The sequence below is a fragment of the Canis lupus genome, chromosome 10 (genome assembly GCF_011100685.1).
Source record: "Canis lupus familiaris isolate Mischka breed German Shepherd chromosome 10, alternate assembly UU_Cfam_GSD_1.0, whole genome shotgun sequence".
NCBI lineage: Eukaryota > Metazoa > Chordata > Mammalia > Carnivora > Canidae > Canis > Canis lupus.
In genome coordinates, this window is record NC_049231.1 from 55,493,941 (window position 1) to 55,566,029 (window position 72,089).

Genomic DNA, 72,089 nt, shown 5'->3' on the forward strand with positions numbered 1-72,089 from the left:
TGGGGAAACTTACTTAACATCAGTTTCTTCCCTCTTTAAAAATGAGGATAATAAAGTTACTTATTCTATATAAATTGTTGTGAGATTAAATACGATGTATTTGAATAAAGCACTTAGAACAATAGTTATTGACACATATATACTGTATACTATTTACATTGAATTTTGTTCCATATATACCTGTGTATATACATATATACATTCCCTCACAGATATAAATATGTAATCAACAAAGTATGAGGGGAAAAAACAAAGTTTAAGAAATAATGAGAATCATGTTAAATAGTATTTGTCTAAATGTATTTACTTAGACGATGGGAACACAGAAAATCTTCAGACATGTGGAATTAGAATGTTAAGGACTAGTGCCTGCTAGACTGGAGGGGTCAGAAAAAGGTATTGGAGAAGGCGGTTTGTGACAGAGTACTCTGCAGCCAGCCACACAGAGTTGCCTAGGGAATGGGATATTATGGCAACAATCTCTTGAAGAGGAATGGAAAATAGAGATACAGTTTAAAGAAGAAGATATTGTTGGATATAAATTGGATCACATATGAAGGAAGTAAAATGCTAAAGGAATTTTTTTGAAACACTTTTCTTTTTTCACTGAAGGGAGAAAATAAGAGGATATAGGAAAATAAGAGTATATAGGAAAATAGGAAAATTAAGGCAACTTGTAATTAAGAACTACAGACAGTTATAAAGAAGCATTGAGGACCTAGAATTTGTAATTGTAAGTGAATGCTGAATGAAAATCTTGAAAACCACCTATAATTAATGATGATAATCTTAGTAAACTCATCATCTATAGTGAATATTGAGTAAAATGTATCTCATATAGGAATCACATAACCAGGTACATCTAGCTTTTAAAAAAAATAATTCACACAATTCTTTCTGCTGATAAGGAAATCAAGATCAATACTTTGTCTTCTCAATAGTCAGCTATTTCATATTAAAATGAATAAAAAGTAATTATTAAAACAAAGAATGTGAAGTCAGAAAAATCTGGCTTTGAATATTGAGTTCAAAACTTGCATATGATGTGGTTTGTTACTTAACCTACATATTTTTATGATCTTCTATCCTTAAATTATCAGAAACTCTTACTAAAAATGTCTGGAGCTAAAATGAAAATTAATTGATCAGGGCAATATTTTCAGAGAGAAAGTAAAAAGAGAGTCAAGTACCACAATCAAGGATCCAGATTCTCCTGAATTTTCTACTTAACCATCTTCCCAGACCTGCTTTTTGTCTTCAGACTGTCTTCCCAACCGTAAAGTTGATGTAGGTTTCCAAGGCTTTCATCCCCATACACCAATGTGAAAAGTTGGAAAGGAGGCTCTTTTCTTCTGATCACTTTTAAGAGTAAAATTTCCCAGAACTCCCCAGAAGTTTGCACCTAATGTCTTATAGCTAAATTATATCCCTTGTGCAACATCACTAGCAAAAGGAATGGTAATACTATGATTGTTGAAAAATAACTCAGTTTCCCCTGGAGCATAGAGCCACTAGATAACTAACATCAGGGCACCACTGATGTAGATCTAGGGACATTTGGACATGGCCACAGTCTTTTGACCTATAATACATTCAACTTCAAAAAATATAAATATTATAGCTTCTATAGTTGAAACTATAGTTTTGAAAATATATGGAACTCTCCATAATTTTCACTTCCTATAATCTACAGGAAAAAGAAAAAGAAAAATCTATTCTATACCTCTCCCCCAACCTCATACCTGTAAGTATCTTATTCAAAGTTCCTTTAAAGGAAAAGCAGTCTCTACATTTTGCTTCACTCCCAGGGAAGAATATGCCTTTAAATTATTCATCTAAATCTGAGGGAAAGAAAAGGGAGAAACGCACACCAGGCTTCCTGTCTAAGTTCAAATCCAGTGTGTAAATGTTTTTGATTTATACCTGAATCATGGTTCAGAAAGCAGGTTAGTAATAAATGCAAAGTAATTGCTCAAAGTAATATAATGCTATTAGCCAGGAAGCAAACCATGCTGTGGAAGAAGACAGTAGAAGCCTCTCCTGTTATCTTTGTGAGCAATATCATCTAGCTTGAGCAATTCTTCTTTCTAAAAAAATTGGATAATGATACTCTTAATTCCAATGCTTTAAATTATTCATCTGGAGAAGTGTATTTTTCCCCTCGTTTAGCAAACCCTTAATTGTCCTCTCCAATGGCAGCAGCAATATATGCCAGCTTTTTTGATGAAAATAGAAGCTACTTTGAAATTCTTCTGGATAATATTGAAGACTTTACACACATTTTGGATTCTGGCACCTGTTCTGTTCTTATGGTAGGTGGGTTTTGTGATTTGGAGTGAGTTCTAAGTGTTTGACTTGTCTTAATAGTCGGGATGACCTATAAACTGGAAGGTGTTTTAGGATGGCTGATATCTCCCTGTATGTGTGTGAGTGTTTTCAAGCCTGGTAAAATCCATGTGTAGGACTAAGGAGCAATGCGAAGAACAACCTGAAGAGCACTACAAAGACCTGCGTGTGTTTAGATCAAGAGTTTAGTTTCTAACCCCTATAGATTTGGGTGTTTCATGTCTTGAGGGGAAGCTATTGCCAAGTTCTCATTTTGATAAATTCATGTTGTTCTGAGCAACCTATAAAATGGCCTTGAGTTTTACCTGTGTTCCTCACAGGAAAAAGAAAGACATCAAGCGCTGAAAAGGGAGAGGGCAGCAAATAGAAACAAATAAAATGTAAGCTATTATTTTATTGCCTTACAGAGACAGAATGTTTTGCTATTGTGTGGATTAAATATACCACTAACTCTTATCTTTGAGCTTTGCCTTACCACATGCCATTCTGAATCTCTGAATTATATCTGTTATGTACTATGTCCCTCAAAATTAGGATCTCCCTGATATATAAACTGGTATATTACACAAGAACATCAAAAGGACAGGGGCACCTGGGTGGCTCAGGGTTTGAGTGTCTGCCTTTAGCTCAGGTGGTCCCAGAGTACTGGGATTGAGTCTTTGGACTCCTCTCGAAGAGCCTGCCTCTCCCTCTGCCTATGTCTCTGCCTCTCTCTGTGTGTCTCTCATGAATAAATAAATAAAATCTTTTTAAAAAATCATTAAAAGGACAAATGAATGTGTATTAATACATTATGATCACCTGCAGAGGCAGATGAACCTTTCACCCAAAATTTGGTTTTTTGGGTGTCAGGACCTAGGGCACCACATACTCATCAAGAGTGACAAAAAGGTTTATCACTTACAGCATTAAAGTCTCTAGAGAGAGCAGGGTAGGCCTTGCAAAGAGATCCAAATGGCTTGAGAGAACAAAGAAAGGAGGCCAGTCTGGCCTCTTACTGTGGCTGTGGGTTGGAGCTATTTAAGAGATTACAGTGCATAAACAGGGGTTTTCATGGTTTGAGTCTGTCACCAGTGCCAAAAGGGGAACCTGGGCTTACTTGCTAGATTGTCAGATGTGGGGCACAGGGGAAGAAGAAAGAGTGACACTGAAAAGCTGTTTACATCAAAAAATGGAGTCAGACTCCTCATTGCACAATATAAATATGGAAAAAGATTGGTTCTCTTCCTTTATAACAATGAGGAACAAATAAATGGATAAATATGGTTGACCCTCATCATTCATGGTAGTCATAGTCTATAAAGTCACCACAAACTCTGAATTAGTGGATATTGAACCATTACACCTAGGGGAAAATGTACAAATAAGTTCCTGAGAGCCTCTGGTCACAACAGACTGAGAACTACACAACCTTGTTTTATGTGTTTCTGTTTAAAGACACTTTATTTAATATATATTATTGATACATTAATACTGAACTTGGGGCCAACAGTACTATAATGCATGCCTGAATTAAGCTTAGGTAACACATATATTTTATCCATAAGGAATATCACAGCCTTCTTGCACCTAGGAACACTACACAAAACTTCAGCACTTTGCTTGCAGGCCATTTGAAATAGCAAAACCACCAACAAAAAGTACACATTGTGAAAAATTGATATTTAATAAATCATATAAAGGACTAGTTCTTACGATGTGAGAGCTGAAATAAGGCATAGCATTGCCTTATTTGACCGCTGCTGGAAATCTTTGCGTCAGGCAACAAATTTTCCACCATTCTGTGCATGTCCACCAATAACCCCACATGCCCCATGTATTGAATTTAGGGTTACAAGTAAATTTTAGCAAATAGGCAAATTTGAAAATACGGAATCCATGAGTAGTGAGTTTTTAGGATGGCTCATGGTAATGAATGATTATATATTTTTTAATTGAGCCATTTCAGAGAAGATGCACCCATTCTTTCTTCTTTCCATTTGTTGTTGTTTTTGCTTTACTCAAGAAGTTTCAGTAATTCTGAATAAGCAGCATGGTGAATGGAATCATTTCCAACTGGTGGGAGAAAAGCTTTTGAGTAGTTCCCATGTAATATCACTGAAATCATTCTGTAGGTCACTGGCAGTTTAACCACTGATGAGACATGGTGCAGATTTTGAGTGATAGTAGATGTATTAGAAAAAACACAGGCTAAAGAATAAGAAAAAATGGGTCTACATTGCAGATGAACTGTTTACCAGTTGTGTAATTTTAGGCAAGTTATTTAATATCTCTAATCTTCCGTGTTCTTACCTGTAAAATGGAAATACTACTTACAGTACATCTTAGTGTTTTTGTGAGGATTAACTAAGCTAAATTAACACACAATATAAAGGAGTTTTATCACAGAGAGGTATGTTTAATATTTTTAAGCTAGCTACATTAATTTGAGAAGTATTTTTCCACCCACATTTTCTTGGTGAAATTATTAGTGGCTCTCTCTTTCACTCTTAAAATGTCCTGGTTTGAATAATGCAATCACTTTGCTCTACCAAAGAACTAGCAAGCCTTGTTTGAGCTCTGTAAGAATAGTGGCATTGGTCAACTGTTAAGTAGGTCATCACCATGGCATAGAGAACACAAAGCACATTGACATGATAGGATTAAACAATTTGTGGTAGGTCAGATTTTCATTCTTTATTCCACGTTTATGAAGTCCAAACCTATGGAAACCAGTATAGTCCTGAGAAAACTGAGATAAGTAGCCACATGAAAGAAAATATATTTCCTATGACTAGATTCGTCTTTTACCAGGTTCAGCTTCTAGGAATTAATCCAAGTTGAAAGCTGTTTACGAGTGTTCAATTAAAGCTATTTTATAATCAGTCCCTCTGGAAAGAGAAACCGCATTGGGTATCAGAAAGAATCTTGCAGTTGATAGATTTTGTTCAATAGTATCTTTAGAAGGTAGGTAAAGTGTTTGGTTGTAGTGTCTTTTCTAGGTTTTACAATCAGTTGACTGTGTCTGCTTCAGAGGGGAAGTTTTCCATTTTTGTTGAACACTTTTCTTACCATACTGAGCCAATGAGTTTAGAGATTCTATAAAGATCTCAAGGCATTAATTATATAGATGAATCCTCTTTGGGGGAACATAGGTTTTGCTGTAAAGAAAGCTTAGCATTTTAGAAGCTTTTGGTTATGACATTTGATTAACATTTTTAGAAAATTATTCCATGACAAAAGAAAACAAAATATATTTCCAATTTAAACAGCACATTGGTCTCAAAAAAGTGAATTATTTTTTAAGATCAAGTTATTAAAGGGATCTGCAAAATGAAGAGCATCTAAAAATAGCAATAATAAAATGAACTAATACCAGCATATTTATTATATATTCCATTAGGAGGTCTACAGTTACAATGAAATGTTTCTATGCTATATAAATAGTGATAATTTTTAAAATAATGTAGAGGAAAATTGTGTATACAATGTGCTATTTAAATTACAACCCCTAAATATTATATATGTATTTTTCATGGAATCATATACATATTAGATTTTTTTGATAAAATACTTTCTAAAAACAAACTTAACAGGTAGTGTAGCTATCAAATAAAGACCATCTACTGACCTCATGGGAGAAGTTCCTTTGGAGAGCAGACCATATTGAGAAGAGAGGCAAAGCATTCTTTAATTTTAAGGTATTTATTTCGTTAATGAGTGGCCTGAAGCAAATTTGAAAAACTTACCTCAGGATTTGGAGGGTAGCACTACAGGATTGGTGCTCAGAACATTGAGGACATGGTACAGAATGAGTGCTCTCTCTAGTACTTCTGAAGGAAAATACTAAGGCTGGTACTAGAGTTGCTGAAATTCAGACACTCAAGACTGGAAACAGCTGTTGTTGCTGATACCGATAGGGGTAGCCAACAGAATGGACATCCTTTCCTTGTACCACGTTGCAGCCTTCCTCTGGGAGCTCCTCATGATAGAATCTAACCAGTGCTTAACTGGAAAATGAGTCTGACATGTGGCTGGATCACAGAATGACAGGACAGGGCAGACTATAGAAAGTGTATTTATTGCTGAGTGACAATGGATAATTGACTGGCACTGCTTTGTAACTCATGTTGTCAGGACTGGATGAGACAATGTGTGCAAAGTGCTGTCTCTGGCATATAGTTGATGCTTAATAACTCTAGGGGGTGTAACTAATAATGAAATACTTAGCAACTATCTATAATGCAAAGCACCTTAGTAAGTCCTGTGGCTGACACACAAGTGGCACATAGCCTATATTTCTATCGCTATTTAATAAACTACCCTCAAAATACAATGGCTTATAACAACAGGCATTTTATTATATCTCATGAATTTGTAAGTCTGGAATTTGAGCAATACCCTGATGACTGGCTCTTTTGCTCTACCTGTCTATTACCAGAGTCACTTGATGGTGTTCAGTTGGTGGGAAAACCATAAGATGATTTCACTTATTTGTGTGGCACTTTGACAAGAAATGTTTGTAAGGGAGAAAACAGTGGAGTACGAAGAACCATGAAGAAAATTTGGGGCATTATGGAAATACTGATTATCCTTATTGTGTTAATTATTTTATAGATGCATACTACTTCAAAACTGATAGCATGTTATATGATTACACGTCATTGGATACTTTATTATGCTTCAATTATTCTTTAATACAACTTTTAAATAAAAGCTGAGAAATACTAGACATTACAAAATCCCAAACAATCATCAGAATCTCTTTATTTCTTAACTGCCTGACACATTTCACTGCTTTGCCCACATTTTTTGGCCTCACCACTCTTTGATCCTCCTTTTCATATGACAAACAATTTTGTAATATTAGTTTTTAGAAAGATAGAAAGCTAAGTCCGTGTTTTCTCTAGAATGGTTAATCAAAATCAATTTTGATGGTATAAAAGAATTTCTTTTAACTTCACAACTCATTATTAAGAATCTAAAATTTTTTACATTAATTGGCATATTTGGGGAGAAAACTTTCTTTCATCTGTAACTTCATGCAGACCTATTTGCCATTTTTAGAGCTGTTACAGGTTTGTGACCTACAAAAACAGAAGTTCTGACAAATCTATTTTGTGTGATTGTCATCATAAAGAAGAAAATATGTGGTGTATTATAATCACCTGTGTTGCATTATATGTATATTCCTGACAGAAGAGAATTTCAATTTTGACTGGATATTGATGAGGAACACAGGTGAATAGTCATCTTATAGTTTCACACATCTAACAAGTGGAAAAATTCTCCAGAGAAGGCAAGCTCCTGGGTCCCTAAATTTAAAACCTTTCTTTCTGCTCCAATAACACAGCTTTTGTTGCTAGACAGCATAGGGTGTCTTCATATCATAGAAAGACCTCTGGCTCTGCGCCTCCTTGTCTGGCACCTCATAATACCAGATGAGTTGACTCAGTGTGTGCTATGAATATTCCTGGAAATGATCTATGGAAACTATCATGTGAGGACTACTAATAACTTCGCAATATAAGAAAGTGACTGCAAACCCCATAATATATTCTGTTAAACCCAAGCCAAGTTTATCTCTATCACTTACTTCAACTCTGATCACCAAATCTTAGAAACACTTGGGGCTACTCCAAAGTCATCTGACACACAAGGAGAATGGTGATGGAGAAGAGATAGATATCAGTGGTACCCATTTGTGGTTAAAATACCTTAATTTTGCAAGATTTACATATGTATTTTATAAATGTGTGTATATACGTGTATGTGATGAATTATTTTAAAGCTATCTATTCTCACATACGTCTTAGACATTGTTCTGTATACTTTGAGAAATACATGTATCCTGGGCTGAACAACTGGTTTCCAGAATCCTATTGGACATAAGCTAGGTCAGATTTGAGCCATAAAAGGGAATGAAAAAGTTTGGATTGTTTTATGTGAGCATTTTATACACCAAAAGGCTTTAAAGCTTCCATTTATTCTTAGAAGGCCCTCTTTTGTCTACACTCACATACACATACCCTACTGCGGAGAGATATAGGCTCACTTGAAATTAATCTTTAATCAGACCTTATTTTTAAGCAAGAAAAATGTTGGTGGACTTAAGACCGTGAATTTCTTAAAAGAATTGACAGAACGGGAGTTACGCAGCAACAAGGACTATAGAGAACAAAGAAATCTGCCCACAGAATCAGGTGGTGCACACACTGCTGCTGCTAAGTCCTGCACTCAGCTTGCAGACCTGCCTTATCTTGTTGCCTAACCCTGGATACTGCTATTGCTGCCCTTGGAAATTCTTTGATGCTGCTGCTGCTATTCCTGTCACCTGCATCAAAGTATATTCCCCGTGGTGCATTCTCCTGTTTGCTGACTCTCTCCCAGTTCCAGGCTCAGAAGTAGTACATTGTGGGTTGAGTCCTCATACCTGTGATACAAAGGAAATGAATAAATGTGCATCTGGCATTTTCAACATCTGTAGTTAAAGGCAGTACTACTTTCTTTTAAGACTCATATGTGAGGAATTCCCCAAAAATAAGAACGGGATTCAGATTCTGGGCCACACAAAAAAAGATGATAAATATCACAAAAGCATGTAACCACAAATAAAATACTGGTTCTTGCACTTCTGACCAATGGTGACCTGGACACATAGCCTTTTCTTCTAGTAGACATAAAAGTTAAATGATCTGTAAAATAAAGGTAATCACAGACATAATCATAGAAGGGTTTTTAAATAAAAGTTTAAAGCCAAAGCTGAGTCTAACATTTGTATGGAAACAAATAACCAAGTAATCAAAACAATTAAAAAGAAATTATCTGGTAGAATTTACAGATCCTGATTTTAAGACTTACTATAGAGCTACAGTAATTAAGATGGCAGTTAGCATGGTATTGACATAGTGATAGGTCATTGGACAATATATAGAATTCATAAATTGATCCACATATATGCACCTCAATTGACGTTTGACAAAAATAAAAAGTAATTTATTGGGGAAGGAGAATTTTTAACCAATACTGAAATAATAGGATAGTCACATGGAAAAAAAGACATTTCACCCCTATCACACTCCATATAGAAAAGTTAATTTGATATGTATCATAGTCTTAAACTAAAAAGCTAAATTCTAACATTCATTAAAGAAAACTGGGTGGCTCAGTCATTTAAGCATCCAACTCTTGATTTTGGCTTAGGTCATGATCTCAGGGTTGTGAGATCAAGCCCAGAGTCAAGCTCCGTGCTGGGTGTGGAGCCTACTTAAGGTTCTCTCTCTCCCTCTCTCTCTGCACCCCTCTATTTAAAAAAAAGGAAAAAGAAAACACAGAAGAATATTATTACAACTTGGGGTCAAAGATTTGAAGCAGGATTCAAAAGGCAACAACCACAAAAGTAAAATTGAAAAACAGACTTCATCAAAATTAGAAATGTGTGCCCATCAAAAAGACATCATTTAGAAATGAATAGGCAACACTTGTGCCAAGAAAACATATTTGCAAAACCTATATCTGTCAGATGATCTAGTATATAGGATACAAAAACAATTTCTGAAACTCGACAATAAGAAGATAAATAACCCAGTAAACAATAGGTAAAGGCTGGAAGAAATACTTCACGGGAACACATCTAAATGGCCAATTCGCATATGAAAAAGTGCTCACCAAGATTTGACATCAGGGAAATGAAAATTAAAAATTAGAACCAGAATAAGCAGTAGTATGTACCTGCTAGAATAGTTAAAAAGGGAAATGTCACTGTTATGAATTACTAGAGAGAAATAAAAATGTATTTCCATATAAACACAAAAGCATTTTAGAGCATTTCTTTCCATCATGGCCCCAAACTGGGTGGGATGGTGGTTTTTTTTTTTTTATGTGTCAACTTGACTGGGCCACAAGATATCCACATACTTGATTTAACATTTTTCTGGATATGTCCATCAGGATATTTCTGGATGAGATTAACCTTTGAATAGGGTAGCCTGAGTAAAACAGATTGCCCCCCTAACGTAGGTGGCCCTCACCCAATCCATTGAAGATTGACTAGAACAAAGGCTCAGCAAGGGAGAATTCTCGCTCTGCCTATCTTTAAGCTGGGACACCAGTCTTCTCCTGCCTTTTGACCAGGACCTGGATTAGAATTTACATTGGCTCTTCTGGTTCTTAGGCCATCAGACTCAGACTGGAACTATATACCATTGTTCTCCTGGGTTAGAGACTCAGGCTTGCCAACTAAAGCTGTGACTTCAGAATGGGAAAATCCAAAGGACAAACAACACCAGAATAGATAGATTGTGGTATGTTCATACAGTGGAATACTACTCAGCACTCTAAGGGAATAAAGTACTGATACCACAACAGTATAGATCAATTTCATATTATCCTGAATGAAAGAAGCTGAACATACAGAGTAAATACTGAGTGATTCCATTTATATGAAGCTCTGCAAGAGGCAAAGCTATAGTAAAGGAGGTCAAAACCAGGAAAGTTGTTGTTGCTTCCCTGGGGTTGTAAGAGTTGACTGGGAAGTAGTAGAAGTGATCAATAGGTTCCGTATTCTGATAGGAATAGGGGTTATACTCAAAGGTGTACGCATTTGTCAAATATCACTTAATGTTTGAGCATTTACAAAATATGTGTCCACTGACTATATGTAAATCTAAGAAACAGTTGTGAAAATCAGTCAGTTGGAAGATAAAAGGGAGAAACACCAAAACTAGAAAAGGAAATCCAGCAATGTTCAGTGATTTCTTTCCTAGAAATTGATATGAAATAGCATTTGTGCAGCATTGACTAACTTGAACTCTCGCGTAACCCTTAACCCTTTTACAATTTCCTTTTTATGGATTAAATTTCAGTATTCTTCAATACCAGGAGGTTGGAGTTCTAATTTAGGATCCGTCCACATTAATCATAATATTACTGAAGTGATTTTATCTTTCTTTGGCTTTACCTTGTTTGTTTTTGTTTAAAACTCAAGATCAGGTTTCCCAAAGTCAGTTCTTAGCAACAGGGATTTCAAGAAAATGTAGTACAAGTTACATTGTAGGAGGAGCAGAAGAAGAAGTGTTCTGAGGTCAAATATATTTTTAGGCATAAAGAAAATTATGTTTTTATGTCATCTCAGGCCTCGTCAGAACCTTTAATTCAGCAGTAAAAGTGGATCCAATCTACTTTCTATCAGTGACTCTTATAAATTCTTTGCACAAGTCAGTTTATTTAATTTTTGTAACATAAGGCTAATTGTCCCTGTGTGTATGGTACTTACAGCATCTTAAAAACAAGAAGGCTCAGGGAGAATGCAGCAAATAATTGTCAGAGGGCATTATTGCTAGTAAAGAGAGTTGCGACTTAAAACCTAGCAGTTGGACTCAAGCCTGTGCCTGTAAGCACCATGTCTCACAGAAGATGTGGCAAGAGACAAGAAGAATAATTACATATCAAACAGGAGAAAAGAGGTAGCCTTGCCAACTCTTGAAAGGAAAACCAGCTTTCACTTACTCAAAGGGGAAATGTTTTCCAACGGTTGGACAAGTTTTCTGTTGAGGGTTGGCAATGAACAAGAAGTTCAGGAAAAATCTTGAAAATGTACTAAAATCCAGTAATCTTAGAACAGGAGTACCAGAGATCCAGAAAAAGTGTTTGGCAGTGATGTGGGGATAGCAAAGGGGATTGGCTCAGATTGGGAGACATCACAAGCAGGACATGATGGGCGTCACCTGGATGGCTCAGTCAGTTGGGTGTCTGAATCTAGATTTTGACTCAGGTCATGATCTCGAAGTTCTGGGATTGAGCTCCATGTTGGGCTGCCTGCTCATTGGGGAGTCTGCTTGAGGACTCTGCTCCCCCTCTCCCTCCCTCTGCTTGCTCTCTAGTGTTCTCTCTTTAAAAAGGGGCGGAGGGAGACATCATGGGAGTTTCAGGGATAATAACAACTGAGAAGCTTGACCCCTGGGTATGATTGATGAAACAGGTTGATGAGGCTTGTTGGGAATGGTACAAAAGAACTCTAAAAGGAGTGGACAGTGACATCTGGAGTGTAGATCCAGAATCCTTTGCTCACTGAGATGGTGGCAGCAGGTTTCCTTAGACCAAAGATAGTAGGAAAGGCCAGCTACTCCCTCAGGCTGTCTGGAGGATGGAGAAGATACAGGTGATACCATCCAAGGAATACAATCTTGGCAGAATGAAAGGATACAAATACTTTGGCTGGCAGAGCAGAGTTAGTTGGGATGGAAAAGAATAAAAAGAGCTGCCCTCACAAGTAGCAAGCTTTTCATATTGAAAATACTGTAAAACAGTTGCCAGAAAAGAAATGTTTTTGTGTGGAACTCTGAGAGCAGACAAGGTTATGTGGGTTTCTTAATTATTCAGAAAGCACAAGAGAGAATGTGATAGGTGAGAATGGAGAAAATCCCTGAGAGTTGGAAGTCTATGAGGCTAAAACAGGGTTAGGGAGGCATAGCAACACAGCTGCTGAATATTCAGACTTAAAACAGTATTCATAGGAATTCTGAGCTTCCTAGCCCTTTGGACTGAACTCCTCATAAAGAAAAAGGGAAGGTAAAGTAAGGCATGTGGAGAGAGCTGAAGCTCAGGCATAGCTGTCTCCCTTGTCCTACTCTCTCCAGAACCAGTTTCAGTCTACAGAGAGTGTTTTCCTCAGTCAGCTCTAGACTGGGCTAAAGATTCTTGGGGGATCTGAGTCAGTCTGAATTTCTCCTGAAGATCCTTTCTAGGCTTACCTTGATCTGGAGACCTCTGAAACTCATCTGATTTCTCCCAGAGTCACCCAAACTAGAAATGCATTAAGGCTAGTTAGAAACCCTTTGAAACTCCATGGATTAAATTTAGATACTCTTTTTTTTTTTTTTTTGTTCCCTAACCATCAAGAGTAATGAACTGAATCTTGACTTATTATCTCTTTCCTACTTTTAAGACCAAGATTCTAAAAAACAAAAATCATAGAAGTTGGATTGATATTGACTTTCAGAAAATTAATGCCCTAAATATGTTTCAGAGGATTTGATATCTTGTAGGAAATCTGTTTTCAAAAAGTGAAACATCTTCAAAATTACGCTAAACCCCCAAGCACATTTATTCAACTAGAAGAGATGCAAATTTTCTTAAATTGGGTTCAATCTGAATGTTAGCAGAAGAGCATGGGAAAGTAAAATGATCTGATTTAAATTGATGAATAACTGTTTTATTTTTAATCTAAGAAAGTTGATAGGAAAAGAGATGGATTGAGAGTGAATAGAAACAAGTTAAAAGGATAATTAGGGATGGAAAAAGATATGTCATTCAGACCAGATTCTTACGAAGGAAAAGATATGTATTTGAAACATACATGAAAGAAAAATAGCCCTAGTAAAATTGAAGAGTGGAGAATTAAAGAGAATTTATCAGGAAATGGGGGGTTTTATATCACTATTTCCTTTTTGCATTTAATGTGAAGTCAGGAAAAAAAAGAGCTGCCTAGGGCATAAAGCATATTTCTTAGCATAGCTGTGGAAGAGACCATTGTAACAAAAAGATTGGAACATCCTAAGGCAAAGCAAGTGTAAGTACCAAGTCCAAATAACTGTGATTCATGACTCTGAAAGGACAAGAAAATAGGAAGAACAAAGTCATGCTTTGAATTAATTGCTTTTGCCATATCTCAGAACCTGGATGAGTATGCTACCTGGCTCTTTTACAGTGGAAAATGACACAAGAAAATTATTCTTAATTGGCGTATGAGAAGGGAACATGAAATTGCAGATTGGAAGTGGTTTTTTTGAATTCAGTGAGGTTAGAAAGAATCTCAGGATGATGTTACAGGAAGAAAATAAGAAACAGATTGGTGAGAGGGAGAAGCCAGTGGATACCTTGCTAAAAATGACATAATTTTATAATTGGAAAATGCTTTAGAACTTATGAACTCCAATTTTCTTACAGTTTCTCAGAGAGAGCAGAGTTCAGAGCTCTAATCTGGTTCCTTGAGCTCTCATCTCATTGGCCTCTGGCCACTCGACTACTTTCCCTTCTATCCTGAGGTCTCTGCAGAGGTAATAATAGGGTTCTTTGTGCAAGAAGATGCCTAGAAATTATTGTTAGAACATAGGTGTTCCAAAGCCTATCCCTCAGCCCTTTTTGCTTCTACTCTTCAGAGCAAAGTTAAATTTAACTTTTTAAACTTAATTAAAATTGAACACACCCCCAAATCCAGTGTCTTAGTCATAACAGCCACATTTCAAGTGTGTAATTGCCAAATGAGGCTGATGATTACCTTATTGGCCAGTGTAGACAAAGAGCATTCTTGTTATCACAGAAAGACCTGCTGGAATCAGACAGCATTGTGTAAGTGACTGTGGTTATATTCCAGCCTGTGTGGCTTTTAGGTGTAATTTTTACCTAAAATTAAGGCATCTCTTCTATTTTCCAGAGAGTTGTCCATAGGAGTCAGCAAATGTAAACATTAGTTTTTCCTCTACCATAAAACAATGGACTAGTCATGTCATCTGTATTGATCTCTATGCTTTGTCTTCATCATCCGTAAAACAGAGAAAATAGATGTTTGCTACTCTCACAGGTCTGTTGAAAAGGCCGACCAGAAAGCTGAAAAATATCCTATAATAACGAAATTTATTACTATTGTGATGATGATGATTAAAGAGGATGTCACGTTTTAAAACCCATTTAAAAGAAAACGTGGGCTTGGCTTTTCTTTACTCCACTTTAAAAAATATTTGCCATTTTTGGAGTCCTAGGTACTCTTGTGCTGTTTTTAATAATGTTAAGAGTAAGCAGTGATGCAAGTCTTATATATCCATTTCTTTTCTGAAAAAAAAATATATAAACTAATATTTAGGTTAAGGATAAAGGCCAGACAGAGTTGAAAACTGAGATCTGACTGGAAATTTTGGAGTTGACACACAAGGTTAGATTATAATTGAAAAGGCTCTGATCTCACAGAACCACATTAATGACATATTTGTTCCTCAAACCAGCAATTTTAATTAAGGAAAAGCACAGACAGGGAAGCTCACTTTTACCTATGTAGGTAATTGGTAATGCAGCTAGCCAATTACCTGCAAAATACTGGAATAGTGGACCCTTGATCCAAAACATTTGGAAGCTACCGGACTCTGGAAAATTGGCTTAAAGGCAGCTTTTAGCTAAAACTACAATCAGATACTTTGAAAGGCTCTCTTTCTTCTTTTCCACTCATCCATCTGACATACACCATCTGTCAGATCATGCTGGGTCGCCTCTGTCAGCCTTCCGCTCATCTTAAAAGAGAGACAGCTTTTGAAGGTTTTTATTTCTCATGAATTTCCCCATGAAAATGCAGAGGGTTTCTTCCTGGTTCAACATTACATTTCTTTCTATAGAAGATGAGGAGCTAGTGTCTATCCACAGGAGTAGTGACTCCCTCAGGCTAACCAATCCATATGATTGATCATAGACATACCCTGCGCCATCAAGGACCTGCTCAGGAGGTCTGTATTAGTGCTTCTCAAAGTTTAATATGCATAAAATCTCCCAGGGATATTGTTAAGGTGCAGATTCTGATTCGGCAGGTCTAGGGTGGGACCTCAGGTTCTGCATTTCTATTTGACAGGTGACACTCATGCTGCTGGTCCATGGACCATATTTTTAGTAGCAAGAGTAGAAGGTGTTAGAAAAAGTTTAACCATTTGAAGTGATTTTAACAACAAATAAAAACAGTGATAATCATGTAATTTGTTTAGCTCTTTAAAATACGATTTTACATGTGTTATCTCAGAGTTGATAACATAGCTATCTCTATGCTGAAATTAGATGCTCTGGCTATATTGCTGTTTACTGACCTAAAACTTAGTGGCTAAAAATAATGACATTTATTTATTTTATTCACTGACTTGACATTTGAACAGGGCTCAGTGGGCACAGCTTGTCTCAGCTCCACAAGACATCACTGGGAGAAGCTCAAATGCTGGGGAATGGAGTCATCTAAAAGCTTGCTCATTCACTTGTCTGATGCTGGAAGACAGCTGTCACCTCAGCTAGAACTGTGTCCAGACCATCTACACATGGCCTTTCCATGTGGCTTCTTGACTTCTCCATAGTATGGCAGCTGTGTTCCGAGGATGGGATCTCATGAGAATCAGGTGGAAGCCTAGTAACCTTTAATCTTTTAGCCTCAGAAGTCACATAGAGTCACTTGTGCCATAGTTACAGACTTGGCCATATTCAAGGAAGAGAAAGACCACTCCTCAATGAAAATTAGTTAACATTGCATTTTAAAAAGAGGGGTTTTTTTTGGTGGAGTGTATTGGTTTGGCCACCTTTGGGAAATGTAATGTTGCAGCAAGTAACATGATTCGATTTTATTGATGACTTTGACCATTGACAGAGATATCACTCATTACAGGATTCGGTTGACATAAGACAGCTTAGAGGTGTATTTAAATATGTTACTTGGATTTTTTAAAAGTATAGAGAGGCATACATAGGTATATATAATGAAGTGTAATATTTAAGAATGTGGGTTTGGGCCCCAGCTTCCCTATTTCCCAACTTTATACTTTTGGACTAGTTGCCTAATAATTATTATCTTTGCTTCCCTTTGTTAGTAAAATGTGGATTTTTCTGTCTGAAACAGTTCTTGGCAGGCTTAAATGAATTAAAGTTTGTAAAGCACCAAGTCTCCTTCCTGACTGATAATAAGTACTTAAGAAATGATAACATTTTTATTACCATTGTCATTTCTACTGCTATTACCATTAAGAAAATAACAAGGTTTCTTTTTTCTTTTTTCATTAAAGTAAATGCATTTTTGTTTGTCTTTCCCTTGCCCTTTATCCCATTATGATTAAATGGTATCACTGAAAAAAAAATTTGACTTAGGTTAGAGCTAGCTATTGCAGGAAGAAAGAAAATATGACAGCGTCAATGTTCTTTAGTGATACTTGACATTTATGGAGCTTCAGAGAAAATGCAGTTTTAGAATTGACTCCCAAAATGCATATCTGTGTATTAATGCCTTGATTTGATTTCTAGATCTTGCTGGCGAAGACAATGAAATTATTTCTTTATTCCGTAGAACCTAGTGAGTGATCTGCATAGGTTAAGTGATCAGTAGATTTTATACATGGATTAACCGATTTTTAATTGCCACTCATTCTTGCTTTTTATAAAGGAACTCTTTAGTAGTGTTAGGTAAAGAAATAAGTAACATAAGGGTGATTTTCCATAATCGTCAAAAATCCAATACTTCATTCCAGAGTTAATATTATGTCACACTAGTTACCTGATCTTTTGGTTGTGTTCCTGGTTTTAATTATGAAACCAGTGAATGAGGATGGGTTCAATTAGCATCCAGAAAAGAGATAATGCATTTGAGTGAGGAGAATTGCTTAGTTTTTGTTCACAGGTTCTCTAGTCTCTTCCAAAGCTACTGATAGCAAATTATGTAGAGTCAAATTCCTTGAAATAAAATGAGCATTGGTGATGTATATGGAGAATCTGTAATATCTGTGTATGTTAAAAAATACCTCATTTGATGATAAATTCACTGTGGTGGAGGCATATCTAATATCACTGATTTTTCTCTGGTCTCTTACATTTTCCTATTGGCTTATGAGCAAATTATTTTGTTCCCAAAGAAGAAAAACAAAAAATGACTTCCTTTCTCTCACAAACACATAAATGAACTCATAATTGAAAACAAAAGAAAAAGAAGAGGTGAAAACTAGCCAATATTATTGTTAGCTTCTTTTACTTGTTAATGTATTATGATATAAAAAAGTGCCTCTGTGCCACCTACTTCATAGTGAAAATTCCACTGTAATGGACTCTAAATGCACAGATGCCTGGCTGCTGGACAGTATTGCACTTGCCAATTCAGTGAAAGAGATTTTATTTTTAAAAAATTGTTGTTTCTGACAAGTTGCAGGAGGCTGTGAATGCTAGATCAAGTGTTTTTGCTCCTCTTACATCTGTATTTTCACTGGTCTCTAGCTGAGAACAATATATTAAGGAGTTATTTAATTTCTGTTCAAATCTAGATAAGCAAATCTAAAAATCCCCCTAAAAGCAAAAGTATTTTACTCCTCTTTGTTGCATATGTTTTCTATATACAGCTGAACCAAATGTCAGGACATACTGGTATTCCCATAAAAATTGAGGAGATTTAGAAATCATCACTTCTGAATTTTGAGAAATGATTTATTCCTTATTTAAAAACCTCTACTGTTCTCCCTTTCAGATTATTTCTTTCAATACATCACTTTGTCTTTTTTAAATGGTTAAATATGTATAGTTTTAACCCATATTTCTTTTTTTAATATTTTATTTATTTATTCATGAGAGACACAGATCGAGAGAGGCAGAGACACAGGCAGAGGGAGAAGCAGGCTCCGTTGCAGGAAGCCTGATGTGAGACTAGATCCTAGGACTCTGGGATCACAACCTGAGCCAAAGACAGACGCTCAACTGCTGAGCCACCCAAATGTCCTGTTAACCCATCTTTCTTTTTCTTAATTTACAGTTTATTTACAGATTTTATATTTTCTTCTTTTTAACCCATCTTTCTTAAAATGTGTTCTAATGAATATAGATCCATTCTTATATTCATGTTATGTGGAGAAAAAATTTGTTGAGTTAGTGAAGTTGAAGAGTCAGTAAATAAATAAATGAATGAATGAATGAATGTAAGCAGGACTTATGCTGCAGTCCGTCTTGAGGCTTTGTTGTCCTCGAGTATAGTAAGAACCTCCAAGAATCTTTGTTATACATTGGCAACTTGGCCCTTGTCTCTACTGACATTATTTTTGGGGAAGGTCACCACTGGTTCCCAACCTGCCAAATCTAGGGCACATTTTTAAAGATGCCATTATTGGAGTTTAATTGACACCATTTGTTATTCCTGATTATTAAAATTGTCTATCCCTTTGGGTTCTTGGTACCAAACTCTTCTGATTCTATAGTATATCTTACCCTTATCATGTCGTAATTATGTATGTCTTACCATATCATGTATACTTACTATGTCCTACCATATCTTCTTCACAAACTCTCCTTGTGTTCACCATTAACTAGAGCTGTTTTATCAGGCTATCTCCTCAGACTACTCACCCTCTTTTTCTATACCCTCTTCTTGTATCTTCTCATCTGCTATAATTTCAACATCTAACTACTGCTTATATTTTTATCTTAATTCTAGATGTCTTGGTTGCACTTCACATTCATTCCTAGCTTCACAATCAACTCTCTGTGGTACATGTTTACCTTAATATGTTACAGAAATTGCAAACTCAGCATGTCTAGAAATGAATCAGTTAGCATCTCATTCTAAGTCCTATCCTTTATCCAAATCTACTAATCTCTGTATTTTCTATCTGAACATCACTGTCATCCCAGTTGATCAAGTTAGAAACCTAGGACATAGTCTTGACTTCCACCATTCATATATATCCCACACCTCATTGAATTTCAAAATTGACTTCAATTAAATGTGGTTGATTCTGATGCAATGTGCTAAGTATTATAAAATAATAGCTAGAAGGCTATGTGTTACAGAGGAAAGAAAGGCATTGTACCTTTATAAGGCTTTTCTCTTCTTCTTTCCTATGTCCATCCTAGTTCAGCCCATCTGTATCTCTTATCTGGACTAGTAGAATAGCTTCTTATCCCTTACTTAACTTTGTCCCACTCAAACATATATCTGACCATGCCACTGCCCAGCTTAAAGCTTTACAAGGGTTTCCATCACCTAAACCTCCTGATCAAGAGCTCATCCTGGTCCACCTGTCCATCTCTTCCCCTTATGTTCCATTAAATGTGAACTGCTTGTTATTTGCCACATTCGGCACACCACTTCTCATCTTCATGGTGTTGTTCATGTTTTCTCCTTTAATTAGAGTGTTCTTTCTTCCCACAGTCTCTCCTTCATCTCTCAAGACCCACTTGAGCAATCTTTAATAGGGCCTCTCCCCAGACCTTCCTTCCAAAGACTTTACAAGCAATCCCTTTCCTGTTCTTCTATGTGCATAGCTGTATTAATAAAATTATATTTCAGTAATTATTTCTTAATACCTGTCCTTCATAGTGGATTATAAGGTCTTGGAGAGCTGAGCTTGCTTTTTAGCCACTTTTTCTTAGTATCTAGTACAGTAAAGAAAATTCCATTTACTCGTTCATTCATGTATTCATCCAGCATTTTGTATTGAAGACATAAAAAAGATGCATTAGAGTCCTCCTTTCAAAGAGTTCACAGTCCAGTGGAGAGTCAGGAAAGTATACAGATGTCTCCACTACAATGTGATAAATGCTGTAGAATGGAACCTAGAAAGCTATGTAACACAGAGGGGAAGAAATCTAAAACTGTCACTAACTTGGCCAGACCTATCAGAATACAGAAATAATATAAAATAAAACAAGTGTGCGGAGACAATATAAAATAAAATAATGTGTTAAAAATCATTTTGTATAATTTACTTATTTTTCATCTCATTCTCTCCTCAGCTCCTTTTATTTGATTCTTAATTATAATAAATTAAATAGAAAATGGTGTTCGTAGAACCAGGGGAGATGAAAGCCTAATTTATAAAGTGCTGATTATAGCCTGGGTACATGAATCACTTTCTCTTGGTTAAAATTCCTGGCGTGGCCTACTATAACATCTTCAAGGAAGAGGTGATGGCATGGTTTTCTGTGGTGGAGCGCATACAAAGCTACCCTTTAAAAGGAAGCTCTATGTTTTCTCCTTTTACTATGCTTTATGCATTGAGAAAACAAATTGATCAGTTTTAGCTAAGTATGATCCAAAATGGTTGCTTAACCACTTACAAATGGACACTTTGTAAATTGTCTGAAAAGTTGAGTAAAGTATCAGCACTAGAGATTCCAGGGACTAATCATGGACTAATCATGCCCAGCAAGGATACTGGTATGTGAAATAACTGTTTTCCTGTTTGTCTGAAAAGTTGAGTAAAGTATCAGCACTAGAGATTCCAGGGACTAATCATGGACTAATCATGCCCAGCAAGGATACTGGTATGTGAAATAACTGTTTTCCTGTTTGAAAGTTTATGTTCATATCCAGTTGGGAAAACTGAACCTAGAGAGTATGTAATTTAGCTTTTAAAAGAGCACCAACTCTGGGAAACGAACTAGGGGTGGTAGAAGGGGAGGAGGGCGGGGGGTGGGAGTGAATGGGTGACGGGCACTGGGTGTTATTCTGTATGTTAGTAAATTGAACACCAATAAAAAAAAAATGTTATAAAAGAGCACCAACAGATCTTGGAAAGAAATACTTTTTAAGCAAAGAAGAGAAAAAATGGAAATAGAAAATAGGTGATACTTTCATCACAGAACAAGCGATACAAGCATGACTTGTTTAAGATGTCAGGTTTTATGAGTTCCAAAATAGCACTATTAAGTGTTTAATGATCTTCTTCTGAAGACAGAAATGAAATGTCCCATCAACACATGGATTTGAAAGTACTTGTTCATTTGTACGTAACATTTTGTGTCTATCACTTAGTCTCCTCTAGTTTTTTCTCTAGCGTGAAAAATATAAAAATAAGCCAATCAAGCAGGATTGTTCAATTAGTTCCTTTTGTATCTTTTGTCACAGTTTGAAGATCGACAATTCCATTTCTTTACCTGGTAGCTTGTCAAGTTCTGAGAATTGAATTCCATCTCCTCGTTTCAGAATGTTCTGAAAATAAAAACAAATGTGTCTTCACATTGCAGATGTTCATATCTTTACTGTATTTGTCAAATCTGTTGACTAAATATTTTCTAATTTTTACAAAAAATAATTACATATATTCTTGACTAAAAGAGAGAAGAGGCCTCCAGTAATTTCTTAAAAACTGTTAAATATCGTTGAGTAAATGCCTATAAATCCAGCATATAGCATATTTCTCACGACTTTGATTTTAATAGTGTAAATGGAGGTACTGAGACTGTGGGAATACAACTACTCTTGGTTGATAATTTGTCACATCTAAATACTGGCTTTCCCAAAGCTAAAGAATTTGGCCAAATAGTATGTTTAAACCAACTCTAACAAACCTTTTTGTCCAGGGCTCTTTTATTACAGTGTTTACAATTTCTTTGTAGATATAATAGCCATAATTTTCTCCTCACCACTTACTTGATTCCTACCCAGATACCATTATTTAAAACATCCCCTCAAATTTTCCATTGAATGTTTCCCTGTAACACAATAATAAAATAAAAGTTCAGAAAAAAATAGGGTTCCATGATCAAATAAATTTGGAGTATGCTGCTAATACATACTACACCTTTGAAAATTCATAAAGCAGGCTGCCATATTATATGTTCTAACACATTTTATAATAAAGGAAGTTTTTAACTTATTAAGTCTCAAATTTTCCAAAATAACTTGATGATAGAGTGTTTATGAACTTATCCTGGGGAGATAATGATCAATGAAACACACTTTGAAAAACAATGCTATATCATATATGAGATAATTGTAATTGTCACCAGAATTAAGAATTTGCTCACCATCAAAGCTTTCTAATTTCTCATTTTTAGTGGTCTCCTTTGGTAGAGATTGAGTCAACATAAAATGTATACTGATCCTTAATTAACAGCATATACTGGTTTCAGAGGAACCAAAACCAACCTTTCAAGGTGCTTTCATAGCTATCACCATGAGTGGATCTTCTATAAGCCATTTCCACTTTTCATAAGGTCTGTGATGTCTGAATGATTGACTATATGCTAAGGTTTGTGAATGCCGTGGGTATAAACCCACTCCTTACTACTTTTCCTGTTAAATTCCCTGGCCAGATACAGGATGCTTTTAAATACCCTAACACTGCAGAATCATTGCTGGCAGAGTATGGTAGGCAAGGAAAGTGTATACATATCCATAAGAAGTATCTAGCCCAGGAAGAACAAGTTTTCTTGATAGACTCAAAAAAAATAATGAACTTATGACCAGGTCCCCTTGAGTCTTGATTCCATCTACACTGATCTCTAACTTTGGTAGAGCGGGCATTGAACAGTAATAGTGGTCCGATCAGCTATGTTATAAAGAAGTCCATTTCATCAAGCACTTGTAAACTTAGATTTCAACCATCATGACCACTTTATTTATGAGCTTTTGAACCAAGGACAAGAGTGTCCATTTAAAGAGATTTACATCCAGGAATAGATCATCTATCTACCCGACTGTTGAGAGTCTCTTCTGCAGCTGGTATTCTTTGATGAACATTCACATGGGATATACATATCCTTACATTCTATACCCATTCTAAGGAACTTATTACCAAGTGACTTTTGAAGAATTTTTTTTTCAAAGCTTCAATCTCATTATTTCCAAGTCCCTGACCAACCTTTGGCAAAGAACAATCTTATGTGTTGCAGTCTTCCACTTCCACCTAGGGAGAATATCATGTGGAACCATTCAGATATGCTTTTCTGGTTCAGATATGCTTTTCCTAGTTCACTAGTTTTAAGGAACTTAAAAAAGTGAAGGAAGAAATGACAAGCCGAGTGGGTGCGCTGGTAATATTAATCATCTGTTCATAACACTTTGTGGTGCCTTCTTGAGGCCTAAATTGAGCCTGACTGGGTATGAATCATAGCCATTTGATGATGGGGGTATGGTTGAGCATGTTTTAGCATTTAGAGAATCAAATAATACACGTTATGTCACAGAGCTCTGGTCTCATGAGCATTTGGTGCCCCAAGGGCAGACATGGAGTTTCTACCAGGATCCAGTTGTAATAATAGAAAATATGAATATGGTATTGTACTACTTGTCAGACACTTTCACAAACACTTTATGTATATTAATTACTTAAACCATCACAGTGACACTATGAAGCTAGTGCTATTATTTTCCCTATTTTTCAGGCACAAAATATGGCATGGTTTAAGTATCATGTGGGTGGTCATACAGCTATTAAGGGAGAGATCTAGGATTCAAACTCAGAGAATCTGACTCCAAGGATTACACACTTAACTCCTCATTGCACCATGCAGCCTCACTTCTAAGCCAGGAGTGATTTATTGAAAGCAACTAGTTATTTGAAGAAGCAGGCATGACTTTGCTTTAAAACCCTCAAGGTTACTCTTGTGATTGTCTTTTTAGGGCCTGCCACAGATTCTCTACAGTATTCCCTTCTGTCACAGTCGCTTTGAGCTGGGTCATAAAGTCCAAGTGGTATTAAATTCTAAGTATCTGGGATTCTTATGATCTTCCAAGTAACTCTTAAAAATTTAGAAATCAAGCATTAAAACTAAATAACATTATATCAAAATAATATTGCTCAATAAACTATCACTACATATATTTCCTTTAGGTAATTGTCCAATTTTTTTCTATAATTGCTTATTTATTAACCAAACCATGGCCTTGATTTCATTAACTGTAACCTGCCACTCTCATTTCTTTGCCTCTGAATTGATAACAAAATGCAAAAAAAAAAAAAAAAAAAAGTCTTTATCACAGGAAGATCTTCTCTCTCATATTCTCTTTTTAACATACTGTTCTCTAGTCTGCATTAGGATGCCATGGCTGACAAATGTCTCATACAATAACAGACTCTTTGCAAATCTTAGGGGCTTTACACTCAAAAAGAGGATGAATATATTGCTCTAATTTTGTCCTTTTGTCTTTAAAATACAGCTCTCTCTAACTTCCATAAGCAGGACAAAAAGTGGACAATTTCTATTACTTAGGACAACTACTTAAAGCCCTCTCCCTCAGGATTCAGAAAGAAGTTGATTTTTTGAATTTGAGAACAGGGTGTGACCGTCCAAAATGTTTTCAAGGAGCTCAACTTTCTGGTTTCTTTTTATTTCACAGCTTTTAGCAGTTTAATTTCAATAAGAATGTAAATATAGAATATCACAGCCAAAACTACAAATTTGTTGGATTATCTTAGCAGAGCTTTCTTACCATTGATTCGCTATCAGTTTATCACCCTCAGGATTTTTCCCACCATGGCCAGTTGATGCTAAGTCATGGTGCCTACCCTCAGCCCTGTCTTGATCATTGAATCAGTCCTCACTAGTATTTCATAGTCTTGGAAACCAAATCATCAGACATTTAATCTCACAAATTGATCAAATTACATTACAGATAGTTGTGCGCATGTCTTTTTCACTATATTTTGAGTTATCTTAAAGTAGAATCATGTCCTAGTCACCTTTGAAATTCCTACAGTTTCATATGTGTTAGAACATCATAAAAACACAATTAATACTTATTGAATTAAGAGAGACCTGGAGGCAAAACCCACACCTTTATAGATCATTTAATCAACAATAATAGAGGAGGTGATTCAGTCCAGTGTTGGTGTCATTTGGAGAGACCTCAGAATCTTCCCCCTGGGCAGTTTCCTGCTTGCCATATTGTCAGCCAGGCATGTAGAGACAAACATTGTGCTTATTTGGTAATTTGATGCTGAATTTTGTGAGTGAGGTGTTGTGATTTTGTATCAGAGTTTGATTTTCAGTTGCCTTGGAAAACAGTGCTTACAGAATGTCAGTTAAGATGTGTATAAAGCTTTTCTAGTATAACATCTTCTAATTTTTGTGGATCTGTTCTATGACCTCTTGTCATACCAAAAAAATCGAAGACAAATGATCCTTCTTGCCTTTTTTGAGATTTATTCTTCTAGTTAAGGTTGTATTAAACCTTGGGAAGAAAATTTATTTTCCCAAGATCAATTATTCCTTAATTTATACATCTCTTTTTTTTTAATTTTATTTATTTATTTATTTATTTATTTATTTATTTATTTATTTATTTATTTATGTGAGACACAGAGAGGCAGAGACATAGGCAGAGGGAGAAGCAGGCTCCCTGCAAGAAGCCTAATACAGGACTCAATCCCAAGACCCCGGGATCATGACCTGGGCCTAATGTAGATGTTCAACCACTGAGCCCAGATGCCCCTATACATCTACTCTATAATGAGCACTAATAGGTAGTAGATGCTAGAAGGGCAGGATGGAAGTACAAATATTAATAACATAAAAATTTATTTTTTCCTAATCACCTCCGAGGAGCTTTTGCTTTAGTAAGTGGTAGACTATAGACTCTGGCTCTCACTGCTCCAGTTTTACATAATTTTCAGATTGGATTTTTCTTTGGGGGAAGGGTGCTATGTTTAGTGGAATACTCATGCACTCGTGTGACCTGTATAGAATTAGTGGGAAATGAATGGTAGAAGTAGATTTGTACAGAATTGTACCAAATGGTTCTATTCTAGAACCTCTTTGTCAAGATGTCAAAAACAAGACTGGTGCCTTGCATCCCTATTTTTATCATGGTAGGTTACCAGAATAATAAAATATAAACTATAAATTAATGGAATTTGGTATCCAAATTAAATGGTCACATAGTCATAGAATTAAACAGTATTTTTTAACAGAAATGCTGTTCTTATCAAACATTTTCTTCAGTGAGTATATAGTCCTTTCTCATTTATTCAAAGTTTGTTGCAAGCTCATCCCATCTTATTATTTGTACTAATGGGGAAATACTGTTAGATTTGTGATCTTATGTTGCTAAGTTATAATATCTACTGCATTACCACATCTCCCATGACATATCTGAACTCCTTCTGAGTATTTGAAAAGCTGCTTCTGACATTGGGACTCTTACTGAACTACTTTTTTCATCATTTTTTATCCTATAATACATGCCAAATCATGGATTTTAAACAGATAATCTTTACTGTAAACCTTGTCAATAAAAAGATAATCAAGAGTAGTGAATTGTCACAAGAACACATCAAGGTTGAAATTTCATGTTGGTAAAATATTGTTTTTTTAATATGATAATGTATTATACACAATATTCCTTAAGTGTTTTTGAAGTCTCGTTATATACAAAGTTTATTATCTGTGAAAATAAAATAATTTGACAGGTTCAAAAATATAATACTGATCCATCAGCCAATTACATGTTATATGATCAGAACTAATAATTACAGAACAGGATTATAGTTGAGGGAAGAAAACTACATATTACCCCTATGTTCGCCCATCTGATTTTTTGTAAAGCACTATAAATGGAGATGAGGACATGAGCAACCTGAAAGAGAACTGCAGTCCAAGTTGGAAGAAGAATAAGACAATAGAATTTAAGTATAATCCACTTAACGGTTATTAATCTAGCTTATACTAAAAGGCGCTATGAGGAATACATAAAATTTCTATCAACAAGTAGTTTACGATTTAATTGAAAAGTAAGTTAAAAAACAATTTAAAAGTGAACTATGTAAGACAACATAAGCTCAAGAATATCTGCCAGTGATCCTGGACTCCAAAAGAAAAAAACTACAAAGAGAGAGAAAAGCTCATTTTCTTTTAGAAGACTTTTACATTTTAGTGGGAATAGGAAGATGGTACAGAACATTTAGGTTTATTAGAACTCACCCACAGGGATGAAATATTTCAGGCTTTGTGGTAAAAATGAAATGATCACTTCACTCAATACCTATACAAACAGTACGTTCCTTTGGCACTGTTAAATTGAATTGCGCGTCTACAAAACTGGCCATACAGGAAGCGTAATCATTCACTAGGACAGCTAATGCTAGTATTACATTTAATTCTAGTTCTGCCTCCTTCAAGTAATATACATTCTAAAGAACATCTCACAGACATTATTAAATTGCAGGAATAACAATAAAGGGAATTTGCTTAGGAGAATTAAGTGAAAAGGAAATGGGGTAAAAAGGTAGAAATCTGGGCTAGTGAGAATTTCTCACACCTGACAATTGGGAGCTAGTTTTTTTGAGACAGAAAGTGAAGAATTGAAGGTAAAGAGCCTCCAGAGAAGAGAAAGGCCTTAAGTCAGTTCCAGCAATCTAGCTTTATGCATGTGACTTTATACCAATAAATGCTCTTGACTTTAAGCTGCTTTTCTTTTTTTGTTCCTCTGAAATGTAAAATTCATTTTGTTCTCCTCTGTCCATCAGCCAACTGCTAGAATTGCATTTCCCCATGGACTTTATATACATAGATATATATTAAGGCTGAGTGATGGTGTGTTTAGCAGCTGAAAATATACTAGGAACAACCACATCTTCCATGCTCTCATAGGATCTCTCCTGAGGCAGATAGTTCTTTTCATCTCATTTGGATAGCCAAATTGAGAGAGAAAAATGCTAACATTGGCTGGATTCTCTCAAATATTACCTCTGAAAACTTGTTACTTTCTGACCTGTAGACTTTATATTGAAGTGGAAAGTCAACATTGTGCTTTTTGTGAGCCTTTTCATGCCTTGTCCATGAGGAATGCAGATGGTCACTCTAATCTTTCATTACCATCATTATTCTTATGGAGAAGAAGTAGCAAATGGCACAGGTTTAAGTGTACATAAATCTAGTCCAGCCTTCTTGTGAAAGCACTACAGCCAAATGTTCCACTCGGGCTAATTTGTTATGTTACAGGGGAGAGGTGAATCGAAATAGAATACCTTGTGATAAATTGGAGACAAGGGTCAGAGTGCTATCCTTTATGATCAAGGGAAAAACTAGATTCTAGCCATTAGTCTTCCTGGTTCATGATGGCCTTGTAGCATAGCACTGCAGGGTTCTTCCATAACCTGAATGTAATGCTAAGTAAAGATGCTATCACAGACCAGAAAATCTTAATCCAGAAAATCTGTACTTGGGTAGCAGTAAGGGATATAATTTAATTGTTTCGATTTGGTTTTCTGAGTGATCTCAACAATAGAATAGGCCATAACTTAAGTTTCCCTTTTAAGCTTCTAGAAAGAGTGTATACAATGGATAGTTCATTTGTGTTTCTCACATCTTTTATATATCTTTAATGGCATAAAATGGTCTGCAAGTTGAAATAAAAGCAAGCAAAAGTAAAATTGTTGCTTTGTGCAGCTAATGTATGTATATATGAAAGGCTATCAGCTATTTTGTGGCATTGCCTAACTGATGCTCTTAAATGGTCATTCCTCACCCTCACAAAAGCCCTCTTCTATATGAAACATGGTCACTGAGCATATTTATTCGTGTATAGACAATTTTATGGAATATAAAACAGTGAAGGAAAACACCAACTGTTGAGTGCTAGCCAGGTACCTAGAACCCATATGTACTTTATTTGCTTTTTTCTGCTTAATCAGCTTATAACTTCACTCTGTGAAATGTATTTATCGTTCACAAATTAATTTTATTCCTCAAATGTGTATGTGATCCTATTCCCTATTTTTTAAAGTTTTAGATCTTTACATATGTTTGGTTTCAGTTTCGATGTGATATTAGTAATTGGAAGATTCTACATATAACCAGCAGCCAAAATACCACCTCAGTGAGAGGTTCTATAGGTAGAAATTGGAAGCTTCAATATTCTAAAGCCTGAGTAAGGCAGTAAAGTTCCTTTTCCTTGTCTTCTCTTTAAGCATCGAGACATGTTTGTTCAATTTATGTGGTCATTGTTTTTTTTTTAGAACTGTGTCTGAAGGAAAAGAGATGATTTAGCTAATCTTTAGACATCTCATTCTGCTGAAAACATGAGGTCTAAAGAGAAACTTGATAGTATTGTAAATACTAACTTTAAATATTTCAGAATTTTCTCAAGTATTTTAATCTACACAAATTTGATTTCATTTTGTGATTTATGCCTGTCTTTATAATTCAACTGATATGGCATTAGTAGAATTTCATTATGTAGTAGTTATTTTGATAAAGAAAATAATTAAATGTAACTCAATCAAATATTAGATTGTATTCTAGTGTTTTCCCTGTTGGATGTTAATATAAACAAAATCTCTCCTAGTGTTGTGAGCTGAAAAAACATAATGAAGGCATAATAAAAAGAATAAAGGATAGAGGCCTGGATGGCTCAGTTGGTTAAACGACCAACTCTTGATTTCAGCTCAGGTCATGATTTCAGGGTCCTGAGATAGAGCCCCCTGTAGGGCTCTACAGTGGGTGTGTAACTTGCTTAAGATGACCTCTCTCCCTTTCCCTCTGTCCCTCTCCTCTCTTACTCTCTTTCTCTCTTTAAAAAGTGAGGGGATGTTTCTTGAATAAGGATGATATGAAAAGCTGTATGACTTCCTGAGCTAATTAATACTGGGTGGGAAAAATTTCCTCTATTGCTAGGAAAAATCAAGGCCCTTTTTCTATTCAGATGGTAAATGTTGATAATATGCTTGACCTTCATAAATACACAGCATTATGTCACCAAAAGACTTCAAAGATGTATGCTTCTCTAGGAGAATTCTCTGGGGGCATGTTTCCTTCAGTGATGTGGTCATAGCAGTACTTACTATTGGCCCAAGGATAACTATATGATGTCTCATTTCATCTCCAGTAAATAAGGACGGTAGGCTAGTTCTCACAAGTGATCCGTCTCTAATATTCTACAAAATGCACAACTCTCTCTGGCTGAATTGATTTTAGCACTAAAAGCACAGCAGAGGTTAGTGCAACTCCATTCATCTAGCAAATGCTGAGTCTGTACTGTGTGCAAAACTTTGTTCTAAGTACTAAAGATAGGGATCCCTGGGTGGCGCAGCGGTTTGGCGCCTGCCTTTGGCCCAGGGCGCGATCTTGGAGACCTGGGATCGAATCCCACATCGGGCTCCCGGTGCATGGAGCCTGCTTCTCCCTCTGCCTGTGTCTCTGCCTCTCTCTCTTTCACTGTGTGCCTATCATAAATAAATAAAAAAAAATTAAAAAAAAAATAAGTACTAAAGATAACATGGTAAATAAAAGGATGAGATCCCTGATCATGGAGGTAACATTGTAGTGGGGAATAAAGATCATAAAGATGTACATAATAAGCAAATTAATTATTGATTGCGTTAAGCGCCTTGAAGTGAACAGAGCAACAAGTAAAATAACTGAGGTAAATCACTTCAGATAAGGTCAGTGAGAATGCATCTCACAAGATGAGCCACTTAATCTAGGATCTGAGGGATGTAAATAGATGAAGGAAGAAAATTCCAAGAGAGGAAGTAAGTGCAGAGTCTCAAAGGCTCAAGCGTGCCTACCTGTCTGAGAAACAGAAGGAGGTGGTGCCCCCCTCAGGTACAGTGAACCAGCAAATGGAAATGAAGAAGCAGCAGAAGATATAGGACAGCCAATCTGGGCTGTGGCAAGGACCCAGGCTGTTCTAAGAGCAGCGGGATGCTGTAGGATGCCATGGAGGGATATTAAGCATGGCAGTAATGTGCTAGGTTTTAACTTTTTTAAAGATCATACTGGGGATCCCTGGGTGGTGCAGTGGTTTGGCGCCTGCCTTTGGCCCAGGGCGTGATCCTGGGGACCCGGGATCGAGTCCCACATCGGGCTCCCGGTGCATGGAGCCTGCTTCTCCCTCTGCCTGTGTCTCTGCCTCTCTCTCCCTCTCTCTCTCTCTCTCTCTCTCTCTGTGACTATCATAAATAAATAAAAATTTTTAAAAAAATCATACTGGCTTTTCTGTAGAGAATGCCTTCCTCAAATTTTATGATACCCTGCTTTGAGCCCAATCACTTACAGAGATTTTAGCAAGACAGCACTTAAAGGTACTACTTTAAACCCTTCCTTTGCTTTAAAGAAATAATTGAGTAAATTCCACAGAAACCTAATATAAGAGCCAAGAAAGCATACTTGATGAGGCCTGGTGTCTGTGTGTTCAAGAAAATTTCTCTGCCACAGCCTCTCTTGTTTTCTAAAGGGAGGAAGCAGAGGGGTTCGGTAATGTTAGCAAGAGCAAGGAGGAGCATCTTCATCTCAGTTTTGGCTTCTGAATTGGAATGAAAATGAGTGTTTTTCCCTAATGTCTTTCCGTACAAAAGATGAGCATTAAGTCTCCTCAACTTTCCAAGCACTCTCTGTCTCACATTTTTGAGTTTCAGTTTCCCATGGGTGCTTCCTCATTGCTTGAGTTGTGAAGGTCCTCCAACCTCTTCTAACTAGGTAGAGACCTCAGTGAAACTAGGGTCACCCAGCAGAGGAGAATGCTGTCTTGTCTCTGTCTCTGTCTCTCTCTCTCACACACACACATTCATGAGTGTGCACATGCATCTATTCTTTATCCCCCAAATTTTAAAAGTCAAGCCACATTTTTAACCCTCCCTGCAGACTTACCACTCTCACTTTCCTGCATTCCACCAATACGGGCCTCTAATTGCTTCAACACCCTGCAGAGATGGAGGTGTTTTTGTTCTTTGTGGGTTTTTTTTTTTTTCCTCTACTGGCCTCAAGAGAGATCTTTTCTGCTACATTTCAGAGTAATTTCACTGATCAGTATTTGACAAATATTAAAAGAGAAACAATTGTCCTTTGAGTGCTTCTAAAGTTAGGTAATGAATCAACGGACATGAGATTTGATTAACAAGGTCCTACCTACAATTTTATTGAATCTAGTAATTGATGATAATTAGTTATTTTAATATTTAATCTCAAGCTTGCAACATTTTATGAGAGGTGAATCGGTAAGGTTTCAAATCTTCACATTTTACAGATTTTAGAACTGGAGGATTGAACCGAGTTTTCCAAGGCCACAAATAAGTGTTTTGGAGAGCCCAGGCACCCTGCTGCTAGAACTGTGCTCTTGTGACCACATGCCACAAAATAAAACTGCTTCTAAATTGGTTTTCTTCTCATCTAGAGGTTCAGAGTGACTGGGACTTAGGAAATTATTATTTATCATACATTCTGACAGCATGTTGCTGCCATTCTTATGATTTACTATGGAATGGAGAAAACATTGCCAACCAAGCATGTCAAAGCCACATCTCATTATACATTCCATTTGCTCTTCAGAGCATGGCTCCTAGTGTATATGTACATGTGCAATTTCTATTGTAGCAATAAAATAAAATAAGCCAGTTTGGCTCTTTTACCTATTGAAGGCCTTCAAATGTATGCGACCTCTGGGATACATCAAATGCTTGCCTGGATTATAGCCATTTTTTGGATTACAGGATCTTCTGATATTGACAAGGATATAAAGAAACACAAAATAAGGAATAGTTGCTTATTGATGCTTTATTCTTGCTGTCTCTCCAGAGCCCCAGATTCATCTAATGCCTGTCTTTAGAGTTGAATTATATCTCGATTTCTGGAGAGACTTCCTCCACTGAAATGCTTAAGAGGATTACCACTAACAGTACTGTGCCCACCCTATGTGTTTTGCAAGTACAATGCTCAAGTAGGAGTTTTCCTTTCTTATTTTTAAATTTTACCCTATCAGTTCTTGCTTGGCAAAGCAATGCTCTTGAAACAAGTGACTACTTGGAAAGAATACTCCGTATTAGAGAAAAATTAAGTTTATCTCAACAAATACTCTGTTCTGGCCTTTAATGTCAGCTACTGATTATGAAAATAAAAGTATATTGGATACATTTATAGGCAGTTCTTTGGGGTACCTAGAGTGCTCAAAAGGCTTCTGTGTACAGGGATAGAGAGCAAAGCTCGTAGTCATTGTGGCTTCATTTTACGCTCAGTACCCGTGATTCAGCATATGATGTTGCTTCGCCTTTTACTATTTTATTGCTCTGCTACTGAGCATATTATGCATTAGCACTTCAACAGGGAAATTTAAAGAGTGTTATTCTATTTATTTTAAGTGTCATATAATTATGAATTGATTTACTAGCCATTGTAATGCTACAAATGGTAATTAATTTATTTGCATAATATGTAGTTTCATAGAAGTTCAATTATAATAAAGCATTTGCTAAATGCACCATGAAAATAGTGTTTCCAGAGAGAGCGAGAATCTGAGCCTGAAATCTCTTTAGTCAGTATGTGGTTGTCAACACGGGCAATCCCTTCATTTCAAGATGGAAGGGAGGTTTCCTTAGCCCCATGGCTCACTTTCTATATTTTTTCCTTATTTTAAAATAAGATATCCAAGACCTTTGAGATATGCTAATAAGTACACGAAGTAATATGAAGTTCAGCATATTGATGCAGTTAATAGCCAAAATCCCTTTAGTCAAAATTGAGATAGAGATACATAATTGGTTACCATTTTGCCTGAACAATGAGCTAGCAGAGGGCAGCCCTGGACCTTGTACCCATGTCTGCTTCCCGTGGATTGCTGGCTCCCTCCCTCAGTTAAGACATGGGGGAATAGAAGGTGGGGTGCCTATAATCCTCACTGTCTGGAAACATGGAACCAGCACTAGGAAAGTGCACATTCCTGGTTCCCAGACAGTAACTAAATGGTACAAAAAGCCAGACTGACTCATATCAAAGAGTTCTTGAGGACTCTCCCACTAAAAACAATGCTTTCCACACTTACCCATGAAAAAGAAGAACACAAGGGAGAGAGGAATCCCTCTCTTGGTATATGGGTATGTCTTGCATGTCAGTCACTACCTTGACCCCAGCCTGCCTCTCTGGGAAGGAGGGGAGATGAAGAAAGAACCAGTGCTTTTCTTGTCTTACCAATAAAATCTTGTTAGTAGTTCCTTTTCAAAAAAAGTCTTTTCCTCAAACCATAGCATGTGACAGAGTGGAAAATGTCCTGAACTGTGATAAAAGACATGTGACACAGACCATGGCCTTTAAGAAAACTACCTGATTAGTCAATTTATTATTTATTATTTGTCTCTACCTACTGCAATCAAAGCTCCATGTGACAGAAATCATTTCACTGAATCTCCTAAGTGTGGTATGTTGCCTTTTTATTTTCATTGATCTTAAAGTCTTTTCTAATTTTCCTAATGATTCCCTCTGGATCCAAAGGTTATTGAGGAGTGTGTACAACCTAACTAAAGTGGAGTCACTTACGTCAGGAACAAAATAGAAATGATCAAACCAAGCACATGAAGGAACAGAATCCTTCCTTATGAGAGTTTATAGCCCTTCTTAGAAATCAGCATAGGGTACTAGCCAATTCCCAAATGCCAAAGCTATCCATGTCATCTGTGGACTTCCTTGTTCCCCTGATTCAGTGACCCTGATCCAAATGAGAAAGAAGACCCCTAAGCAACCAGTCAGCTGAAAAAGCGAAATAACTTTCATATGTATTCCATAAAAATCCCTTAGTTGGTGAGTAACTGGGAATTAAATGACCCATAGCCTGGAGTTTCCCTGCTTGCAGGTCAAAAGCCTCACATTTAAATTGAGCTTTCTGCTTTGTTTTATCCAAGTGCAGACTTTGCTTTTTGACAAGTGTATTATTTAATTTCCACATATTTATGACTTGTCCAAATTTCTCTTTATTATTGAATTCTAATTTACTTATATTTTGGTCAGAGAACATAGTATGATTTCAATTATTTTTTTAAAGAGTTTATTTATTCATGAGAAAGAGACAGAGAGAGAGAGAGAGAGAGAGACAGAGATGCAGGCAGAGGGAGCAGCAGGCTCCATGCAGGGAGCCCAACATGGGACTAGATCACAGGTCTCCAGGATCAGGCCCCGGGCTGAAGGCGGTGCTAAAGTGCCGAGGGCTGCCCCTGATTTCAATTCTTTTAAACATATTAAAACTTGTCTCATGGGATAACACATGGTTTATCTTGGACTGTGTTTCATGTGCACTGAAGAATATATATTCTGCTATTGTTATGTGGAGTTTTGGGTAGCTGTCTGCTAAGTCTAGCCGGTTTTCATTAAGTTGTTGATCTTCTGATTCTTATTATCGCCAGACTCTCTATTATTGAATATGAGATACTGACACTACCAACTACTGAATATTTTCTCTCTGTTGCTGTGTCGGATATTACCACATGTATTTTGAAGCTGTGTTGTTAGTTTCATATATGCTTATACTTCTATGTCTTCTTGATGGATTGATACTTTAATCATTAGGAAATGTTTTTTTCTTTTTCTCTAGTAGCATTTTTTTTGTCTTAACATTGCCTGGTATTAGCATAGCCATTCTAAATTTCTGTTTACTGTTTGGTAGATAGGTTTCATTCTTTCGCAGTTATATTTTTTAATCCATTCTTTTAATCTCTTCCTTTTGATTGCAGTGTTTAATCCATTTCCATTTAGGAGAATTATTGATATGATTTACATCATCCATTTTGCTATTTATTGTCTATGTCTTATGCCTTTTGTTTCTGCCTTCATCTATTAATGCTATTATTGATATTAAAGAAATGAATTTACTTGAATTATTTTAATTTCCTTGTTTTATTTTGCTGTATTTTAAGAATTATTTTCTTTGTGAATTCCAGAGGATTAATACCTAGTATATACCAATTTAGTTTAGAAAAAAATATATATGTATTTTTTATCATCTTTTTCCTCCTAATTTAAGAGATCTATATAAGGTGATAATTATAAATCCCAGTAGATGGGCACACAATTTATATAGACAGAATCTGTGACAATAATAGAATAAAAGAAGGAGAGGTCAGAGCTATACAGGAACTCTGTGATGGCTGGCTATGCCTTCTCCACTCTACGAGGCAGTTCACAGTTCCACCTTAGGTTTCACTGCCTGCTCACACAGAGCCTCAACATTATCCAGAGTTGAGAGTTTAGGGCCTCCTTAGATGTTTGTAGGGCATACATATAGCCCTGCCCACGTGCAAGGACTTCTAGATTCCCAACTATGAGCCGGATTTTTTTTTTTATAGCACCTTTTGAACATCTCTATATCCAGGTAATTATGACAATTTTTCTAGTATTCGCATGACTTTACAGAGAGGTTTCCAGATATCTTTACCCCAACATTCCTATTGATATTCTCTAACATTCGATATTTTAACGTATAACCAAATGGTTATGTGCTGCTAAATTACTTAGGTAAATAGCAAATTTCTCTCTCCTTCCCCCCCCCCCCACTAAATGGCAATGTAACTGGAATGACTATTTCTTATCCTTCAACTAAAATACATGCTAGATCTCGACATCTAAGTGCAAAGTAAACGATGGTTGAGTATATACAGGATTTCAGAGAGACATTCCTGTAGATGGAATGTAGAACCTACACTCTGATTAATCTTAAAGTTCCTTCAAGTGCCTATTGATTAACCAAGCCCATTGCAATGCTCGGAGTCTTTAATCTTGTTTATTACAAGAGCTAATTTGTGCACTTGGTGACTCTATATTTATGGCAGCTTCACATGTTCCCTTTAAAGGAAATTTCACATGTATGAGAAATGCTCTGAGTAGTTGAATTCCGCCATCATTATCTGAGGTTTAGTTATTCTCTGTCAATGACATATTTCCAGTTAAATCCTCATTGTCCTCAGGAAAGACTCCATCAGTCTCTTAGCATGTAACTTCACTCAGTGAGTTAGAAATGAATTAATGTCTTTTCATCAAATGAAAGTATTGTGTGGTTACCTTAATGATCATTTAGCTTGATCTGCATTCTGGAAGCAACGTTGTTATGACAGAAGACTAACAAAGCTGACACTGCTTAATTTGTTTTGATTTGTCACCATTCACTTTATTTTGTGATGCAAGTCTATGCTACAGAATTTATGAAGTTGGACTTCATTCTCACAGCAGCAAATTTCTTTTAAGTAAGTGGGATGTAGCTAATTTCCTCTGACAAGGAAGTTGGGGTACCCCTAAAAATAAATATCCCAGGTGGCACCCTTAGTAGTAGCTCATATTCCATGTGGTAGTAGCAACTGAGAAAAGGGATTCATTACTGATGAAAGTATTTACTGGGTATGTACATATTGTTTCCATAAATGATAAAATGGCTATATTTACTACAGAGCAACCATTACCCTACATATAGGCTCCATCTGTCAACATAGTGTGATAATAAACTTGGGGCAGCACCGAATGGAGATTAAAAGTAGGGTAACCACCTGCAGAATGGGAGAAGATATTTGCAAATGATGTATCAGATAAAGAGCTAGTTTCCAAGATCTATAAAGAACTTATTAAACTCAACACCAAAGAAACAAACAATCGAATCATGAAATGGGCAAAAGACATGAACAGAAATCTCACAGAGGAAGACATAGACATGGCCAACATGCATATGAGAAAATGCTCTGCATCACTTGCCATCAGGGAAATACAAATCAAAACCACAATGAGATACCACCTCACACCAGTGAGAATGGGGAAAATTAACAAGGCAGGAAACCACAAATGTTGGAGAGGATGCAGAGAAAAGGGAACCCTCTTACACTGTTGGTGGGAATGTGAACTGGTGCAGCCACTCTGGAAAACTGTGTGGAGGTTCCTCAAACAGTTAAAAATAGACCTGCCCTACGACCCAGCAATTGCACTGCTGGGGATTTACCCCAAAGATACAGATGCAATGAAACGCCGGGACACCTGCACCCCGATGTTTATAGCAGCAATGGCCACGATAGCCAAACTGTGGAAGGAGCCTCGGTGTCCATCGAAAGATGAGTGGATAAAGAAGATGTGGTTTATGTATACAATGGAATATTCCTCAGCCATTAGAAACGACAAATACCCACCATTTGCTTCAACATGGATGGAACTGAAGAGTATTATGCTGAGTGAAGTCAGTCAGTCGGAGAAGGACAAACATTATATGTTCTCATTCATTTGGGGAATATAAATAATAGTGAAAGGGAATATAAGGGAAGGGAGAAGAAATGTGTGGGAAATATCAGAAAGGGAGACAGAACATAAAGACTAAAGACTCTGGGAAACGAACTAGGGGTGGTAGAAGGGGAGGAGGATGGGGGGTGGGAGTGAATGGGTGACGGGCACTGGGGGTTATTCTGTATGTTGGTAAATTGAACACCAATAAAAAATAAATTAAAAAAGAAAAAAAAAAGTAGGGTAACCATTTATCCTGGTGTTCCTGAGATATCTCAATTTACACTTACTGTCCCAGTGTAATTATGCCCAGGGCCCCCTTTAACTCTCAAAATTATCTCAATTTGGGTGGTAAATTACATATAGTCACCCTAACTAAAAAGCACAGTCTCTGAAAATGACCACTGTGGATTCAAATTCATATTCTTTTATCTAATGCATATGTGATAAAACAGTTTACCTTTAAAAAAATAATTTATTTATTTATTCATGAGAGACACCCAGAGAGAGATGGAGACATAGGCAGAGGGAGAAGCAGTCTCCCTTTGGGGAGCTCCATGCGGGACTTGATCCCTGGACCCCAGGATCACAACTTGAGTCAGAGGCAGATGTTCAGCCACTGAGCCACCCAAGTGCCCCAACAGGTTACCTTTTTTATGCCTCAATTTCCTAATTCATAAAAAGATAATGGCAGTAGCATCTGCCTAATAGGGTTATGTTAATTAAATGGAATAGTACCCAAGTGCCATATCTAATAAAGAATCTCCTATACCACATGCAACAAATACAATTTCTAGGCTACATTCATTAAAAAGATTTCTCTTGTCCCATGAAATTGATTTACTCCAAATCCATTTTTAAAGAGAGAATAAAGACCAAGGGTCCACCGACTGATGAATGGATAAGAAGATATGGCATATTACTCAGCCATAAAAAAGAATGAAACTATGGCATTTGCAATGACATAGATGGACCTAGAAAGTATTATGCTAAGCAAAACAAGTCACTCCAGGAAAGATAAACACCATATGACTTAATTCACATGAGGAATTTAAGAGCCAAAACAAATGAGCAAAGAGAAAAGAGAGGGAGAGGCAAACCAAGAACAGACTCATAACTATAGAGAACAAATTAATGGCTACAAAGGGCGGGGAGTGGATGGTAGATGGTTGAAATAGGTGATGGGGTTTAAGGAGGTCACTTGTGATGAGCACTCAGTGTCATATGGAGGTGTATTATACACCTGAAAGTAATATTACACCTTATGTTAACTAGAATTTAAATAAAAACTTTAAAAAATAAAGAATAAAGACAGAAGGGAGAGGGGAATCCCCGGGTGGCTCAGTGGTTTGGCGCCTGCCTTTGGCCCAGGGCACGATCCTGGACTCCCAAGATCGAGTCCCATGTCGGGCTCCCAGAATTGAGCCTGCTTCTCCCTCCTATGTCTCTGCCTCTCCCTCGTTTTCCCTCTCTCATGAATTAAAAAAAAAAAAAAAAAGACAGAAGGAAACAGCACTAACAAAGTATAATAAAATATGAGTGAATTTACTAAAAAGAATAAGACGTATTTTTTTTTTAATTTTTATTTATTTATGATAGTCACAGAGAGAGAAAGAGAGGCAGAGACACAGGCAGAGAGAAGCAGGCTCCATGCACTGGGAGCCCGACGTGGGAATCGATCCTGGGTCTCCAGGATCGCGCCCTAGGCCAAAGGCAGGCGCCAAACCGCTGTGCCACCCAGGGATCCCAAGAATAAGACGTATTTTTGTGAGCAGTGCTGAACTATATTTTCCCCTCCGGGATAGAAACACTTTAAATTAAATATCAGAGCAATATCCTAATATTTTTGTTATTAATTCACAAGTTTACATCTATCTGGATCAGGTGCTATCACAGGCTCTCCCAAATTTGCCATAATATTATCTGAAAATCTTAGGAAATGAATAGCACTATTCCTTTACTTGGAAACCTCTGAAGTTAAAATTGTGCCTTCTGGTCCCTGGAGTACACAATTTGCATTCTACTGATTATAGTAACACCATTGTACTTAAAGCTTCCCCCTTTGGGTGAATGTAAATCTCTGTCTATTTGATCCCTTGCAGGGAGCTTTTCATTTCAATAGAAAATACAAAAACAGTCTTTTACCTAAAACACACACACTTGGAATAAGTTAATACAGAACTTGGAGGAATGTAACTCAAGAGTCTTATTGCCTTGCCTGATCATAAGTGAAACGATACTAAAGTGTATTTTTTTATTAACTTGCATTGGAGAGATTTTTTCCTAATTCGTATATTCGGCTCACATTCTAAGGATGCAAAAGTGCCTGCAACAAGGCTTCAGTAACTTCTCTCTCTAATACATCAATGCCAGTCAAGAATGTGGCAGTAGGCAACAGCAAAACTAACTCTGCATTGCAAATTGACAATAGGATTTTGTCCTTTTAGAAGTAAAAAGGGAGTCCGCTATTCTCATTAAAGACATAGCTGATATGTTCATTGAGTGAGAGGTAATTTTTAAGATAAAGTGACAGAGCTCTACTTCACTAATTTACCTTGGTTAAGAATTCATGCATGATGTAGGCATTGGTGCTAGCTCAAGAGAAGTAGAGGAGGTGAAATTAAAACTGCTATTCAGTAGTTTGATTATTTCCTTGCCCAGTCTTCTTGGAAATTCCTCAATTCTCCCTTTTGTCAATAAGACTTAAGATGGTGCAAAAAGCAGAAGTTTATCTTTCTAACCTTTGTGAATCCAGAGTAAACTGGCTACCTAATGGTAATAAAGACAGTAAAGATAGGTAGTAAATGGTAGTAAAGATAGGTACAAGTGGCCTCATCAGAGACATATAGGGCAAATGGGACATGAGGTGATGATGGATGTCCTCACGGACAAGGCCTTATACTTTGGGTAAATGGTGTCAGAGAAAGCTTCGGGGTTCTGTCGTTGTTTAGGCTGAATGAAGTCCTAGGCTCTGCACTGTATTTTGCAATGATAGCAACAATGACCAGTGCAAGTGTGCCAAGGAGTATGTGTACTGAGGAGTATTGTATAATAAAGGTATCTAGCACACTGCTTCTTGAATTAACTGCTATTTGAAAAAAATGAAACTATTTAAAACAATTATCTGACATGGATCTTAGAGCTCCTATAGAAGACGTTTAGACAGCAATTTGTAAATTAAAGATATGTGTTAGATGTCCTGGGACAGCAGTGGGCACTAGACTAAGGGACTCTCTAAAAGTGAACAACTGTTCTTCCAATGAGATAATGATATATTTACTTTATCCACCAAAGAACTGGTTGCCTGATCCAGTTATACTATGTGATGGTCTATGGTATTCACTGTACATTAAAGATAAGACAATAGTCAAGGGCAGTGAGGAAAAGATCTTGGAAAAAAAATAATTACATATAATTTGCTCTATACAACCTGCAGTGACAAAAAAGGTAACTCCCCATTTCTTCTCTCAGTTGAAACAATAATCAATTGATTGTCAAAGCAGTATGGTATTATAAATAAAAGCATGACCCTTGGATTTAGGCTTTCCAGATTTATGTACCATCTCCATTCTTAGCAGCTGTTTTTTTTTTTAATTCAGTTTTTGTATTTTAATTCCAGTATAGTTAATATACAGTGTTATATTAGTTTCAGGTGTACAGTATAGTGGTTCATATACTGCTCAGTGCTCATTGTGATAAGTGTACTCTTAATCCCCTTCACCTGTTTCACCCATCTCTTACCCGCCTTCTCTTTGTTAAGCTTCATTTTTAACAAAGTGCCCTCAGTTAAAGTTATTTTTTTCAACAAGAATGTTGTTTACTTGAAGCACATTTCAGAATACATGGTTCTAAAAGGTCTATATAAAACACTGCATCCAAGAAAAATAGAATATACATCTTTTTCAGGTACACAAAGAAGATTTCCCCTCGTTAAATCACATAAAAAGAGATATAACAAATAATACAAATTTAAGAAGACTGAAATCATACCAAGTATATTTTCAACCACTGTGATATAAAACTAAAGGTCAACAACAAAACAAAGCTGGAATATCTACAATGAAAATATTAAATATTTAATACATAAACAACACACTACTGCACAAGCAATGGGCCAAATAAGAAATCAAACAGCAATCTCCTTGTGGTATTAAGTGGTTGATTTGAAATTTTTCTCTTAATACAAGCATTTATAGCATAAATTTCACTCTACATCTGCTTTTGCGGAATCCCACAGGTTTTGGAATATTGTGTTTTCTCTTTCTTTTGTTTTGAGACATATTTTGATTCACCATTAAGAGCTATTTGATCTTCAGCAAGTTACTGCAACTCACTGTGCCTCAGGTTCCTTACCTGTAAAATGCAAATAATCTGAAATACAAAGAGATGCAAACATTTAATCTTGAGTATTACATCAGCTAATCCACATAAAAACACTTAGAAACATACATGTTATGAAATCTCCAAAAATTAGCTTTTAAACTTTGATCAGGCTCATTATAGACTATGCGTAACAAAAATGGCAATATTACCTGTTTGTATGTACAGATAAGTCACAGTATCCCAGTGTCAATGTTTCCAGTCCCCAACTCCTTATGATGCAGGCAGGCTGGGTCGAAGGACCTGGAGAGACATCTCACAGGATCGGTCAAGAGGGTCTTTGGCTTCATGCAGGATACAAATCAAATGTGAGCCAGAGAAAGTGAAAGCAGAGTTTATTGAATAGCATATGTGACACAGAATAGCAGTAGTCCTGTCTGGGAGACTCAGAAAGGAAAGGAGAATGAGTCTTGTGGTTGCTGAAGGGTTTGGAGTTTTTATTGGAAAGGGATCTAGGGCACATGTTTCTTCAGGAATCCAGGGTAGGGTGAGTGTCATGTAAATAGCAGGTGTCATTTCATTAGTCACTGAACACACTATGGAATGTTGAAACCAGCATCAGGCAACGTTTGTTCGAAGCTAACATCCTGGAACATGTTTGGAATCTGGCTCTTCTTAGATGTTATCAGGTGTTTGGAGCCTAGGACAAAACTCAGAGAATGATTAACTTTTGTTTGCTTTCCCCTTGAAGTGGGAACATAGTTTATTTGTCCATTCAGAGGCAAAATATAGAACATGAGTAAATGGCAGAAAACAGAGATGGAGCCTTTCTAAAATGGAGTCCTTTCAGCTTCCCTACCTCACATCAACAAGGTGATGATTTTCAGTGATATCTGAGAGAATACCGAGAGTCAGATGACATACATAATTGCACAACTCTAACGCTAAAGGTTTTTTTCAAGGGTGTAGGATGTGCAGAGTTTTCTGTGGGGCTCTACTGCATGGAGCCCAAGCCTGTCCCCATCCCTGCCTGCCTTTCCTTGACCCCTGAACACAGTATCTTTCCATAGTTTCCTAGGAGTGAGCATCTCTTGACCAGCTCTTTCTAAGAGTATTCTGATACCATAGTTGTTTTGTTTTGTTTTTAAGAATTTATTTACTCATGAAAGACAGAGAGAGAGGGAGGCAGAGACACAGGCAGAGGGAGAAGCAGGTTCCATGCAGGGAGCCTGACATGGGATTCGATCCCTGGTCTCTGGGATCATGCCCTGGACTGAAGGTGGTGCTAAACCGCTGAGCCACCCAGGCTGCCCCTGATAGCATGGTTGTTGAATCCTAATAACATAGTTGTTTCCTTTATGACAAAGGGCTTTTCCCCCAGAGACCACATGCAAAGGCAAGTTGAGTGTAGCCCAACCTCATAATGTACTTGGAACGTTCCCTGCTCCTGCTGACCAGCTAGGCCCTAAAATAATCTGTCTAGCCCATTCTACCACACTATTTTTTTTTTTATCTTCACTTTAGTTCAAGAAACTCTTGTGTATTTTCTTTCAGTCCTGTCTCTTTTGGGGTCCTTCAGCCCATCAAACTAGTCTATGCATTATTGACCAGTCAAACCCTTTCCCCCTGATCTAACCCCTGACATGTGTTTCGGGGTTCCTTATCATTTTATAATGTTAGGAAGTAACCTGAAGATTCTAGCAATTAGGGGGTTAGTGTACATAGAGCACACAGAATGCTTTTAAGCGAGTGCCCAGCTCCACTTGTCTCAGATAATCTAACCTCTGACTCAACCCAAATATTTGGTCTAAGTGAAGCAAAAATAGTGTGCTCCATGAGTTTTCATCAATAGATATAGCTGTATGTTTTATGTGTTATCCAAAATGACTGAAGCGAACGAACTGGGCCAGTGAGCAGAAGGCCAAACACTTGGAGTTGGGTGTGACTCCTGGTATACACATGAGCCTAAAGAGAGATGGAAGCAAGCTGGAGGTGATGTGATGCACCCTCTGGTGGATAGCAAGAATGGAATATTGGTGACTGTTAGAAGGAAAGACACTGGGGAGGACTAATGAAGAAATGGTAAATCTGTGAGAATAAGCAACTAATGACCAGGAGCTGTGGAGTATGTATTTATATCTCTTCTCATCTGTAGAAGAAATACCTTTGTTCATAGTCATGTAATGATAACGTTAAACATATGGATGCAAGATATACACATATTTATGAGATATGACTCATATGTTCTTACATATATTTCACCAAAATTAATAGGTATTTAAGTGAAGATATCATGTTAATTGCATTTTTTTCATCTTTTCCCTCTTAAATATAGAATTTACTCATTTTAGTGGTTGTACCAAATGATTAATCAGATATCCTAAAGGGAAATTCTATATCTGAGAAGTCCCTGAGGAAATTCAAGATTTGTGCTAATGAAATTTATATAATAGCAATTTTTAAAATAATGAAAAATGCTGCCTTGTCTTTTTTAAAATGATGGTGATATCACCATTATCATTATTAATAACATCCTTTCTCTCTGCTTTTTTAGGAAGAGATAATAAACATTAGTTCATGAAAAGATAGAATAAGATCTATTAAAAGTATTATCTAATTCCTATTATTCTTTTTCCTGAGGTTTTTATGAGCCTCTCACATTTATTTAATTCTAATATAAATAATACATTTGATCATTTAAGAATATCAATCATCCAGCTGACATCACAGAAACAAGTTAGAGCCACAGTAGACCTAGAAAGTGTTTAGTCCAATTCCCCCACTTTCTAGATAAAGAAATTAGCTGAGAGAGAATGAGAGACTTGATTAGGGTAATCCAGTGAGACTGTTGGTACATTCCTCCCTCATTTCAATAAAGTAGTTCACTCATTTGGAGTTAATAAAAGAGCCTGAAATTTCCGATTCATGGTCATGTACTACAACTAATTTCTCTTCTCCACTGCTTTAAAATTGTCCCATTTTAAAGATTAACACAACTGAAGACTGCCTCTAGAAAGAAAATAATTCTCTCAAGAAATCAGGCCAGGAATAATTTCCACTTGATACCAATACCTGAGTATTCCTGCTTTTTTGAGCTGTGCATCTAGGGAAATTAAATGTAATCAGTTTTTCCCTGATTATAAGGTTTTTCTTTTTCTATATAGCTGATTGCCAGTGATAATTAAATTGCCACTTATCACAGTAGAGGTTGGGGGTTTGTTATTCTGCTCTAGTTTTGCATTTCCCGATCTCACTATACATTTAGGGACTAACAGCTTGAGTTCCTTCAATTCTTCCTTCCATTATTCTACTGAAATTTAACTTTAAAATGTGAAGGGCACTGATTCAGGCAATGAAGATTTGTTTTATACCAATTAGGTACTGGTTTCAGAATCGTCTTTGATACAATACATCTTTCTTTCTGGCTTTTCATGTCCAGAATCCAAATCCACTGAGTCTCCATTTAAGAAACACATTCTGATAAATTTCCTCTCTATTTCTACTATCACTACCCTAAACTGGTTTTGTTTGTTTTAAATCACAACTAGTGCTCCATTCTTGTTTTCCTGATTCCCGGGTACTACACCAGACTTGATCATCTGAATTCCATGGGTTGAGCCTGGTCATTCCTTTTTCTGAAAACATCTTTGTGCCATTTTGCCATTTTAAGTAAGAGCATGTAATTATTAAAATATTCACCGAATTGTTTTCTTCTCCAAGATTTGCCCAACATCAACTCATTCTTTACTTTCTATCAGAAACACTGGGAAAATCTCTAGTGACCATAAACTCTTACTCATCATGCTTTTTCATGTTCAGAAATTTTAGGATGGCTCCATTAGTAAATGTTCAGTTACGAATTCCATAGCTGAAGCCCTTTGTTTCATAGTAATGTCAGATCTTTTTCATCCAGACTTTTGCCTCATTACTCTCCAGCATTCGCTTTTAATATACTCCTACTTATCACATGTATTTTCTCCATATGTTGTCCCTACGGGGGCTTCTTACCTCTGCCACCTCTCACCTCAGCTCTGTGTATATTTTCTTCTTCCAGCAAGACATGAATCACTTTTTATCTTTTGAAGATAGGAACCATATTTTATACCTTTTTTTATCTCCACCATTCTGAAAACAATGTTATATCCAGTAAATCCTTGTTAAAATAAGTATGCTCTCAAGTCAAAAGTATGGACAGGCCAAAGCATGTGGATTTAACTAATTAATGAGTACTTTTATATTATTCTCAATTTCTCAAACACTGATTTAATTCTTCCTTTTGTCTTCGTACTCATTAAATCTGTACCTATCTTAGTCCCCATCAAATTGTGATTTGTTAACAATTGATGAAATCTATGTTAATTATATAATGTGATATACAATTTCCTATAAATATGAGCAGTTGCTAAATGAAATCCAGAAAGATATGTTATCATTCTAACAAAGGTGAGGGTAAAATTCCTATGTTTACTGCTTATTTTTTTTATTCCTTAATGAGGCAGTATACCTGGGAAAGCATCTATTAATAAGTGGTAGACAAAATAATAAAATGTTACTTTTAAAACTAGGCCAACGGGAATTAAGTTCTTTAATATGAGATGGACTCTTAGTAAAATTGCTAAACTATTTGATGAAATAAGCAAGTGAAAATAATTCTTCCAGTGTTCTTGTGTTCTGAGCTTTAGGGCAGAGCCAACGCCTGAGTGTTTGCTAGAATGATCATGAAAGAGACCCTTGGGCATCAGGATTTTCCCTGATTAATAGTAACTTTCCTTCATCTAAAGACACAAGGAAAAACATATTAGTGAGGAATAAGGAAAATATCTAAAGAATGCAACTGAGTCAGAAATGAGATTGGTCTTAATCCAGAGGCAGTGCTGCTAGGAAACCAGGGAATAGACACACTGGGTACATGCTATCACACTGATGACTTTTATCTGTTCCCCTGCAGTGTTAGTACTCACTCCAGGGATTTTAAAGATCACGTGTCCCCTGGCCCCTTTTTCCTTAAAGGAACTGTCTTAAATTCTCTAACTTGGGTTTATTAGAGTTTCTAGAGAGCAGCGCAGCTAGAAAGGGGCAAAGATGCTGAAGTGTTGAACAGGTGTTTACTACTTTGGAGTGCAAAGCCAAAAGCTGGATTTTTTTTTAAGATTGTATTTATTTAGTTATTCCTGAGACACACACACACACAGAGGCAGAGACACAGGCAGAGGGAGAAACAGACTCCATGCAGGGAGCCTGATGTGGGACTCAATCCCTGAACTCCAGGATCATGCCCTGGGCCGACGGTAGGCACTAAACTGCTGAGTCACCCAGGCATCCCTAAAAGCTGGATTTTAAACATGATATCTAATAAGTTTTGGGGACTGGGTATTAGCACCCAGTAGTAAATGTTTATTTAAGGAATATTTGACATCAGTCTGAGGGGAGGACAACTTTGAATTTCAGGATAAAAATAAAAATTGGTAAGTAGATACCAACTATGTGGAGCTGAACTTCTGGTTACAGCAGAATAAAGAATTTGGAGCAATTATTCAAATTAGGACAAATTAAAACACCAAAGAGCCTTTTTAAAAAAAATAAGGAATTAGGTGCCTAGATGGTTCAGTCAGTTAAGCATCCAACTCTTGATTTCAACTCAGGTCATGATCTCAGAGTCATGAGATAGAGCCCAGTGTAGGATACTGTAGGAGTCTGCTTGAGATTGTCTCTCTTTTCCTCTGCCCCTCCCCCTGCACTTGTGTGCATGTGCACACATGCTTTCTCTCTCTTTCTTAAATAAATGAATAAATCTTAAAAAAAAAAAAAAAAAAAAAAAAGTAAGGACTTAACAGGCCAAAATCCTGGAGCAGATGAGAAACCAGAGAGCAAGGTCAAGTGACCTTTCCCCAAGGACCATTTTCCCTTTTGGGGAAAAAAGATGGCTAAGAAATTTAAGGCTAAGCTTTTGCTTTGGTGGTCTAATCAGTCTAAGAAAACATAACTTGAAACACAGGGTCTCCCTAAGTAGAGAGTCATCTGATATATCAAGCTTCTGAATGACAATACTGTCCAGAGAAACTTAAACTGGAAATAAACTTACATAAACTTGAAGCCAACATGCTCACACTCTAGATGAACTGGGAAGTGTCCATACAATGGTAAAGAGCCCTAGACAGATGACAGAAGTAAACAGTAATCTTCTCGGTAACAATGGAGTTTTATTATAAACCTCAAAGTATTCCTATGAATAATTTTCTCAGTAACAATGGAATTTTATTAGAAACTTCAAAGTATTCCTATGAATAATCTTTCAAATAAAAGGTGACTGAGCTCCTGAGTGCATACAGAAACAAAAAGCAAGAAAAGCAGCAGAAAAAGAAAGAGGCTAGAATGATTGGACACATATTAAAAATAAATGATAATATCTTTAAAGGAATCAAAGACATGCTTCAAAATATTTGCAGGAAGTTATAAAAAGTAAAATAGGTTTGAGGAATAATGGAACAAGTTCTGGAAGTAAAAATCAAAATAACCCAAATGAAGGACTTAATTGATGGATTTCATTCCAAATTAAACACTGCTGTAAAAAGAATTAGTGTATAGAAAGATAGGTCAGAAGAAGTAATCTAGAGGCTTGCTGCTCAAAGTATAGGTTAGAGGCATTATTTAAGATGAATATGGCTGAAATGTTACAAAAGAAATGAAAGATACCATTCCAAGTCTTCAAAAACTCTGTAGAATCCTACTCAGGATAAGTAAGCAGAAATGCATACCTAGGTATATCATAATATAAAAGTGCAGAAAACTAAAGACAAAGAATATAATCTTAAAGCAAGCCAGAAAATCAAAGAACAGAAAATAGAGGTAACAATGAATTGATTCAACTACATAATTATCATTCTACCACACATGGTTTTAATTATTTATATGGTTTATTTTAAAGGCAACATATGGCATCTGAAAAGTTGGCATATTAACACAAGAACTGGAGTCAGAGTGCCGGAGTTCAAAGCCTTGATTGTAACAAACCAACCGCATAACCTTGAGTCATTTACTTAGCCTTTAACTACTATCAGTACTTTCCTCAGAGACTTACATGATCATTTAGACGTGGCGACGCAAATAGAACCCTCACCACAATACCTGGCATACAGAGACTACTCAATAAATGTTAAGTATTATCATGAGTATTATTTCATAATGTATTTTAAACAGTATTCACTTGCATTTTATAGTGCATAGAGTTTTATAGGTGGTTCTTTAAAAAGGGTAAGACCTCTAACTTATTTTTTCCAATTTGTACATTAATGAAATATTTTATTTATGAGGGATATTAGCATGTTAAATATATCCCTGGTGGACATGTGAAAAGTGCTCTGAAAACCAAATCACCATGAAAATCCTAGTTGTAACTTAATTTATGCTACATAAAAATTGCGTGCGTGGTAAGGCTTGATATGATCATTACACGGATAATCATAACAAATGCTTACAATATGCTCACCATGTGCCACGTTCTGCTCTAAGTGCTATAAATGTATTATTTCATGACAAACTTATGATGTAGGTACAGTTATCATATCCATCTTACAGAGCATGAAATTTGAAGCACAGAAAGGAGTCCGCCCATGTTAGAGCTGGGAGTTAATCTTTGACTGCCTGGCTTGAAAGTTTTTGCACCTTACCTTAAATGAATAAACTGAGCCCTAGAGAGTCTTCCTCGGATGTAGTGAATTAGGATTTAATTTCTGTGCTTTCAGTATTCCAGGAGTACTCCATTACATCTTTCATCTAACGGCTTATAAGGGGTCACAGTGAGCCTATTTGGCTTATGCAAAAAACTTATTACATAAAATACTACTAAATTAGCAATTCAAAACACTTAAATTGTTTTATACCTACTTCTTCCCCTTTCATGTTTCCCAAATTATGTTTTAATTCAAAATTTGAATAGGCCCTGGTAAAATGTGTCTGCAAATAGTTATGAATTAGATAGGGTACTATTTCACAGTGATGTCTGAATATTGCCTTTCCAAGTTTGATGGAATTTCTATGTAAAACAATTTTAAAATACTATTTTCAAAGTCATTTTAGATCATTGGATATACAACTTAGGGCAGCCTAAAATGTTCCTTCGTCTCTTGTTTAGAACACTACTATGCATATGTAGGTAATTATGAATTGTATATGGATTGGAGAAGTTGGATTTAAAAGAATTAGAATGAGTGAGAACATGATGAAGGTGGCCAAAAGAAGAAACCTACCAAAATAAAAAGCATCAGGAAGGAGCCCCAGAAAAATGGCAAGAATGTATCAAAAGAACCAAAAAAAATCAAGTTAGATGTGTGTTAATGGTGTGAAATGCTACTGAAGCACTTTTCTTGCTTATGATTGCTAGCTTTACTATTCATTAAGTAAGTTCTTATTTCTGACAGAGTGTGATGATTCATTATCTTCAAATGGCAGGGATGGCATCAAGCCTGACATGTCCTGGGCAGTGAGAAAGCTATCATTTCCAAAAAGCTAGTTAATCCCTCCCAGGCAGTCACCAGGCCATTAGACAATGGGAAAAGCAATACTTTCTGCTCTACTTGGCATCTATTTTGCTTATTCTGAAAGGAAAAATGTTAGCTAAATTATAATCTGACTTGGCCTTTATTTAACAGTTTGGGGAGTGGGGTGGGTGACAATAGCTTCAGTGGTAAGCACAACTGATAGATTTGATAACTGTTTTTGCAGGGTTTTTTTTTTTTCTAAGTCATTAGTGAGTGAGAGCCCTTAGGAGAAAATACTAGAGTATAAATTTAAAATGGCAATGATTCATAAAATTTCTTTCTCATAAAAAGGCCATGCTTTTGTGGAGCTCTCATTTTGCTTTCATTTATGCCTAGTTAGCAAACCATTATTGAAACATTCTTTTGAAGAAGGCAAATGCTCACAGTATCAAGTGTGGCAAAAAGAGAGGAATGACACCTTGTCTTCCTTGTCATGGAGTCTAAATTCTTAAGAAAGGGATGATTAACAGATACTCCAAAGATTCACTTATACATCCAACTTCTTCAGTTGTGTATATTTACCTTAGTTAGCATCTATTATATGCTTTGCACTTTGCTATATACTGAGGTGACAATGACAAATGAGACATATGACACTTAATATAAGAGAATTCACAGATGAATAGTGAAGCTGCTGTGTAAGCAAGCAATTGGGATATAGCGTGATCCAGTATGTGGTATGTGCACCGGCAGTAACGGCCAAAGGAGGATGTAATCAACTCTCCAAGGCATGAGGAATAGGGAGGGTAGGGATGACCTGATAGAAAAGGAGGTGTCCTCTGATGGTCCCCTAAAACATGATTTGGAATGTATTTGCAAGATAAACAAGGTGAAGTGGGGAAACATCCGAGGCACAAAGAAAAAGCTAGTCGAGGCAAGAGAGAACATCTGGAGGTCAAGGCAGAGTGAGCAGTGCAGTATGGCAGGAGCAGAAAAAGTCAGGGGAAATAGGTTGTTAGGAGAAATCACAGAGGGTGACCTTGAAAATCTGTCTGGTTTTGAAAAATAGATGGCAGACGTGTTTATTTTTAAAAGGATGTTCAAGAGAAAACTTGAGTCAAGGTAGATCTAGGATGTTTCAAAAGGTACCGAATTTTTCCTTTTAGATCAGAAAAGATTATTTTCATACATTCTCTTGAACATTCTTCTGTCCTGATATTCCCTAACCCCAGTCTACCTATTCTTAAAGACTAGGACCCCTAAAGCTTGCTGAATATCCCAGCCCACACTTTTCTCTCTTCTCTGAACCGCTAATTGTCTGAGACAATCCTTTGATACTTCAGCATCCTTGTACTTCTAAATTTGTAGATCAAGAAAATAAAGCCTAGAGAGATGAAATCACTTGCTGAGAGTTTTTGATATTCTGCTTTACATTTCAAGTTAACATTTTACATGTGTAAATCTTGTGTCTCCAACCAGATTATAATCAATAAAGGGCGGGCTTCCATTTTTTGAATTTTTACTTTCCCTTCTATGAACTCAACTAACTGTCTGGATGATAGGTTGTCAGTATGAGTTTGCAGATTGATGGGCAGGGACACTTGCTTTCTTGAATACTGTGCTTTTAAAATTGAGGAAAAGGGGCTTTGGCCATTTAGAAAAAAAAATAAACTAATATTTACTATTAAAAAAATGAAACTCACCAAACTTTAGTCTGCCTCTCTGCCTTTAGAACCTCCTTGTCTTTGTTCCTACACTAAATAAAAACCATTTTCTTTTGGAAGGAAAAGACAGGGGACTTATGCAAGCATCCATTAACCAGAAAATTATTGTTGCCCCTCCCCAGCGTACCTCTGCCATGAGACATCATGAACACAAACATGGTTTCAAGACTATCCATTATCCATCTCTAAGGTGTCAGTTTGCAGGCTCTTGCTTTTACACATACTGAATTTCATGTGATTATTCCTACACCTCACGATTTCTAAACTGCCCAGATGATCTTCTGAGTCTCCCATATCACTCTTCTTGACTGAAATCTCATCTAAAAACCTTGACTCACCTTTACATCTATGCTTTTCTCAAAGGTATCTTACACATGAAATTAGCCCCCCAGTCTATATTTCATCATAAATATTAAAGCATTTCTGCCTTAAGAGTTTTGCATTATGTAGTTGTCTTGTTCATTAGATTTTGAAACCCTTGGAACAGGAGATTATCAAGTCTACTAAAATCAGCATGTACTGATATTCAGGGAATGATTTTCTTTGAGTCTTAACTTCATTAAGTCTGTTGTTTATTTCTGAGTCTATTTTCCTAAATAAGCTTGCTACTAATAGATTTGTTAACATTTCTTCCTTCCCTGTAGATATAGACTTAGAATCCATATCATATTGTCTTGCTGGGCATTAACATTTCTTCTATTTTTCTTGACCACAAAACATGAAGTTTTCTTGCTAAGGAGCTTTTATTTTGAAGAGTTAATCCTCAAACATGGATGGATGTTTAAAAACCAAAAATTTAATTAAAAGTCTCTAGGAAGAACTAGCTAGATGAAACTTCTTTAAAAGGTCTCCCTTTCCTACATTGACTTGACTCTGGATTTTAGATTGACAGACCTATACACCTGATATTGTCATTCACTAAGAGTACCTCCTATCTCAGGGGCAGACTTAAATTAAACAAGCTCACAGACCGATGCATAAAACCAGAATGCCTATTTATTGATTTACAATGAGAAAAATAGCTGTTACGTGGACTGGAATACTAATGCCAACATTCTATTCCAGAAAACCATATAACAACTCCTACTTGGGAAGCTAAATTATAACGTGAAGATTGCTTAGTGAGTATGAGATCAGAACAGGGCAAGATGAAGACCTTTTGAGGCCACAAGCATTTTAGCATGCCTCCCCGCTTCCCTTACGTTATTCAAAATTAAAACAACACAAAACTACAAAACTGTGAAATGTCCAACGAAGTTTCCATTTACCCCGTGATGAAGACTTTCATACTCTCATTGAAACATCAAATATGACATTCTTTCAAAATTAATTTTCTTGTGATCTTGGTTTTTCAGTGTCCTCAAGCACACAATTGGTCATCTGGGCTCAAAACAAGAGGAGCTAGCTCTAGCACTTGGAGTTTTGAATGCAACAAGCCTGGATGCAACTGATCAAAACTCTCTCCTCTAGACACTGCTTAGATAGATGCTGCTAATGTTTGCAGAATGACTCTTCTTTATGCTTGCATAGCCTGATTCATCTTTTTCTGATTGACACATTCCTTAAGTATGTTAATGTATTCAATCAATTTATAGTCAAGGAAGGCTGATCTGAGAATAGTCTGTCTAAGAAGAGTTTGCATATCTCTGATCTGCTCCATTGTGCATGGATTTCATATTGTAGAGCTCATTCAAAGGGCAGTGAATTCCATCCACCCCGTAACAATCACTACTGTAAGGGGAGAAAATACACTATATCCTCATAGCACAAGCAAGGCCAAAAGACCTGTATAGGGTAACTAGTCCCATCTACAGGTATTATGCAGGGTAGGATCAAATTTATATTAGCCTGTGCGAGAACACAGGCAACATCACAAATGACCACCAGCCTGAAGGCAGGATTTTATGAAAAGGGTCCTAAATAATTAACATACTCATTGAATGAAAGATAAATGAATGTTAAGAAAAATACTTAAAAGCTTTCAAATAATAAGAACAGTTAAATAACTACCATTTTTTATGCATTGCACATTTAACAACTTAGATAAAAATGTTAGATTTAAGAAAGGCTGAGGACTTGTGTCCATAAAATATTAGTTACACAGGGAATAATCATAACTTCAGTGTGGAAAATCTGGCAGACACCACTCTAATGAAGTAAAGTCACCTATGAGGAGACATAAATATCATATTCCTCCCAATATGATACAATGAGGACACAATATAGCATTTTTAGTACTCTTGCCAAAAATGCATAATCTTAATCTAGTCATGATTAGACAAATGCAGTGTGAGAGGCAAAATATAGAGTAGTTGGCTCTTCAAAAGCATCAAATTCCTGAAAGAGAAGACAATTGAGGAACTGCAAAAAAAAAAAGAAAAAAGAAAAAGAAAGAAAGAAAGAAAGAAAGAAAGAAAGAAAGAAAGAAGAAAGAAAGAAAAGAAAGAAAGAAAGAAAGAAAGAAAGAAAGAAAGAAAGAAAGAAAGAAAGAAAGAAAGAAAGAAAGAAAGAAAGAAAGAAAGAAGAAAGAAAGAAGGAAGAAAGAAAAGATGAAGGAACCATGACAACTAAATGTAATATGGGAACCTGGATGAATTCTGAGCCAGAAAAAGAGGTACTAGTGGAAGACTTGGTGATAGTCAAATAAAATTTGTAGATTAGATTTAGTGAAGCAGTGTCAATGTCCTGGTTTTGATGATTGTACTATGGTTATATGACATACTAACATTTAAGGAAGCTGGGTGATGTGTAATATGGAAATTCAGTGCTATTTCTCTAACTTTTCTGTAAATATAAAATTACTTTAAAATAGTGAGTTAAAAGAGAATAAGACAAATTTCATAGATAAACAAGTTTATGTATAAGTGAAGTAAATGTACCTAAAAAACTTCTTTTGGGAATAACATCTATGAGATATTTAAACTCTATCACCCAGTAATGACGAAGAGCTTTTCCTCTACCCAACACAAGCAGTAGCTTGCAAAAGCTTTCTCTACCTCCACTCTTTGAGATTTGTAATATATATATTTTTTCAAAATATACTTTTCTAATTGTGGTTAAACTGTACATGATTAAAGTAAATCACTAAAGTTTTTTAAAAAACAGTATCTTATTATTTTATTATTTCAAGTTTTTATTTAAATTCTAGTTAGTTAAGAGATAGTGCAATATTGGTTTCAAGAGTAGAGCTTAGTGATACATCACTTGCATGTAACACCCAGTGCCTTCCTTAATACCCATCACCCATGTAGCCCATCTCCTGCCCACCTCCCCTTTGTTTTCCATAGTTGTCCATGGTTTGTCTCCCCCTCTAATCCTCCTTTCCCTATGTTTATCTGTTTTTTTTTTGTTTTAGATTCCACACATGAGTGAAATCATAAGGTATTTGTCATTCTCTGGTTGACCTGTTTCACTTAGCATAATACACTCTAGCTCCATCCAAGTCACTGCAAATGGCAAGATTTCATTCTTTTTGATGGCTCAGTAATATTCCAAAAGATAGACGGATAAGACCCATTTATCAGTTGATGAACATTTGGGCTCTTTCCACATTTGATAATGGTCCTATAACATCAGGGTGCATGTAGCCCTTTGAATCATTCCTCTGGGTAAATACATAGTAGTGCAATTGCTGGGTCATAGGGTAGCTCTATTTTTAACTTTTTTTTAAAATAAATTTATTTTTTATTGGTGTTCAATTTACCAACATACAGAATAACACCCAGTGCTCATCCCGTCAAGTGCCCCCCTCAGTGCCCGTCACGCATTCACCCCCACCCCCCACCCTCCTCCCCTTCCACCACCCCTAGTTCGTTTCCCAGAGTTAGGAGTCTTTATGTTCTGTCTCCCTTTCTGATAAGTAACCTCCATACCATTCTCCAGAGTGGCTGCACCAGTTTGCATCCTCACCAATATCGGTTGTTTCCTGTGTTGTTAATTTTAGCCATTCTGATAGGTATGAGGTAGCATTTCATCATGGTTTTGATTTGTATTTCCCTGATGAGTGATGTTGAGCGTCTTTTCATGTCTCCATTGGCCATCTGAATATCTTTGGAAAAAAATGTCTATTCATGTCTTTGGCCCATTTCTTGGCTGGATTATTTGTTTTTGGTGTTGAGTTTCATACATCCTTTACAGATTTTTGGATACTAACCCTTTATTACATATATTTTTTTGCAAATATCTTCTCCCATTCCATAGGCTGCCTTTTTGTATTGATTATTTCTTTCACTGTGCAGGAGATTTTTATTTTGATGAAGTTCCAAAAGCTTATTTTTGTTTTTGTTTCCCTTGCCTTTGAAGACCTGTCTCCCAAGAAGCTGCTGCGGCCAAGGTCAAAGATGTTGCCGCCTGCATTCTCTTCTAGGATTTGATGATTTCCTGTCTCACATTTAGGTCTTTTATCCATTTTGTGAGTCTATTGACAGGATCATATGGTTTCTATTCTTTCTTTTATTAATATGGTGTATCACGTTGATTGATTTGTAAATATTGAACCACCCTAGCAACTCAGGAATAAATCCCACCTGATCGTGGTAAATAATTCTTTTAATGTACTGTTGGATTTGAATTACTAGTATCTTGTTGATTTTTGCATCCATGTTCATCAGGGATATTGGTCTATAATTCATTTTTAGTGGGGTTTTTGTCTGGTTTTGGATTCAAGGCAATGCTGTCCTTGTAGAATAACTTCAGGGAGTGTTTCAGAGTGTGTACTCTGCTGTTGTGTTTTGGCTGCCCTTTCTCTCTTGTCAGCCCGCTGTGGAGTTTCTCCTTGCCTAAGGGGGGAGTGTTTGGCCTGTGTACACTGTGTGGCAGGTTTTAACTAGATGTGTTTTTAGTGTCCTTGCTAAAAGAGGCTGGATCCTCTTTCCCCTAGAGCTGCAGCTTTGCAGCACTCTGTGACCAACAGACTTGGTGCATTTGAGGGGTTTGTGCTGGTCTTCTAGGGGAGGGGCCTGTTGTTCCGTTCTCAGGCTGGTTTGCCCTACTAAGATACACTTGCAGAGTGCAGGGGGGATGGGGCTTGGTGTATGGGCTCCAGCCTCCACCGGAGGGTGCTCAGTGAGCTGTGTTACTCACTGAAGTCTGTCAGTGATGATGAGCAGGGGGGACAATGGTGCCTCCCAGCTCTTTCGCTTCTAGAGTAGGGAGTTCATGCCTCCCACTGTTCAGGAAGGCTTCACAGAAGAGTGAATAATCTCCCCCTTCTTGTGTTCTGGCATTGGTCAGATCCTTGCCTTCACCCTGTCCATGTCCAAGCTGTCTGCCTGCCAGATGGCACAGTACTCTTGTGTTTTATCTCAGGCAAACAGCTGGGTTTCAGAACTCCAAATTTTAGGGAGTTGGTGTGGCATGGACCTGAGCTGATCCTCTGGGGGAAGGTCTCACCACGCTATGGCTGGTGCTAGTTAGTCTTGGAAAAGCAGTCACATGACCAGTCTATGGTTAAGCACAGCAAAAAAGCTAGCACCAAGGTTTGCTGCCCTCAGCAGGTGACTCTATTCCTATGCTAATGAAAAGGTCAGCATGTTGGTCCCTGCCAGCTCTTTTGTCCCCTGAGAGGCCATGCCACCCCTGTCACGTGCACTATAAGAAGGAGAACCGTCTCTTCCATTGGGACCCAAAGGATTTTCGAACCTTGCTGTCTGCTCTCAGGCCTCTTTCTTCCTCTCCAAATGAACATCATGATGCCCACCAGGCTCCACCCGGTGGTGGTAGGGACTTCTAAAACTTCAGACTTTGAGCTCTGCTGCTTATAAAAACTTGTGATAATCAGCCCCTCTGGTGTTCGCAGTCAGTGGTTTTGGAGAAGTGTTTGTCTTATACAATCCCTTCTATGATGGCTTCTCTCCGTGTCTCTGTCTCTTGCTCTCTCTTCAAGGCTCCCCTCTACAGTACCCACAATTCTTCTCCCCTGAATCATGTCTTTGCACTTCCTACCTTCCACGAGGTGGCTTTTCTCACTCTGGTTCTGCAGTTTGTTCTTTGAGCATTCAGAATGATTTCTTGGATATTCAGAATGATTTGATATATATCTAGCTGCATTCAAGAGATGAGGCCAACATAGGGTCCCCCTATTGCTCTGCCATCTTAACTCCTCCTCCCAAACTACTAAAGACTTTTCATGGGGCACCTGGGTGGCTCAGTGGTTGAGCATCTGCTTTTGGCTCAGGTTGTGATCCCAGGGTCCCAGGATCGAGTCCCAGATAAGGCTTCCCGCGGGACCCTGCTTCTCCCTCTGCCTATGTCTCTGCCTCTCTCTGTGTCTCTCATGAATAAATAAATAAAATCTTTAAAAAAGATTTTTCTTCATAAAAAGTGGTTTTCCTTCTGCTTCTGTAAGCTTCCATCATCTCCCAGACTTCATCACCAAATGCAATTATTTCACCTCCTGCACCATTTTCTATAGATAGTCCCTTCTTATGCCTACAAACTATGTATTTCACAAAATTTTTATTTTAGCCTTTTAAAAAAACTGTGGTATAAAATGTTATATTAGTTTCAGATGTATAACATTATTGATTCAACAATTCTATATGTTATCCATGCTAACCATAATAATTATAGTCATCCTCTGTCAATACACAGTATTATTACAATATGATCGACTATTCCCTTTGCTGCTGTTTTCATCTGTGTTTTTTTTTTAATTTTATAACTGGAAGTTTATACCAATTAACCTCCTTTATCTATTTTACCAACTCCCTACCCATTTTCCCTTTGTAATCACCAATTGCTATCTGTATTTAAGAATCCATTTTCTGTTTATTTCTTTGTTGTTTCATTTTTTAGGTTCCACATGTAAGTAAAATCGTACATTATTTGATTTCTTTCTCTGACTGCTTAGCACAATGCCCTCTAGATCCACCCATGTTATCTCTAATGGTAAACCTTACTTTTTTATAGCTGAATAATATTCCATTTTATACAGATATACACACTACCTCTTCTTTATCCATTCAATTATCAGTGGATACTTGGTTTGCTTCCATATCTTCAATATTATAAATAATGCTGCAATAAACATAGTGGTACATATATATTTTCATATTGGTATTTTAGTTTTTCTTGGGTAAATGCCCAGTAGTGGAATGCCTGGATCAGCTTCTTTTCCTTTTTGAGGAAACTCAATAGTGTTTTCCACAGTACCTACACCAATTTACATTCCTACCAAGAGTACACAGGGGTCCCCTTTTTTCACATGCACACCAACACTTGTTATTCCTTGTACTTTTGCTAATAGCCATTCTGACAGCCTAAGTTGATATCTCGTGGTTTTGATTTGTATTTCCCGATGATTAGTTCTGTTGATCACCTTTACATGTGTCTGTGGCCATCTTTATGTGTTCATTGGGAGGATCCTCCACCTATTTTTTAAATTATTTTGGTATTTAGTTGTATAGGGATTGTTTTTGTTTTTGTTTTTACTTTTTGTTTGTTTTTGTATTTTAGATATTAACTCCTTATTGGATATATCGTCTGCAAATATCTTCTCCCATTCAGGGTGCTGCCTTTTTTGTTTTGTTGATGCTTTCCTCTATGGTGCACGAGCTTTTTATTTTGATGTATCCAGTAGTTTATTTTTGCTTCTGTTGCCCCTGCCTGAGGAGACATATCTAAAAAAAATTGTTAAGATTGATGTCCAAGAAAATGCTGCCTATGTTTCTTCTAGGAGTTTTATGGTTTCAGATTTCACATTTAGGTCTTTAAAGCATTTTGAGGAAGTAGATTCATTCTAGATTCATTTTTTTTTTTTTGCATATAGCTGTCCAGTTTTCCCAGCACCATTAGTTGAAGAAATTATCTTTTCCCCATTGTATATTCTTGCCTCCTTCATCAAAGATTGACAATATATATGTGCATTTATTTCAGGGCTCTCTACTCTGTTCTATTGATCTATGGAGTCTATTTTTGTACCAGTATCATACTGTGTGATTACTACAGTTTTGTAGTATATCTTAAAATCTGGGATTGTGATAACTCCAGCTTTGTTCTTTTTTTTTTTTTAAGTGGCTTTAACTATTTGTGATACTTTGTTATTCCATACACATTTTAGGATTATTTTTTCTAGTTCTGTAAAAAAATGCAGTTGGTATTTTGATGGAGTTTATATTAAATCTGTAGATTTCTTTGAGTGGTATGGACATTTTAACAATATTCTTCTAATCCATGAGCACAGAATTTATTTCTATTTGTATCATCCTCAGTTTCATTCATCATGTTTAATAGTTTTCAGAGTATAGGTTTTTCAGGTCCTTGGTTAATTTCATTATGAGGTATATTATTCTACTTGGTGCAATTGTAAATGGGATTGTTTTCTTAATTTATCCTTTCTGCTACTTCATTTTTAATGTATAGAAATGCAAGACTTCTTTTTTAAATTTTGTATCCTTCAACCTCTTTAGGATTTCTTATATATAGTATCATGTCATCTATAAATGTAGTATCATGTCATTTACAAATAATTTTATATTTCTTAACCAGTTTAGATGCCTTTTATTTTTCTTTCTTATCTGATTACTATGGCTAGGACTTCCAGTACTGTTTTGAATAAAGTGGTGAGAGTAGATATTGTTGTCTTGCTCCTAATCTTACAAGAAAAGCTTTCAGATTTTCACCATTGAATATGATGTTAGCTATAGGTCTGTCATATATGACCTTTATTATGTTGAGGTACATTATCACTAAACCCACTTTGTTGAGAGTTTTTCCTATGAATGGATATTATATTTTGTGAGATGCTTTCTCTGCATCTCTTAGGATGATCTTAGGATTTTTATCCTTTCTCTTATTGATATGATGCATCGCATTGATTTGTAAATATTGAACTTCCCTTGAATCCTAGAATAAATCCCACTAGATCATGGTGAATGATTTTTTAAATGTATTGTTGAATTCATTTTACTAATATTTTACTGAGGATCTTTGCACTGTGTTCATCAGGGATATTGGTCTGATGTTTTTTTGTAATATCTTTTCCTGGTTTTGTTAACAGGATAATGTTGCTCTCACCCAGAATGAATTTGGAAATTCCACACGCCCCCGCTCCTTTTTTTTGGGGGGGGGGAATAACTTGAGATGAATAGATATTAACTCTTCTTGAAATGTTTGGTAGAATTCACTTGTGAAAACATCTGGTCCTGGACTTTTGTTTGTTGAGTGTTTTTGATTACTAATTCAATTTTATTACTAGTAATCAGTTTTTTTGTAATATCTTTTCCTGGTTTTGTTTTTTTGTAATATCTTTTCCTGGTTTTGTTAACAGGATAATGTTGCTCTCACCCAGAAATTCCCCCCCCCCCTCCTTTTTTTTTTTTTTTTTTTTGGAATAACTTGAGATGAATAGATACTAACTCTTCTTGAAATGTTTGGTAGAATTCTCTTGTGAAAACATCTGGTCCTGGACTTTTGTTTGTTGAGTGTTTTTGATTACTAATTCAATTTTATTACTAGTAATCAGTCTGTTCAAATTTTATGCCTCTTCCTGGTTAATTTTTGGAAGATTATATCTTTGTAGGAATTTACCCATTTCTTACAGGTTGCACAATTTTTTAACATGATTTTCATTATATTCTCTTAATCCTTTGGATTTCTGTGGTGTCAGTTGCTTCTCCTCCATTTCTGATTATATTCATTTGAGTCCTCTTTTCCTCTTGATGAGTCTAGCTAAATGTTTATCAGTTTTGTTTATCTTTTTAAAGAACCAGCATGTAGTTTTATTGATCTTTTCTATTGTTATTTTCATTACTGTTTCTTTATTTCTGCTCAAATTTTTATTATTTTCTTTCTTCTCACTTTGGGCTTTGTTTATTCTTTTTCTAATTTTTCTCAGGTGTAAAATTATGTTGTTTTAGATTCTTCTTGTTTCTTGAAGTAGGACTGCTTTTGTACCATTATGTTTTCATTTTCATTTGTCTCTATTTTTTAAATTTCCTCTTTAATTTCGTGGTTGACCCATGCATTGTTTAATAGCATGTTTTTTAGCCTCCATATATTTTTTTCCAATGTTTTTGTTTTTTTTTTTTTTTTTTTTTGTTTTGTTTGCAGTTGATTTGTAATTTCATACTGCTGTGGTCAGGGAAGAATGTTGATATGATTTCAGTCTTCTTTACTTCATTGATACCTGTTTGTGACCTAAATGTGATACATTCTGTAGAATGTTCCATGTGCACTTGAAAAGAATGTCCATTTTGCTGCTATGGGTGGAATGTTCTTTATATGTGGGTTAGGTCTATGTGGTCTAATGTGTTGTTGAAAGCCACTCTTTCCTTATTGTTTTCTATCTGGATTATCTACCCTTGATATAAGTCAGGAGTTATAAAGTCCTCTACTATTATTATATTACTGTCGATTTCTCCCTTTATGCCTTTAATATTTGTTTTATACATTCAAGGTGCTATGTTGTTTGCATACTTACAATTGTTATATATGCTCGTTGGATTATTCCCTTTATCATTATGTAGCATTCTTCTCTGTCTGTTGCTATAGTCTTTTTTTTTTTTAAGATTTTATTTATTTATGCATGAGAGAGACACAGGCAGAGGGAGAAGCAGACTCCATGCAGGGAGCCTGACGTGGGACTCGATCCCAGGTCTCCGGGATCACACCCTGGGCAGACGCTAAACCACTGAGCCACCTGGGCTGCCCTAATCTTTGTTTTAAAGCCTTTTTTGTCTGGTAAAAGTATTGCTACCTTCGCTTTTGTTTCAGTTTACATGGTGTGTTTTGCCAGCCTCTCACTTTCAGTCTGCATGTCTTTGGGTCTGAAGTGAGTTTCCTGTGGGCAGCATATAGATGGCTCTTGTTTTGTTGTTGCTTTAATCCATTCAGTCTTTTGATTGGAGCATTCACACCATTTACATTAATTGTTAGTGGGTATATACTTATTGCCGTTTTGTTGTTTTCTGGTTGTTTGTGTAGTTCTTTGTCTTTTTCTTCTTCTCTTGTTTTCTTGTAGTTTGATGGCTTGCTTTAGTGTTACATGCTTGGATTCCTTTCTCTTTATTTTTTGTATGTCCATCATAGGTTTCTGGTTTGTGGTTACCATGAGCTTCATATATAACATCCTATGTTTATAGCAATCTATATTAAGCTGACGGCCACTTAAGTTTGAACGCAAACTGTATTATATGTTTGCTTTTACCTGTGAAATTTTTTCTTTTCATAATTTCCTTCTAGTTATAGGCATTTCTTTCCTCTCAAACAATTTTATTTCACATAGATTCTCCTCTTAGGTGTCCAAAATTACATAGTAGTCATACAGGTAAGTATATTTATTAATAATTTGGTACTTAATATAATCTTTAAATCTGGAGGAGAATGTTCTCTCTTTTATTATTTCTATGATAGAATTCTCCTCTCCACTTCTATTTTCCTTTACTGGAATCCCTACTCTTAGCTATACCTGTTTATGCTTCTTTATGCCTTTATTCAACACCTGCTCTCCATATTTTTTAGGTAATCATCTTAATTTTCAGTTCTAATGAGTTTGTTATTTTGGTGATTAGTTTTACGTTTCCAGATATACTTCTTCTTCTCTTGTTTATATCAGATGGCAGCAAGATCTTAATACTATATGGATAAAATATCTTTTATCTTTTTGGATCACTCAGTTCTACATTTAGTATTTTAATGCCTAAGTTCTCTATATATCTTGATGTATCTCAGCTTCATGGGGTCATTCTTCCTTGTTTATTCATATTAATCTTTTTTAATGTATAGGCTTTCATCAAATATTAGGGGATATGAGCTTATCTGTTCATATTTGGGAAGGAAACAATGAAAAAGCTGACTGGGGGGATCTGTATACATTTGCAGGGCTTGTGCATTTATTGGCATGCTTTAAATTACATAGACAAGAAGCTATTCATGATGCAGAAATCTACAATGCTCTATTAGAGAGGTCTTTCTTTTCTCTCTAGGGCTAAAATTTCTTAGAGGGTTTCTTGTTTGTTTAGCCTTGGTAGAAAATAGCTGTGGTACACTATACCTGGAGGGTTGAACAATTTAACTGTGGTTGAATTAATATCTGCCCTATCTTCAGTATCAATTCTCACTCTAGCCTTCCATAGTACCTTTCACTTAGGAGTGCCAATGACCTCTACGGTTTTAGCAATTTGATTGTCTCTCTCATTAGGTGAATCTTCCTCTGGACATTGTCTAGGCTTCATTTTCCTCTATCTCCTTTAGTCATTACCTTTCTTCCTTTCGATCTTCATTTTATCTAAAAATGTGTTGAGATTTCTTTCATTAATAGCTCCCTTTTCATTGTCTATACCATTATTTTAACATGTGTGTCCCTTTGCTATTATCAACTCTCATTTATAAAGTTTAAAAGGCAGTGGGGTGGAAGAAATGTGGCCTATCTCAACTGTGCAAAAATTTGCCCTTCTAGCCAGTAATGAAAAGCAGTAAAGAGTTCGTTACAAAGTATCTGAATCACAGGGAAAAGTGGACTTGGCCATAAAAGAAAACACAGCAAATGGTGGTAGCTAACCGAAAGCAGTGATTCTTAAGCTTTTCTTTTCATTAGGGTCTAGGGGAGTTTAAAAAAAAAAAAAAAAAAAAAAACAATGCCCAGACCAAATTCCATACCTATTAAGAAAAAATGCCCTAGGTCCTGGTCTTTTTTATGCTCACCTTAAAATATCAAATACAGTATACTTTTTAAACAGTTTTTGGTGACTGTAATCTGCTCACTCCTTAGCCACATGTTTATTGTACTTGGCTCAGTGCAAATAGAGGTACTTGAAGATGCAAAAGGAAGGTGACATCTTCCATGTTTCACCAAATAAAACATGAGCAGATAGACAAGTCAGTATTATTTTACATATTACCAAACTTAATTGTTCAACAAGGAATGTAGAGGTCTTTGTTTTTTTTATTTCTCCTTAGAGGTCTCTCAGAGGGTATGAACTCAAAAGGAATCCATCTATCTTTAACTCACTTGGATTTTTGCCCTTCGAGTGCCAGGGGAAAAACTCAGTCCCTGAAACCATAATGCATCCTGACCTCTATGTCCAGCCACAACATGCTAGGGTGCCACTATGAATACAGAAATTGGTAAAGGACATCTGTCAGGAAAGATGATAAAAGGAATACAAAACAGGGTACCAAATATAAAAGTAATGATTTTCAGATATAAAAAGAGTTCTTGTCTGTTTTTGTCCTTGTTTAAGGATGGACCAGCTATAGGGAGTTATGCAATATTAAAGGTTTTAAATTGAAAAATAGTATGTATTTGCGTAGCACTTCATAATGAAAGGTTTTCATAGAAGCACCTGTTTTCAGCATTAAAAATTACTTTGAGGGGCATCTGTGTGGTGCGGTCAATTAAGTGTTCAACTGTTGGTTTCAGTTCAGGTTGTGATCTCAGGGTTGTGAGATCAAGCTCCATACTCAGTGTAGAGTCTGCTTAGAGTTTTTCTCTCCCTCTCCCTTTGTTCCTCTTTACCGACCTCTAAAATAAGTAATGAAATCTTTTTAAAAAAATCACTTTGAAATAATGACAAATTTTTAAGTTACTTTTTATTTCACAGGTCTAGAAACAAGGCTCACATTTTTTTTCCAAGATTACATACATTTTGAAGGGTAATATCATAATTCAAAGTATTCATTCTGTCTTTAAATGCTGTACTTTTTCCATCATGTAACATTGACTCCTCCTATCAATTCCTTACCAGTTCTGGGGGTCTTCCGACCTATCCTGCTGGCAATGATCTAGCTAGTATGAAGCAGGCATTTATTTTCAAACTTTCCAAATATGTTGAAGCTTAAAGGATCAAATTTATAATTAAGTCTAGAAGTTGGAGGGTCAGCTCATCTATTTAAAATGCCTGGTTAATATTCTGCAGATTCAATTTCTATAAAGCTCTTAGTAATAGTTCCTAAATCCAATTTGGAATCCCAAGTTTCAAAGCATCAAATTAGGTAATTTCAGATAAGTTAGACCACCATAACATAGTAAAGCTCAGGACTCTGTGACCAAGTGAAGTTGTAGGATATCTTGATCTTTGCTCAAAATTCTCTAAAATTAGGAGCAAGTCACTCTGATAAGTTTAGCATGATACTATCAGCAGTCATGGATTAAAATAGACAATGTTCATTAAATGTTACTTCTCAGGGGAAACGAGGGAATAGTATTTTCAATATCAAAATAGACATCTTAGATCTACATAATTTTCAGATTATTAAAATAGCTCTCACTTGATACAGAAAAAACATTTGCTATCAAATAGATTTTGGATAAGTATAAGAAAAAGCCACTCGACAATGAAATGGGCTGCCTTAGGGAAATGGGGAACTTTTCATCACTCAAGATATTCTCTGAAAAAAACTTTAGAAAGGTTAGGTCTAGTGTGGAAGGTTTGGTTAGATCTTTCTAACTCCGACATTGTGTTACCAATATTGTTGCCTTCATGCTAAGTACCTTAATGACTCAGAAAAGTGTTATGCCCCTTCTATCTTCCCTTCTGATAAATAATTACTGATGGATAATTGCTTATAATAATTACTTATGTTTAAAATGCCTCTTGATATCAGATCATTTTTAACATTAATGGATAAGAGTGATTTTAGAGACTTTTTTCAAGGAGATTATCTAAGTTTGAAAAAAATTGAACAGTTGTCATTCTCCTCTTTTCTTACATTTCATTGTAACAACACCACCACCATTATCTATATACATTTAGGAGAAGCAGAAGTGTCTGATAGGAAACTGCAGTCCCATGGACCTTGGCGCATGCTCTCTTGGTGCTCATCAGTTTAATAGGATGTTTAAAAATATGCCAAGGGCTTTTTCTCTCTACTAACTTCTGTTTGGTATAATGCTGATGATACTTGTTGCTTATACATCCAAACTTTTGAGCTGAGTTTTAAAGATGACAGAACATGAGAGACTCCTAACTCTGGGAAATGAACAAGGGACAGTGGAAGGGGAGGTGGGCAGGGGGATGGGGTGATGGGCACTGCAGGGGGCACTTGACTGGATGAGCACTGGGTGTTATTCTATATGTTGGCAAATTGAACTCCAATAAAAATATATATAAAAAATAAAAATAAAATTTCAGGCTTTTAAAGATTGCTTTACATTCTGGAGATATATAGCATGAAGGGCAAGATTGCGCTGTGCTTGTAGGTCTGACCCCACAGCTAAAAAGCCTTCAGGTAGAGAGAGACTGAATTGTTCCTGCAAGCAACTTTCAGGTGGGTTGAAATCAGTGCCAAGGCACAGCATGGGTCTGCCCCAATTGCATATCCTTCTACCCCAAAAATTAGTTTAAATCAGAATTAGAAATCTCATAAAACAGAGACTAATTTGAAGTCAACAATTGGATGACACTTGAGAGATGACCTGTGTTCCTCAAAGAATGGTCTGTGGAAACGTGGTATGAGGAATATTGACAGAAGTACATAGGAGGAAAAACAATTAAACCATCTTAAGCAGCTTTAAGGACTGTGTCCTAATAGACACTATAGATTTCTAAACTTATTTAATATTCAACAATTACAAAACTAACTTAACCACAGAACTTTCTTTCTATGGCCATCTCTCTGGGCTGATATTCCATGGAACACATTTTGAAAAATGCTGATGTAGCATAGTCCTCTCATGCAACTGGAAGATCAGAGGCCTTGTCTGGTCAAGGTCATGCAGATGATTAGTGGTTAAGCTGGGCCCTAGTCCAGTGCTTTTCATTCTACCCTGCTATCTCTCATTTCAATTTAAGTGACTCGTATCTCCTGGTTCCTGACCTGTTTTCAGAAGGTCTTCTCAGGGGGAATTGATTGCTTCTGGTTGTCAAGCCTGCCAGTGAAAATAAGTGCATGCAGACTATCCAGTAAGCCGATCAAGATATAGAATCATACACATCTGGGGTTGATCAAAAGGTTTGCCACACTTACTTGTCGGTTGTTTAAACTGACGCATTTTCCTGATATTCTGCGCCAGGAAGAAAGGCTATAATATAAAGTTAGAATGATTTGATGCAAACTGGAGTGGGTACCCACTGGCAGATGTCACTGCAGCCTAGACTCTGGATCTGATCCATGTTCTGGATCTTTGCTTCAAAGTGCAGGCCCAAAGGGACATAGGTACTGCTTGGCCTTGTGCAATAAGGGATATCCACGCCAGTACAGATGTTCGCAGTATTTCCTCAGCAGTCATAACTTACCCCAAATAGAGATTGTGAGGGAACGAACAGCTTTCCACTCTTCCTCTTTTCCTTTATTAACTAACAATAAGAGCTATCATATATTTGGGACAATTGCTTGTGATGGGGATTGTACTTGGCACTTTCTTTAATTTAGCTTATTTAATTTTTACAACAATGTGAAGAATGTACTATTATTACTTTTTGTTTCTAATGCAAGCAAACTGAAGCTCAGAGATACTACACTGTTCTACATGCCCATGGCCCCCAGCAGGGAGCAAGAGATTCTCTTCCAAAAACGGAAGCCTGTCAGTGTTAGCCCATGTGCTTTTCTACCTAGGGGATTGCATTGGTCTACACTCATTAGTGTTACATCCTCAATAAGAAGACAATAAATCAAGAGAAAATGAAGCAAATCCAGTTGGTAAACTTGATAGAGATTAATAGTGGTTAGTAACATGAACAAGTTACTACTCCTAAGAGAGTCAAACATCTACTCTTCCCAAAGTTATTCAGTGGTGCCCCTAAGAAAGACACTGCAGTTTGATTTGCCAGATGGAAACTATAATGCCCCCTTTGTATTCTCCTTTACATAGGTAAATGGAACCTTTTAACTTAAGGTAAGTGTATATCTTCTGCTTATTGTCCTAGAGAATAGCAATGCAAGGATGCAGTTTTCCTATAGCTGTTCCTTAAAAATAAAAACCAAAGCTGCACCTACATAAGCTTTAACCTGCACAGGTACAGTCAGTGATACTAAAATATGAAGCCATATGTTTGGAGACTGGAAAAATAAGAGGACAATAAATCAGACTTTCAGGCTTGCACAGATAGCTGAAGGGTGAAGCATCTGGTATTGACTATGTTCCTTAGATTCCCTGATTGTGCTGGGTGCAGTTACAATCGGTGAATAATAGATAGATAGTGGACACAAGGATTAAAAGGGTTGCAGAGGGTAGAGAATATTTTTTAGAGTCTAACAATTCCACAAAACTCAAACAATGCGAGGACTTAGAGAAAGGGTAAGATAAATGGCAACTTTGGGGTATTCTTAACCATAAATGATACTCTCCTCCAAACTGAGGACAGAATTGGGTTCAATAAATGCCATGACAATATATAACTTTCCCCTGGTTCTTTGGCTACCTGGGGAGCAAATGAGTCAATGTGAGATATTCTCTAAAGATTCCCACAGTGCCTTGTGCCTAATAGATTCAATAGATAAAGTTGAAGTTTTTGATGGCTGGAAACTGGGCCCCAGAGAGCTGGCTAGAATGGAGAGGTATGGTTTGCCCTCTCCCCAGGACGTTCACATTTCAGAGATAAGGAAAGAGGCTCTGACTAGTAGGCAGGTGGTGATGCCGTCTTAGAGCGTAGGGGAGGGATGGTAATGGAAATATATTTCAAACCCTGACTTTGCAAATAACTGAAAGGCATTGCATATGGTAAATGGTCAATACAGGGGGCCCTGAGGTCAGCCAGCAACAGCTAAGGAAGGAGGTTTTAGACTAGAGAACAGTGGCTGAAATGGAACAGATGGAGACTGTATTAGGCACCTGGGTCACACCAGCCCTAAGGAGAGAAGCTGGCATGAATTATGTTGCCACATTGTAAGTGCAAATATGTGATTGCTTAGTAAATTAAAGAGGTAATGAATGAAGGATGGATCGGAAGGTGACAAGTCGAAGTTGCCAGAGTTATCATATGTCATTTAATCCTACTGCCATTTCACAGGAAAGAAGAAAATATGATCAAGAGACAGCATACATTAGTGCAAAGGCGCAACTGACAGTTTACTTCATAATAACTGTGTGAAATGGGCAAACGATTTATTGCTCTGGGTTTTTTTCCTCTCATTTGTAAATAATGATGTTTTTTAGCACCAAATATAATGCAAAGGGTCAGAAATAGAGGATTACTCAAAACTCAGTGTAGTTCACAATGACAAGCAGTTTTCCCCAAAATGGAATTGTTTTTAATGCATGAGAAGTGAATCAGACTTACAGTGTGTAAGATGTAATAACAGCCTATGGAAATTAGATCAATCGTGAGATTTTTCTGGAAAGAAAGCAGAAGTTAAGGGCCTGAGTTTTGAATTCAGAGAGATTTGTATTAAATCCAAGGGTTTTTTGTTTGTTTGGTTGGTTTGTTTTTTTTTTTACTCATTAGCTGTGTGATGTTGATGTATACCTTTTATGGCTCTTAGTTTTATGATCTGTAAAATGAGAATTATGCCTACTTCATCAGTGGTTGTGGATATTAAGTTAGATAATATCTCCTATCACATGGCATACAAATAGCACTCAGTGAATGGTAGAGTGTGTGACTCTCTGGTGATTCATCTTCACAAATACAGGTCCATGGGAAATGAGAAGAAATTGGCCGAGGTAGATAGAGAGTGAAGTACAAAACGGAACCATCTACTGGCACAGTAACCATAAAACCAAGATAAGGAGCAACCAGAACAAGAATGAGTATTAGCAACAAGGTCATATTGAAGTCATGCTTTGAGGACAGAATTGGACCCAGGATGGAGAACATCAGATCTATGCTCATCTCTTATATTTCCTTTTGAGAGGAAGGAAGTTGAAGCAGGTCTGTGAGACTAGAAACTCACATCTGGAACACTATTTTGTAAGTCTGTCCAGGAA

At 36.5% G+C, this 72,089-nt stretch overlaps 1 long non-coding RNA gene across 1 annotated transcript; it reads right to left on the minus strand.

Moving 5' to 3' along the window:
• Positions 1–6,296: 6,296 nt before the first annotated feature.
• LOC102151272 lies at positions 6,297–43,924 on the minus strand. The gene is made up of 3 exons (XR_005365979.1): positions 43,296–43,924; positions 21,967–22,021; positions 6,297–8,758 (listed from the first exon to the last, which is right to left on the minus strand). It is a non-coding gene; the product is annotated as an uncharacterized LOC102151272 (long non-coding RNA).
• Positions 43,925–72,089: the final 28,165 nt, after the last annotated feature.